Genomic DNA, 72,089 nt, shown 5'->3' on the forward strand with positions numbered 1-72,089 from the left:
GGTCGGGTGGGGTACCAGCCAAATTGACCATCTGTTTGGTGAGCACCTAACGAAGAGAGTCCAGTCGTTGGCAATCTCGAAGAGTGCTAGTCTGAATGTGAGGGTTTAGAGAATATCCCGTAGCCTCAGGAATAAAGTGAGCGACATCTACAACCTTCTTTGGTGTGAGCAGCATTCGAGGTGGGATTGCACACAATCTTAGATTTAGAGATTCGGTCTTCACCTGAGGGTTGCCCTATACCTCTAAAACGTGGTTTGGGACTGGCTATCGATGAAATCTATGCTGAGCAGGCATAGACTAGGCTACCCTAGGAGTCAGGTGGAGGAGACCGTGGACCACATTCTATTTCAGTACGATTGAGCTAGAAAAGTTTGGAGGCTTGTCGATATCCCACCGGATGCTTAGTGCATGTCAGGCCCCTTCACCTAAGCGCCCAGACGGTGGGCTGCCACTTCTCAGACCTGGTATGCGGCCATTAGGGAGACTTATATTACTTACCACATTTGGCTGGCCAAGAATGTTTGGACATTTAGAGAGAGCAGTCCTACACCTAGGTTCATTGTAGAGTGGGTGTAGGCAGCAGAGATCATCCATGCAAGTCCATTGGATAAGCTTTTGACAGCTCAGGGCATGTGAGGCTCTACATTTGCTCTTGAAGTGCCATTGTTGGTGTTTATCACCTGGGAGCCCCCACCTTCGAGTTTTCTCAAGGTCAACTTCAATGGATGTATGCTAGATGGTGACAGGAGGGTTGTGCGGGATTTATGATCAGAGGCCCGAACTCTATGGTGGTTGTAGCTGGTAAGTGCCAATCTTTAACAGAGCAAAGAGCAGCTTGGGTTGGTCTGTGTCAAGCTTGGTGCATTCTATAGGCCAACACAGTCCTGCTCGAGGGTAACTCGATTATGGTGATCGGTTGGATCTAGGGATGCACTAGTCATCGTTGGCTGCCACCCACCGCTTTGGAATATTTAGGCCATGGTAGGTAAAGACGTTGTCTTCATAGTCAAACATGTCTATAAGGAGGCCAATAGAGCTGCAGATTGGGTGGCCTTATATGTGGCAAACCACTCTGAGAGAGTTTTATAGATTGGTGAAAGAGAGCTGCCTAGAGCACTCCGAGACTTGTTGCATTTTGACTTTTTTGAATGTATTTACTATAAAAATGTATGAGTCATCCGTTATAGCAAAAAGAAAATAGAAATATTAGAGATAGTGGTATGTAGTGGCTAATCGTGATGACAAGTCATTGTGGGAAGAGGAGGCTAATCATGGCGATTCGAACAGTTGAAGAAGTCATGCGGAGGATGGTGGGTAGGAGGGGGACAAATTAGGCATGGCATTAGTTTTAAATTGGCATTTTGTTTAAGTTTTAAATTAGTTGCTTTTTTAAAGCTGGAAAAAATACATTATTACCCATCATTTCAGCTTATATCAGCTAATCATGTAACAAAACATATTTCTATACCCAGAATTTTACCAAAAATAAGTGGTCTTGCTCCATGGTATTATTGAAAAATGCCAGAAAATAATATCATTGATCTTAGAATCTACCTGGCAATTTGTTTTAAATGCAAGGTAACTTAGCACTTCTAGCATTTTTTCAAAAATGCCACCAAAATAATGTTGGTGATTCCTACTTCTGTTCTAGTGATGTTTCATGGGGAGAAATTGGCCATGGGATTTAGTTTTTAATAAGGGTTTAATTTAAGTTTTAAATCAGTTGCCTTTCTGAAGCTAGAAAAAATACATTGTTAACCAATATTTTCAGCTTATATCGGCTAATCATATAATATTAGCATATTTCTATACCCAACATTTTACCAAAAATGTGTGGAAAAGTCCCATTCCTCGTTATTTTTGAAAAATGTTAGAAAATAATATTGTTGATTCCATCAAGTCTAGAATATTTCTAGAAAAATGTGTGGCAAAGCCCCGTTCCTCGTTATTTTTGAAAAATGTTAGAAAATAATATCATTGATGCCATCAAGTCAAGAATATTTCTAGAAATTTGTTTTAAATGCAGGCTAAATTAGAATTTTTTTAAAAATGCTACTGAATTAGTGTTGGAGATTCCCACTTTTGTTGTAATGATATTTCATATTTTACTAATTAGCAAGCTTTGCATGCACACAGATGAGACAACATCGCATTTCTTGAGGATATGTAGAATGAAACGATCATAATGAGGTGATCCAAACAAGAGAAAGTAATTTTCATAACCAACTCAACTCGAATCTCTTAAGAAAAATTAGAAAAAGAATAAAATTGGTGAAAGTAGGATTTAGGTCCTCTTTTCATACAATAATGAATTATATACTGGTCACATAGCCTCTACTTATACTAATGACTTCCATCTTTGTACAATACAAGTAGAATTCCTCTTATAGTTAAAAGAGACAACCATTCCAAAATAGATAGGACTAATGGAAATAACCATGAAAGAGCTAAAATCCTATAAAAAAAAGATCTCAACTTCTAGATTGACTTTGTTTTCAATCACTCTACCTAATTCTTCTCGGATTGTGAGATATGCCTTGTCAAAATATTTCTCAAAAAGAAAACTTTTTCTTTGATCAAACCATTTTAGAGAACAAATGGTGGAATTTGACCTTAATCGTTTGGTATACCATGTCATGGAGCTCAGAAGGTTACCTAATTTTAAGAAAAGAGTATCTTAATCGAATATCATATAGACAGGTTTGGTATATGATTCAGTTTTCCAATATGGTAAATCTCACTCCTATACCGTGTCCAATCATTCCCATAGTTCTACATCAAGTTCTGTGATTTGATGACACCCTAATAATTATGTTATTAGATTAACATTAGCATATCTAATTAATACACACACACACACACAGAGAGAAACCTTTTATCGATATGTGAGAAGATTGATCCCCTATTCCTATTGTTGTGCAACAAGCATCAATCTTATAGGACTCCTTGTGCCCTTAGCCACACTTGACTTTATTGTAATCCATTTGGCAGTGCTACTTGGGTGTGTAATGTCAAATCCATATAAGATACCATTATGTCACATGCATTGTTAGAAAAGTAGCCATTATCAAGGTAGAATAATGTTAGTGTAAGGGGATTAATTACATGTAGACGATAACGATGAGGTTATGCATATATTAAGTTGGTTATCTCCTTGGAGATTAATTGTTTATATAGTACTTAAAGGAAAAAGGTTTTCTCTACTTGGAGATAGGCATAGTAGAAAGCTTGTGCATATGTGGATGGGGTGTTACAGATGTTCGTAGGGCTTTCCTTGCCACCTGGAGACAGGCATGCTAGAAAGCTTGCGTTAAGTCTCATGGATAGAAAACAGATGCACAGGCATGCCATCAGCATTTGATAAACCAAAAAAGAGTATAATCGAAGGAAGATAGTCAAAATAGTATGGATCCACGTGCCTTGACCTTCAAGAACTTTCATTACTATCACATGGAACATCTGAAGGAAGATAGATAGCTAGGGCTATGCTTGAAGTAATCTAATGTTATTAGTACTCCTAAGGGTAAAGCAAAGTCCTATTAGTAAACTACGAGCAATATACAGTAAAGGCAATTGAAGATAAACTGGATGGACGAAAGTTCGCCCCCATGATTCCATGTATGGCATAATCGTGAATCAAATAAAGATCCAAATAAAATCAACATCTCTCAGCCTGGGTCTCAATGCATCATGGTAGGTCATGACCAAGTCCTGCTCTTTTCGCTTACTTATCATAGTTAGTATTATGGTTGAGTCCTATCCCTTCGATCTGTGCCTCCATACCTAACTGGATTGCCACACTTAGTTGGATTGTTATGGCTAAATCCTATTAAATCTAGTAAGGGTCACATGATTTTTATTTATTTTGACTCTCCTTAACCTCATCTCAACGGCTGATAGTCAAGAGGCTGACAGGATGTTTATGTCACCATCTCTGAGTATTTGTAGAGTGGAGACCTTACATTATGGTTTTTACTGTTCAATTGGTATCCATTTACCAAAGTACCATTACTATTTTTGGCAATCTGCTCGTGCCCTATCCAATTCCCCTAAGCTATATTTTTCTACCACCTGTCTCCCTATATTGAATGTTCTCGTACTCTTGGCTAGCCTGCACACTACTCAAAGGATCTTCAACATTGATAGGTATCTTCTGCATCCTTTGGTAAGCATGCTTCCTCCCAATAAATTGCTCCTATAAGCTTATCTTCAGGGATCATCTTTCACTCTCCTAATCATACTCATGTCTCCTTCCATTCTCCTAATCACCATTGCAAGCAAGATTGTGTATTTGCTGGAACAATCCAACTGCTTTGATCAATTGGCTTTTGGTTGGTTCACCGAATCACAATGCCATCATGACCGAAATCTCCAATCTCAAATCTCTTATCAGCAAGCCAAGTTTTCAACCAGCTCTCGGCTTATTCTTTACCTTCACTTTCTTCGGGCGAGTTCATTCAAACCCCTATCTATTTCAACCGGTAACTAGGTCCGCACAAAATCTCCACATCTACTACTTCCGCTGTAGTTGATGAAGAAGCATGGTGGAAAAAATATCAGATCATCCAAGAGATACATGGCATTCTCTGGACATCTAGACAATGGTGAAAAATTATCACCAACTTGTTAGCCAGTATGTTAAAAGAGTTGAGTGAGCATCTTGAGAGCATTAGTCAAATTGGACTTATATCTATACTTTATTGTATAATGTATTGGCCAAAGATAAATGAAATGGCAAGGCCCCTTTAATTTTGTTCTTTTTTTTCGCATGCTTCTTGAAGTGTTGGATAATATTTTTTCTAAATATTTCTCATTGGTGGATCAACAATGGATCTTGCCATCAATATTCTTCAGCATTTATACTCCCCCAGTTATAGTTGGTGAACTATATATGGTCCTCCCCAATTTGGAGACTATTTTCCAATCTCAAAATACTTTTCCAAGAATTAACAAATATCCAATAAAAATCACTCCACTCTCACTTAGTCTACATGACTATGGCCATGATCAACTTTATAACAAGATCCAAAGGAGACTAGCTCTTGAACATAAAACATATCCTCAATCATCATGTGCTAGCGATTAGCCTCAACTGGCTAGGCCAAAAAAATATGCCCATCATAACATGTGCCAGTGATCAAACCTGCCCGACTAAACCCAAGAGAAATATTAACCCCAAAATCATGATGTGGCCAACAATCATCCTTGTTGGCTAGGTCCAAATCATAGTCAAACTAGAGAGTGATCCATACAATATCCATAATCTAGTAACAATAATTAATCAACCATATCATACAGTATAGTCACGTCTTAATAGATTAACACGAACTTCGATATAACATAATCTATTGCCAAGCTCAAGTAGGCATTTTATGCTTGATTCAAAATTTTCATTTCATGTATAGAATTCATAATAATTATTTTGAGAACAAATATGATTATCCTTAAATAATTTTTATACTTTTATTTCAAATAACTTAAATTTATCAATCAAAGGTATGTATAAAGTTGGAAAATATTTTAATAATTTTTAAAAAACATGAATAACCAATTTCATAATTTATCTCTACACAAATCATAACAAATCAATTGTTAGGTTTGCTCTAAAGTAACTCAGTTATTAATTTAAATTCTTGGGTATACTAGCGATCTCCAGGTTTGTGGAACTCGCCAAAACCCAAGATCCAATTAAGTTAGGAGTTGTGACCCTAGATCTACGAACTAGTGGCCAAGATCTGGGTGCATGCCTCCGAACCCTATCTTGCCCCTAGGGTACCATCTATCCCTTGACCTGATAATGGATTAGGGCTTGCGGTCACCTTAGGTGTGGGATCTGTCCTCTAAGTCAAGTGCATCTATAGTCTCCCCTTTATCTATAAGAGAGAAGAGTAGTTAGAGAGAGAGAATCGAGTTCACAAGAGAAGGGGAGTGGGAGAGATGAGGGAATGAAGAGCAAAGGGTGGTGAAGACCCCTTATTCTCAATATGTGGCATGTCCACAAGATATGCAAATGACCTACCGTGGCTTCTCATGCGCTAAAGGGACACGGAGAAGAAAGGTTACTGGCCATAATGGTGATGAGGGGGATGGCAATAATGGAAGAAAAGAAGAAAATAGGGTGCACACAATAGGGCTTTAATCAAGGACATGGCCACGGGGGAAAATGGCTCGAGTTAGCCATCAACTAAGCATCAAAATCTAGCCATTGTTTCAACCATTGGTCATCCAAATCTGCTGCAAAGCGAAACTCTGCCACAGAATAGGACCTAGCTTATCTCAAAATGGGATAGCTAAGCCATGCTCAAGATCAACTTTTGCCGACGCGATAGGATCCAGCAAGCACACCAACATCTTGGTTTCCATAGGTAAGAAAGAAGAGAGGAGGGTGCCAAGTGTTGGAAGTCAATGATGACTATCCGAAAGCCAGATTGCAACACAAGAAGTGAAAGAGATGGGTCAGCTTGAATCCAACATGACACAAGGATGGTCATCTCGAAATAGGGCCACCCATCACCGGGATCAGGATCAACCACCAACCACGTAGTGGGATCTAACGAGCATGCCAACACCCTCAAGCATCTATAGACAACAAAGAAAGGAGGCTAGAGGGATAAGAAAAGGGAGAGTGTCGGTGGGTTACCTTCCTTAAAAGGGGATCCAAATCTAGAAACGAGGGAGGGTCTGATCACTAGTCGCTTAATGAAATCAGCGACGATATAGCTACGCTTCACCCTCAGGAACATAAGAAGAATAAGGGATTTGAATGAGGATGGTGGTAGTGAGGAAAAATCAAGGGAAAAAATGGAGAGAATAAAGGGAGAAAGGATGATGCTTTTGAGCTTTACCGCCTGTCCTTCTCGGCCATTTTGCGAAGGTGGCTGACCTTGAATCTTTCTGGAGGTCACAATCTATCGTTATTAGAACCGCTTTGATCTCCCCCATTTAGCTAAGTGTTCTATTGGGCAAACAAATCTTCCCCTGCTAGTGAGTTCACACTAGGTCAAATTGGCCGACTCGGATGAATTGGAGCCAAGTCAAGCCTGACAATTTGTCTAGTTAATATTTAGTACTATTTATATGCTACCATATTAATGCTTAAAAAATAAATAGATGCCTGAAGAAAACTTATGGCAAATTCAGAATTATTCCAACCGGTTTCATATATTTTCATCATACCCTCCAAACTGTTCGGGAAAATATGTGCAACAAGTCACCTAAATAACAATATGATTATTTCAAATAGATGAATTACCCAGCAACCTCATATTCCAAACTTCTTTTAGTTGTTTTCATTCTATGAAAATGTTGGCCATACTATGAAGGCGCAGGCAACGAAATGAATAGAAGAGTATAATAAGGTTATTAGATAACTTCACCTAACATGCAAACTCGGTCAACTTATTTATTAGCAGATGGACCCTAACAACTACATATTGTTATATATATTTTATATCTTTGATCATCATTCATGAGGGGTGACAATCACCAATGATCATTGAGCTTTGACCAGGTGTGTGAAGATGGCTGAACTAGCGAAATCTCAAATGGAGATTGTTAATTTCACATGCATATTGTTGGTTTTCACAGGGACACCAACAGTTATAACTAGAACATTATTAAGCCAATAATATATGTAGTCCTGTAACACTCTTTAGGAAAAAAAATAAATCATAAATAACGAAGAAAAAACCTTAATCGGATAATTAACCTTCTCTTCTCTGCGTGCTTGCAGATCATAAAAGCAAAAAACTAATTTTACCCAAAAAGAGAGTAGAAAATTGACTGTTTAATTAGGAAATTTTAGCAGTTTTGCACCAGTACCCCTTTACCTGTATTAACATAATTTGTATTTTCTACAAGGGTAAAATGATCTACCAAAGAAACTCTTTCAATTACTATCACCTGAAAGATTAGGTTAGGAACCCTGGTGGGCATACAGCTAGTCAACATATATACAAACAACTATCTCCTCATCACACACAATGAGAATGAACAAAACCGTGTTTTAGATTAAGAAATCTTTACCTAAACATTCAAATTGAAAATTTAATATAATATCTATCCATTTTTTTCGGAAAACATGTATCTCAGAGCTAGGAAAATCACCAACGAAACTAAGATTTCAGCCAAGTTTCCAAGTCTAGTTGTGCCAGAGAGGCTAAAAACAATTAGTCTGGTCTAACTGGAGATCTCTACGGTCTACAATGACCAATCCACAAGTTAAAATATTGCTTTGTTTTCAGAATCGGAGCCACTCATGGATGTTAGGTGGTGAGATAGAGGGTCGGGTCTTTAAGTCTATTTGTGCTTTATTTTTGGCCTTAAATTCTATACTCCTGGCTGACGACGTCTCTGCAGATTCTTCTTTCCCCATTCTTTGCTTTCAGCTAGGGGCTCGGCCGGCCTTCCTGACCATTTCATCTCTTTAGTAAAGTAGTTCTGACTTTGTCGCCATTTTTTCCAGCAAAAAGAAGGAACAAAGGTGGGTATCCTGCATCACAGACAGTGCGGCATTTGGAACGCTCTCGGGTGGCCCAAGGAACACTGTTGGAAGCTGGTGTTGGATAGAACATGATCCAAAGGTGGCTGTTCCAGTTATCATAGGCTAATAATGGTAGTTTCCATTGTTCCAACTGTCTTTAATATCTAACAAATGAAATCTACACAAAAATTTAAAAGATAAAAGGCAGCGATGGAATAATATGTCGTATATACTCCCAAAGCATAGAGGTTTACAAAATAGAAGACTAGTGTTTTCTGACATCGATTTATTGGATTCACGACTTCAAAAAAAATGTCCATAGATTTATGCTTTTTTTAGATCTCATTTTGTCCAAGTGCTATTTTATCTTTCATTTCATTATCAAGGATTTTTGCTTCATTCATCAGAGAGTAAAATTAAAAAGACCTCAACTAGCTAGAGAAAATGGATCTAAAATACAACCTTGGACCAGTTCAAGAAAGCAACTAGTAGATATTAGTTATGTAAGTTGGTGAAATTAAAATATTTATTTTCAATTCATGTGCAGTATGTCACCTAACACCATATACAATCTAAACACTTGGATGTAGCTAGCCTCCTCATGGAATGCATGCCTTTTTAATCTTTAAAAAACAATGTGGAACATGAAAGCGTTAGTTTATTGTGGTTTTGCATGTCACACTAGATTTCTAAACAAGTAACATTGTGCAATTTTTAGAGGAAAGTAGAGCCACTAATTTGGTTAATTTAAAGTAGTCACAGGTTAATCTTGATACATATTAATTTCTTTTTCTCTTCTTAATAATGCCGTCGTGGTTGCCGATACCTGAAAAGTTCTATTAATATGTCCAGTAATATCTAAGTAGGGCATGGCTGAAAAAACTCTATGGCCTGCACAACAGTGAAAATACTAATTTGCTGATATAATCATTATCCAGAAGCCATTAGCAAACTTGATGAACCTCTAATCATTTTGGCCTACCATAAGTAACTGTGCCGAACAAGACATGTACTTAGACCTTTTCAGAATTAGAAAAACATCATTGTTCAGGACCACTCATGATGTTCTATGCAAACAATTTAGTCAACACCCCCATCTAACGCGGTGTTTTATCAAGGAATTGGATTTCAAATGCCTAACAACTATTTTGGCTCTATCTATCATGACACGTTCCTACTCTTGTGTCCTAATTTTGTTTTTAATATCTCACGCGCATCCATTCAAACGAGGAAAATACCATCATTCAAATCTAAAAGTCTCTCTCCTCTTACAAGCCTCTATATAATACCCACAAGCATCGATCTCATTCATCAAACTAACCATTCTCCCTTCTTCACATCTCCTTTGCTGCCCCTTCCTTCTCTTTCGAGCCAAAGATGGCACCATTGAAAGCTTTAGTTGTTGTTGCAGCAATAGCTGCCTTCTTAGAGCTAGCAATGGGCAAGAACTATGACGTCGGACCAACTGGTCAGTGGGATCAAACAAGCAACTATGCAACATGGGCTTCTTCAATCAAATTTGTCCCTGGTGACACCCTAAGTAAGTCCCTTCTTTTTTCATAATTCCTCTTTTATGTCAAGGAAAATATAGACTATCTATGAGCCTAGCTAGAAAATTGAAATAGAGATAGACCGCGTTTGTCCTTAATTTATTTCTTCTTCTTTTTTTTTTTGACATGTAATGTCCGGTTCAGCACAATTCTCACAAAAATAAGCCATCATCTGTTTGTGAAAGCCATATTATTGTAAAGTTCCTGACAAAATAGGAAGAAAAGAATATGTGTGGAAGTTCTCTAAAGTTAATGACTTGTAAAATTCAGAAAAAAGAAGTCTAAAATCATTTTTGAGCAACTTCATATAGGCTCCTAAGAGGAAAAATATGACCACGGTAAGTATATAATTTTAAACATACTTCTACCTTCAAGGAATTTTTCAGCTCCAGCTAGCACTTTTCAGGACTTCAACACACCTATAAAGCTAGAACTTCACGAAGGGATATGATGTTAAGAGTTTTACTGTTTTCATAATAACTCTGGTTTTTCTTATCCTTAAGTGGTGATTTTTAATTGTTTCTTTGAAATTTTTGACCTTTTTTTTTTCCTTAACAAAGAAACACTTGTTTCCCCTTTGCAGGAGAAAGTTTGAAATTTTGACTGGCTAAGTTTTTTGATTAAGAGTAATATTTTTTCACTTCTATATAATACGGTGCACTTCGACATATTTCGATAATCCTTCTCTTTATTCTTACAAGCTATCTCTTCTTTCTTACAACCATGTTTTCACTCTTACAAATTCACAAGTATGTACGTATTGGTATGTTATACTTGGGGTGTATTCTAAAACATAAGTATGGGCACCCAAAAATATAGGAATTAAGGGCTTTGCATCCTGGAGACAGTATTTCCATAAAACCACCTACATAGGGGGAAATGATTATATTCAAGAAAGTATACCTTAAATCATGCGTCTAGTCCAAATTAACTTCTAGTTTTACAATTTTTCCTTCGAGTCGAAGCATGAAGTTCCCCAGCATATGAGATATCACATTATTGAACTAATTTTGTAAGCTCTTGTTCTTTTCAGCCTTCAAATATACGTCGACCCACGATGTTGTGGAGGTGACAAAGGCCAACTACGACTCATGCTCAACGAGCAATGCAATAGACACTCACACCGGCGGGAACACCGTCATCCCACTGAATTCCACGGGGAATAGGTACTTCATCTGTGGGACGCCGGGACACTGCGCTTCAGGCATGAAGGTCGAGATCAGCGTGGCCGCCGCCAGTTCACCTCCGACGACGTCTCCCGGCACCCCACCAACACTTTCTCCCCCCGGTTCTGCGGGCCCTTCAGGATCACCTGCGCCGCCTACGCCACCCGGGGCGAGTGCACCACCCCCAGAACAATCGGCAACTAATAGTCTTAACACAGTGCAGGCCAAGTTTGCGATGATTTTCGGGTTTGGCTTGCTGATGATTTTGGCCTTCTGAGCACCATGAGTGAGAGCTTTTTAGTGCCAGAGATTTAGATGTCACTTATCATTTGCACCTGTTCTTTGGCTGTGGTTCTCTTTGGCATTGTTTAGTTCTTCCCTACCACCTCTGGCTTTTGATTCATGTACTTGAAGTTCATTTATTCTTCGCAATCCACCAGCTCTTATCGGATTGTAGATTTTGATGGACATTGTGTCAAATAAGATGAAGTTGTTGGTTCTTATTTCCATGTGGTTTTTAATTTATTATGCTGGAAGCCATAATACAACCAGAAGGAGTACGTTTGGACTAATCATTTTCTTCTTTTCCCCCAAACTGATGCATGAACTATATCATGTGCAACGAGTATTTAAAAATGAACGAAGTCTTGAGTCGATGAAGAGTGGCACGTATTAAAATCAACTTCCGAGGTCGTCTTACCGAGAAATGAGGCTAGATCGGTTGCAGATATTAATGGATCTCTTCACATGGTTAATCGTAGACCTTCTGGAAGAGTTGACCTCAATTTATATATGAATATGAGCAAATCTTCCTAAATTAATCGCCTTGAGAAGCTGAACAACAAACTTTATGTGCACTTGTTGCTAAATGGTAGTGTTAGTCTTCGTCAATGCCGAAATTATGATCACTAGGTTGGTCTTCAAGGGAAAAAAAAAACAGTGGGTTATTGGGATGTGGGTGGCACGTTCTATAAATTAGAAACAAGCTTTGAGTAACATTCCAGTAAATATTAGAAGTTCATAAAGAAAATTATTTTTGATAGCTAGCATGGAAAATATAAATTTAGAGATTAGGTCAGCAAACCCTAAGATATGAGGACCAGTAAGGGAGAAGCACGTGGGTGCCAATAATGGAAGATCTTTCCTCAAAAATGATGAAAGAAACATACTATAGGTTCCCACTCATGATGATTTTGAAATTGAAGGGCATCTATTAAGTCTTAAATTAATCTATTTTAATTGACAGCTATCCGTTATCAGATATTCAAAACCAAATATCTGATAATAGGTCAGAATCCAGATTAGATGTAACAAGGAAAATCAAAAAAAAAAGAAAAGAATTTGATGATTTTATTGGCTTCACTTTGGATCTTAGTGGGTCGAACGACATCGTTTGCTGTGTAGACAGCTGGAAACATGCTACAATTGTGAACTAGAATTAGTTATACCTGCAAACAAACACAATAAACAATGATTACTTGGAACAAATCAATCCCTGAAGCACATGACCAGAGTATACAAACTTCACTCACAGAATTCTGATGTAATAACACATTTTTCCGATAAATAGCACAAGATAATAGATTAAGATAGTTTGCTGCATAATGAAATTCTCACCTTGAGTTAGTAAATCCCTAAAGCATCAGCAACCCATGATATATCACAACTTGCAAAATAATCAATTAAAAAAAAAAAAGAACCACAAAATCAGTTTAGAGTATCTTCACATTTTCTATGTTAGAAAATGGGGATGAATTATCCCCACGATTATGGCATTTACAGAAAGAGGTGGATGGATTATTTTAAAGTGACAGTTAAAGAGGTGGTCCCTGATAAAATATCTGTATTAACATCCAGTAATGGTCTTGGCAACCAAATTTCAGCTGAAACAAAGAATTAAAGGTGCTGCCTGAATTTAATAAGAAAATCAGAATTCCTGGCATAAGCTAAAACTGGGCAGAATTCGGCTTGATGGCCCAGCTGCTTAAGCAACAGGTGGGCATGTTTCAGCATCCTTTGATGTATCAACATCAGCAGGTGGCATGAATTGCCACATAGGAAATCCAGGGAAACTGATGACAGGCATCATCAGCTTCTGTCCTGTAGGTTGCCCTTGAGCAGAGAAAGCAGCCGGCATTACAGGTGGGGGCGGTACATAGCTTGGTTGTGGGTTCAAAAGTTTTAATTGTTGCTCCAGACTCTCTTTCTCGGCCTTGAGCCTCTGCTTCTCATCGCGAAGCTCACTCTTCTCAGCCTGCAGAACAATAAACTGCAGTTTAGTATATAGTGATAATAAACATGCTAAACAAGTCATAGTTCTCAAACTTAATATAGATTAATGATAGATAAAAGAATTTATCAGTAGAAATCGAAGTTAAATGTACCAATATCAGTAAGAGCCAAGTTACAGAGAGCAAAATTTAGACTGATATGTAGTGCTATTCTGCCAGGCTACGGTCACTTCCCTAAAAGAACTAACAAGAAAACCCAAACTACTAACCCAGCCACCAAAGTGAAACCAATGTATTCACACTATTTTTTACAGAAAATATCTCCTATCTCCTCAGCAATCAGCATTTGTAATGCTCAATTTCATATCCATAAAAATCAAAGCAAATCATATGAAATTCCATAACCAACTAGGTGATGTCCAGTTCACAGTTTGACTTCCTACATATATCAAGTGGGATAATAAATAAAAAGGGAACAAAGAACAAAAATATTTTTTAAAAAAAAGTGCTCCCTGCAGTATACTCCTTGCCTCAGAATTAACTATACAGAATTGTACGTGTGGAACCCTCCAAATTGTCAAGCCACCTCCATTCCTGTATCACCATTCTTGAAACCAATCCTGGGAGTCCCTACTATACTCAATGGTACAAGCATTATTAAGAGGCCTTTTTTTAATGTCAACTTGAGTTAGCAGAGGCAAGACCCCAACTAACTCTTCTTGTGACTTCAAGATATGTAAGTCTCAGCTGAAAACTCAAAAAGATCAACTAATACTTGAAACTTGGCACTAATAAAAGAAAGTACAGAACATCAATGTATGGAATAAAACCTAATGGTGGTCCCGACCATGAACAGTCCTCCCTTGAATCAGCCAGAAATTACATGCTCCTCACAAAACAAAAATATTCGTGGTAAATATGCCTTTCCCTTTTAAGTTACTGATCGGTGTTAGTTGAAGCTTTGATTTGTTCAAGAAATTCAAAACAAATCTTAAAAGGCAAATAAGTCCATGTTAAACATTTCAAAACTCGAAAAGTACCCTAAAAGAATTGGCATCTTTTCGTCATACTTTTCCCATGTCCAAATGTCTATCATTATGGCTTTCTCTAGGTTGCTGAAGAACTCCAATAACTTGATCCACTTTAACATTAAAATCTTAGAGATGGACCCAGGCATCATATCTTAAACCTTTTCCAGTTAGATTCAGATATTTGTAACTCCCAGTCTTGTAACTAGATTTAAATACTTAGCATAAAGAAATAAGCACAACCATAGCATTCTGGCCTTGTCCCAGTTATTTGCAGTCAGATTTATGGATAGATCAATAGATAAAATTTTGAAGATGAAAAGAGAAATAAAGAATATCACTACTGTATAAACGAATAGATTGGCAGTAAGCATTACACAATCTCCAAGATCTTTTTTTTAAAAAGGGAATAGATTACTTATTTTTTACCACACACAATTTTGTTTTGACAAGACACGTTAAGTTCCCAATAGTTATGACCTTCTCTTTCTTTCCTGCCTCACCTGAACCATTATTGACATGATGCAGCTGACTGATTCTTGGAAGGGGGAAATGAGTCGTCGGCGGAAGTGAGTTTGAAGTGAAGATGAACCTTAACTCTTTTTCCTTGAGCCCTACGAGGGCGAACAGGGGCCTGTTCTAGCTATGGCCGTGTCGACTGTGGAGAGCCACTGAACATCATTCTTTCCTCCGGTTTGAAACCAATCATATCCTTCCAGTCGAGCAAGGCCCTCCTCCCGGCTTTGAAAGGCGAGGACCAACTCATGAAAGCATCGAGGGAGAAATAACTTGCAAAATGAAATGTCATTCCTCAGGCTATCAAGTCCAGTTCCAAATGCGTCAAGTCATGCACTTTCCTATATGAATTTCCCACATGACTCCTCATCATGTGCTTGCCAAATATTCCTATTTAGGGTCACCTCTAACATTATTTTGAGATTTGTCATATCCTTTCCTAGAATACCTTAGGTCCTCTCCTTCTAAGGCATATTTAATAAAATTACATCAAATCAAACTCAAATATCTAACACAATGCATTACATGAGGAGATAGCATAGAATTCTTATAAACTGTATAGTATGTGATGTTTATAAAATAGAATATAAATAATACTGTGAGTGTAAATTATCTTTTTTCTTTCGTAACAAAACAGTACTACTACATAATCCTAACAAAAATTCGAACTTATGCCATCACGGAAGCAAGATCATGGGAATAAGTGAAAAATTACAGAAAAGACAGCATTCTATGACTCGTCCCCTCGCCAGTGAGACAACAACTGCATTAGTTTGTCCCATGACATATGTGGTGGGCCTCAAAGGAACATGTATGAATGTCTAGCAGGCAAGGATGCAGACCAGACAGACCCAGAAACATAATTCATGAAGTCACTGCTATAGAATCTCACAAGAAATCTGATTACCTCCAAGAAGAACAACCATGCCCTCCCAAGCACTATGAAGCTTGGCAAGAGGAACGGAGTTTTAAAGGGAGATATATCAAACTACTCAACAAAATTTGGCCCATCATGCATCAGTCAAAAAAATCTTTAGCATCTGCACAATGACAAGGGCCACAATCACAGGGGCCACAATCATCAAAAGTTACTGAGTTGTGCTGGCAGAGGCAGCATCCATTTTAAACAAGAGGGCTGGGTGGAAGGCCCAAGGAGGCTGAAAGTCCCCCAAAACTGTGAGAGAAGTGAATGAATGAACACATGGTCATGGTCCTCCACTATTCCAATGCATCCACAACATTCCCAATTCACATGAAGACCCCTGGCAGTGAGGAAAGTACCGGTGAGATGCTTCCCACAAACCAGCTGCAACAAAAGAGTTAGGTGAATGTTTATGGACCAAATCCAATTAAATTAGGGCTTAGCATATAGTGTCCGTTTATGACTAAAGGCACAAGTGCGAGTAACAGACACATTTAAAATAATTGAATAGTAACATGTGTGCTAAAATATTTATGATTGAAATTAACATTAATAAAACTGAAAAATAAAAAGGTCTATGCCCTTCGGGGGCAACTGAGTGTTGAGGAAGAGTTTGAATCTGGCAGATTACACGGGTGAGTATGGGGCAATCTTACAGATATTGTTCTTTGTAACTGGTGGAGGAATGACCCTCACTTCCATCATCCAGTCCTCCATCTCAAAATTCCTGCTAGTTCTTCCATCTTCCACCCCACAAATTGATAATATAGAAGATGTGGTCAAAAAATATGACAGAAAAACTAAATATAGGACACTAGGCACAAGCTCCATCTCTGGACCACCAACTCAGAAAAGATTTTGAAAAATTGATGTGATAAATTCCTAACCAAGGCTAACATGGTCAAGAGACATGTTCACCATGACAACTGGAAGCATAGTTGCTAGAAAGGGAGACCAACCTTACAGGTATTTACCAACCATATTGTTGTCCAATTTAAGTTCATGCAACCACAGATAATCCCTTCAAAGTGCTAATGTACCCTCTATGCAATTCCCTGCTCTCAGAAGCACTCACCATTATAGCATTACCCTAATATCTTGATATATTAAGTTTGTGTCAATTGTTGGGTAGTTTTCAGACCATGATATCTTTCAAAGTCACCCAAAAGACAAAGCAGCACTCAGCCATTACTCTTATTCTAAAAATTCATCTATGTGATTTGACCTTCAAGCAATACAAGGCATTTGGATCCATGAATTAACACAAAATGGAAGACATCTTAGATGGCAACATCAAATATAAAGCTCAACATTTTGCAAAAAAAAAAGGTTAATAATTACAGAATTAGGAAAATTGATGAGAAATAAATTATACCACTAAATTAGAGTGGACAGAAAATAACATTTAGTTTCCAAAAAGATATATGGTAGATATATGGTGGAGAAAAGAGTATCATGACAAGAGAATTACTGCTAAGTGCTAACCTTCAACTCGTTTATTTTGTCTTGGAGACTTTCATTTGACTCTTTAAGCTTTTGTGCTTCGGTACGCAGTTGAGTCACCATGTGCACAGCATCATTCAGGATAGTTGCTTTGTCCATTTTTGGTGGTTTTCCAGGATCCAGGATGGAGCTCAGATCCAGAAACCTTGAAGTCAATCAAAAGGTGAAATCGTCATTTTGACAGTCATAAGAAAACAATGTGAATAAGCATGAGAATAAATGGATAAGAAGATGGATATGCCTTTCATTCAATCTATCTCTTCTCATTTTCTCTCGACAAGCTTTGGAGGAAGGTGCACTACAGGATTCTGACCTCATACTGTAACTCAAAGATGTTTTATAATTAAAAAATAATAAAAAATAAGGTGAAGGGATTAATGACAAACATCATAATTTCCAATTTTCAATCTCAAATTGAACAAGTCAAACCGTTTTTGAGAGCCTGCTTCCTTGTGGCCATCAGAATTTGCAATAGAGCCATTGATTTCCACACTGGAAGAAGAAAGATTTATGTTAAGAATACTGAAGATGAAAAGATGAAAAAAAGGAATGAAAAATAACAGAAACACTAATTATACATAAAAGCACATTAAAGAAGTTATTATTCCAATTTGACAATTGATAGCAACATTTCTATTACCCATGCAACACCCAGCTCCACAATAGCAGAGCCTCTGTATAAGAATTGCACCTTATTAAATAGCAAAACTCTCTCATACGCCAGCACTATCTCACACACACACAGAGAGAGAGAGAGAGAGAGAGAGAGAGCTCTGTGAATCCCCATGTATTACACCTACCATGTGCACCACACATGGAAAAGACTAGCAAAATCAACAGCTAGTACAAATTTTTACTGAAACTGACACTAAACTAACAGTTTTTGTTCAAAACATGGATTTTAAAATGCAGAGTTAGTTGTGAACTAAGTATAAGCCTAGTGGTCAAGCACTCCTCCAAATGGAGGCTCTAGGTTCCAAACTTGAGCAGTGTTTCCCCAAGTGTTTGCACCAAAGTAAGTCCACTATGTAGGCCTTCCCTTCTATTCCCAAAAAGAGTAACAATTGGTCCACTGGAATTTATGCAGTTCTCTGCAAAAGGAGGGCTAACGAGGAAATAAACAATTATATGATGAGTAGATTACACTTAGGCTGACCAAATTTGAAGCCAAATCCGATCAGGTGTAATCAAATGATAGCATTTTGAATGAAGATCTAAGCCATTGAATGTGAGTTACTATCTTTAGTCTACCTACAAACCAAAAATTATATATTTTAGAGAGTTAGCAACCCCTTGCTTATGCATCAAGTGATCACAAATGGATGCTGTATCATGTTATTTAAAATGTCCATTTGCAACAAGTTGATGCAATAGACAAGGGGTCCCAAAAGTACATGAATTTTGGTTTATAGGTAGTTTAAAGATAGTAGATTACATTCAATGACTTGGATCTTCATTCTCAAAACCATGTCTTCCTATTTCACCCAACCGGATCTTGTTTCAGATCTGGTTGACCTGAGGGTAGTCATTATCTAATATATATAATAAAATGTAGGCTGTCACGTACTGAGCTCTCCACTAGCCACATGGACACTAATATTAATGATGGGTGTTAAATCCTGCTCACACTCCATATTATCATTAATAAGGTAAAAGCCATGTACTGGTTAAATCAATGTATTAACTAAAGCCATGTATTAATTCCTCCCCACATTCCCTACTATCAGTAATAAAGTGAAAGCCATGATTAATTAAATCAATGGGACAAGCAAGTTGATATTGAAACAATTGCAGGCTATAGAATAATAGTTTTTGATTTGACATATAAACATTAGAATAATTATATAAAAAAATTATATAAAAATTGAAATAAATATATCTAACATTCATATTTTATTTAATATAATAAAACACTTGTATATTATAATTAATAAGATGAAAGACATGTATTGATTAAATTAATGTATTAATCAAAGCCATGTATTAATTCCTCCCCATATTCCAATATTATCATTAATAAGGTGAAACATATGATTAATTAAATCCACGGGAAAAGAAAGCTGATATTGAAACAATTGCAAGCTATAGAATAATGGTTTTTAATTTGATATATAAACATTATAACAATTACAAAAGAATTTATATAACAATTCAAATAAATATATTAACATACATATTTCATTTAATATAATATAACAATTATATATAACAAAAGAAAAATACAAAGTATATATATTTTAAATTTGTTATAAAAATATTTTTAAAATCATATATAATAGTTACATGTTCATAATTCATCTTTAACTCAAACTCAAGCCAATCAACATGTCTATAGCCTTGAAATCTAGTATAATATATGCACTAGCTACGCATATGTAATTTACTCCATGGCTCAAGTAATAGCTATTACAATATCATAATAACGCCCCATGATAATTTCAACAAACCTACATAATGTTCTAAATATAATTTATTACTTTTCAAAACAATCCCAAAAAAGAAAAAAAAATATATCCATGCATCATGCGGGTTACATGCTCGTATATTATTATATTGAGATCAAAGAGATCCCAGTTGAAAGTTTTATATGATTGATTAGACAAGATAAACAGCTAGATTAGCACTAGACAAAAGTTCAATATGTCCGCATACCCCTATGCAACTTTTAGATCATTTTGGGCCAAGCCAAGTCTCTTAAATTTTGGGAATAGGATGGTTCCGATTTCTAAACACAGCAATGCCCAATACCCATACCCAAACCCATGTAACATAATCTCATGATGTGTTGGATAAACATAACCTGGCAGCCACACAAATTTCAGCTTGCAAACCCCTCCTAAATTTATTCTGATAATGATTTTGTCTAATGACATCAACATATTTAAATTGAAGACACGCCCAAAGCAGCCTAACAAGCAAGTCAGATAGGAGACAAGGGAAAGTGAGGAGGATTGGCCTCACTTCAACTTGATCTTTCAAAGAAAGGAAAAGAGAACCTTGGATTCAGTTTCTTTCCCTTCCATTGTCATTGTTTTGTTTTGCTATTTGGTTGCTCACTTCTACATCCATTCCATTTCAGTGTAATAGCTTGGCACTCCTCTTTCCAAAGTTAAATTGAATTCTCCAGGTACATGTATTTCATTATAACAAATTGATCCTCCTTCCCAAGTTAAAATGAAACAGATAAGTGCTTGCGTAATTAATTCTAAATCCATTTTAGCAATGTGGATCAGTGCTTGGTTGAGTATTAGAGCTTCTTTTTACATATTTATATGTGCACTAACTCCTCTCTCTTTCTATGTGTGTGTGCATGCATACATGAATGTATGTGCAAGCATCCCTCAACTTCTTTTTCCCTTATATCTATGGACGGCAAATCCTTAAGATCAAGAAGCATCCAATTAACATGGCGTCACATTCAATACTCTGGCAAGGGATTCATGTTTTGGGATGTAAATAGTGGTTAAAGCCTACTTTCTAAGACAACAGAATATACTTTTAAATTTTATTGAGAAAAATATTTGAACACAACAAGAAGAAGCATCCAATTAACATAGTGTCACATTCATATTGCTTCCACATAAATATTACAAGGAAAATACCCCCACAATGCAGGGAATATAAAAAAGTCTTACCATATAAAAGTATAAGGAAAATATATATTAGCACCAAAAGTACTAATTCTCTTAGTAATTAAAAACAAAATTTCATAAGCAAATAAATAATGTACAAGTATAAGTCAATGTCATATATAATATGAGAAACAGTAAAAATGGAGATAGTTAATAAATATAGTATGATAATTATGAAAGTTCCAAATGCTAGCTAAAAAGGGAAAGCCAATTATTTTTATATCTAAAAATTAAAACTAAAAGTTGAAAACATACAAACAGAACCAAAAAAAGGCAATGACCCATATTTGACCTGACTTAGACCAAAATCTACATTGAGATGCATGGATTTGACATAGTCTTAATTGAGATCCGATCAAATTGAACCTGAGCCAATAGGATGTAGATGAATCCAATTTGATGCAACAGAAATTAGTTTAAAGGTTATAGCATGAAAATTTAGTAATGGATCGAAACAAGACATGAAAGGAGAGCCAAAATGACCCAAACCAATGAAGTGACTGGTCAAATCTAGTTCTAAGTCATAGCCCCAAAACTGATTTTGGTCAGAGCTTGGCCTAAAGGTAAATTTTCAAGAAAACTTCAGTTTCTTACTAAGATTTAGTTAGATTTAAAGGTGCCATGATCGTTTAATTTTGACTCTAAATTTTAGATTTTATTAGCTACTAGCGCTAGTATTAAAAAGGATAATGTCTAAACAATTCTAAAGTTTGTTATATCCAAACTAAATCATATAAAATAGAAAATATAGGCATTATTTTATTATCATGATGTGGAAGAATGCTATTGTTATGGATGTTGCATGTCATTTTTCCTTACGAATGTTATCAGATCAATTTTTCTAACTTTCATTAATTTCGTAAAATATGTGGTATTGTTAATTAGTTGTATCAATCTTTGGCTTAGTTATGTGCTAATTTGACATTCAAAACATTTATATCAAGTTGAGCATTGCATCCACCATTGAACTTGACCCACCTTAAACCGAACCTAAATTTCTATGGCAAGGCTCCCCGCCAACCTGATCCATTTCCCTAACTAATGTAACATGCATTTGTAGAGCTTTTAACCCGAACTGACCTAAACAGCCTATATTCTACAGAACATGGATTATTTTCCCAACCTAACCCAACTCTTTCTTGAGCCAACATAACTCAACCTAACTAACAAGACCTGACAAAACTTCACTTGGGTTAAAATATTTGGAATCGAATTGAGAGTTAGATAAGTTAGCTGGTGGGTTAGGTCGCATCAGTAGAGGATATTTTGTTTGAGGGGCTTGTTTGATCCTAACCGAAACCAACTTCAAGTCACACTCCTAGTAACATAGATGTGGCACCAACAGTACAACTAACACTTCTATCCATGGAAAATAACATAGATATGGCACCAAAAGTTGAATACACGTGCAATTTATTGCACTTCTCAGCCACAAGTTCATTAATTTATGCACCAAACGATACAAGGTATGTTTTGTCTATCAGTGCACACTCCACATCAATATTGTCAACACCGAACTCCCGAAGCATGATAGCCAGAAGAATTTTAGGTTTGATGGGTAGCCTAAGAAAGACTATCCTACAAATCAGCATTCTACGTGGAACTTACAAGCTTGCCTTTTGCAGTGCTTCTCTACCAGCAAGTTCCCAACTTGCAGCATCTGGAGTTGCAACTTGCACTCATTTGCTGTAAATCAAGTCACAGCATTGTCACAAGTCAAGTTGCAAGCCCTTGTATGTACGGTTGGTGGGAACTTGACTTGCAGAGCACCCACCATCCAATCAATTCCATCCTCCACCCACCCCCCTCCCCAAACCGCACCCACCTAAATTCTCCTGAATAGTGATCTTGAAGCATCATCCAACAGATGAAACCACAGGCATATTGCACTTGAAATGCCGAATTTCCAGCTGCGAATCTTTTAACAGCTACAACCAAAAGCCCAACTCAAGAGAATTAACCAAGAGTTAAGTTCTTTAATTGGACCCTAAAGATCAATATTACAATCTTTAAGGTCCTACTAAGCTTTCAGCTTCAATGAGATATTTGCAGGATTCCAGAGGGTATTTTCCAATTTCCCACTCCAGCACCTAAACTCTGCATTACAAAGGAAATAACAGTTCTCAAGAAGCTCCGGTATGGACAAAAGCTCCCAAAATTATTGATACCTAAACATGTCTTTGTACATATCTGATCAGCATTACTCTACCCATTATAGATAGAGACGCTGCCCGCCAACCCTCTAGCCTGCTCTGTACCCGTTGCACCAACCCAGTACACTCAGATACCCGCAATCTCCTATCCGTACTGGCAGGGGCGGCCCAATACATTTGGAGGCCTAACACGAATCCAATGAACGAGGCCTCTTTTTTTTAATCATATTTTTTTTAATAAATATAAAATACTTAAAAAAATGATATGAAAATAGATAGCTATCAAGTACACAATTTCAACAAAGATACATGAATCTAACAAAGATAGACAAAAAACCATGGTCTGCTGAACCGACCTGTACCGGTCCGTTCAGCCTGTACCGAACCGGTGTCGACGGGCACCGATACGGTACAGCGTATAAAAACGGTTCTGACCCAAACTGGATCGGAATCAATTGGTTCCGTAATTGGACCGGCTAGAACCGGGCCGATTCGGGCCGGTACCGGCTTGTACCGGTGCGAATCGGCCACCGGTCCAAGCCACTCTTTCCCGCGCGTAGGCGCGCGGGGAAGAGCGCCCATGCGGCTGGAGCCCGCGTGGGCGGCTTTTAACGCGTCTGCGCGGACGCGTTTTTTTTTGTTTTTTAAGAAACGCATGCAGACGTGCGAGCAGAGAACGCACGGCCGTGCGCGATTCCCTGGGCAGGAACCGCACCCGCGCGCGATTCCCCTGCTGGGGAATCGCGCCCGCGCGCGGTTCCCCGCGTGGGCACGGTGCCCACGCGGGCTGGGGCGTGGGGGCATTAAATGCCACTCTGTGGCATTTGACGGGTCCGTGCGCGTCCGCGGACGCGTCTTTTTTTTTGGGGAATCGCGCGCGGACGCGCGACAGGAGAACGCGCGCCCGCGCGATTCCCCTCGCAAGACCCGCGCCCGCGCGCGAGTCTCCAGCAGGAAATCGCGCCTGAGCGCGGTTCCCCGCATGGGGCACCGTGCCCACGCGGGCTGCCAGCCCGCGTGGGGGCATTAAATGCCACTCTGTGGCATTTGACGCGGACGCGCGCGGACGCGCGCGGACGCGCGCGGACGCGTTTTTTTTTGTTTTGTTTTTTTTACGTCCGCGCGCGCGTGGCTCCGGTTCGGTACCGGTTCCAAGCCGGTACCAAACCAGAACCGTACCGGTGCCGGTGCTCGCCGGTACAGTCGGTCCGGCGAACCTTACAAAAAGCCTTTTCAATTTAGTATAATTCTTGAATGGAAGCACATAAAAGTAATTACTCTAAATAAAGGGCCATGAAACTAATTAAATAACTGAGATAATGCTTGGCAATACTTTTACCATGTCAAGCAAGAGCCGAATAGGAAAAGGTCATCCCATGGCACTTCATGATCAAGGTAAAGAAAAGAATTTGTCCATAAAGGAACCTCTCTATAAGAGAAAGTAGGGTCATTATGGGAAATTCACTCCATCTAATTAATAAAAGTCCCATCCCACCATCTCCCCTTCAAGTGAGTACCCAAGCAGCAACTGCAACATCACAGCACAGCAACCATTCAACCCCCTCCCTCCTTTTCTCTCTCTACCACCCAAGAGGGGAGAAGAAACCGAGAGGAGAAAACTAAAAGAATCTCCACCCTCCAAGAAGTCCATCTCCAATCCCCCTATCTTTCTTCCGGATGGCCCAGCTGGATCAGGAGTAATGTGAGGGAAGGAAAACCAAGACCAAAACCAAAAAAGAGAAGGGATGAAAGATAAGAGTGGCTTCAAGCGTGTATCAAGCCAACCAAATCCCTCCTCTCTCTCTCTCTCTCCACCCAAAACAAAACTACTGTCCCCAACTTCCCAAATTGCCCCTCTGCAGGCCAGGAAACTCTCCACCTCCCTTCCATCAAGGGGGAAGACTCGTAGCCAGCTCCTGTTCCCGTTTTATATGGGGCCTTTGCTTCCTTTTGGTCACGGTCAGACACAGAAACTTCCCTCTCTCCCTCTCTCAATCTCTTTGCTCCCGCCTCCCGGAGGCCTTCCATTGGCCCAAGGCCTTAGGCGACCGCCTCGATCGCCTAAGGCTCGGGCCGGCCCTGCGTACTGGGCTCCATGCCCATCTATCTCATGGTAAACACGGTGGTGCCGAGGTCAGTACAACTGAAGATCGAGCAACTTCTTCGGAGTTTTTTATGGGGCTCGCATGGAGGGGGTCGAGGGGTACACTTGGTGGCATGGGAGAATATCTGCCTCCCTTTCAGTGAGGGCAGTCTAGGGATTCTGTCTCCCCTGAAGAGACGAGAGCTACTCCTCGTCCGGCATGCTATCCATTTCATTCTGGAGCCGCAGGGGTTCTGGAGCCGGATCATGGCTACCCGTTATGGGGGGTGGGCCTAGAGGACTGGGCTCGAGGAGGATGGAAATGTTCCTTTTTGTCGCATGAGATAGCGAGGCACTTGCCTACGGTGTCGGTTCACACCCGATGACTAATAGGCGACGGGCATAGCATCGATGTGGTCGAAGACCTATAGGTCGATGCCCTTCCCCAACGGATTTGGCCGACTACGGTTAGTGTCGAGGCTGGGGAGGGCCTACATGTCTGTGATCTTATGGCCCCCGGGGGGCCAGTTGGGATGAGACTCAACTGGCCCAACTCTTCAGGGAGCATCTAGCAAAGCGGGTCCGATCCCTCTCTTTACCAGAAAGTGGCGAACCAGATGTGTGGGTGTGGAGTACCTCTACTAGAACCAGCATTAGGATGGGCGATCTTTTCCGCATTCTTAGGCAGGAGTATGAGCCTGGGCCGGACTGTGCCTGTATCTGGCGATTGGGACTCCACCCAAGAGTTGCGTTGTTCCTCTAAAAGATGGTCTGGAACCATCTCCCCACGAGAGCTGTTCTTGGAGGACAAGGACTAAGGATCCTATTGGATTGTGGGGTTTGTGGTGTGGATGAGACGGTTGACCATGCCTTGTTTCAGTGCACATGGGCTAGAGTGACTTGGCGTCTGGTAGGGGTCCCGCGGGAGGTGTGGAGTCGTAGGGACCAGTTCTTACAGGCCATGCGTCAGGGCTCGGAGTCCCCGGTGCTTCGTAAGAAGGCAGTTCGAGCGATGGTACGTCCTATCAGATCTAGTTGGCCAGGAATGCTCAAATTTTTGGCGAACGGCGTATGTCGCCGAGACTTGTGGTGTGGAGTGCCCGTGTGCAGACGGCAGAGCTATGTTACACCATCCCTGTTGGAGAGACTTTGACAGCTCGGGACATTTGGGGTTCCCACTCTGCTTCGACAGCATCTCGTACGGTATTTTTCACCTGGGAGCCCCCACTTCCGAGTTTCCTCAAAGTCAACTTTGATGGATCAGACCTGGACGGTGGCACGAGGGGAGGTGCGGATTTAAATATTCGGAACTCATCTACCAGAGTTGTGGCTGCTGGAGGCAGTCAGTTATTTGACACTTCGGTTCCGAGTACGGAGCTGAGGGCTGTTTGGACGGGCCTTCGCCATGCCCGGTGTGTGTTACAGGCCAGGTCCATTATCATTGAGGGTAACTCAGCCACCGTTATCAGTTGGATCCGGGAGGATCCAAGGGGTAACGGTTGTGACCACCCATTGCTCCGGGACATTTGGGCTATGGTGAGGGATGGAAGGGCTTTCCAGACCATGTATACTGCGAAGCCAATGAGGCTGTGGATTAGGTGGCTGCTTATGTAGTCTGTCACTCCGGCAGTACCCTGTTGGCTGAAGATGGAGAGTTGCCCTGGCACTCCGAGGTATCCTATTTTTTTACTTTATTGGGTATATCCGTACTCGTCAGGTATGATCCACCCATCTTAGCAACAAAAAAAAAAAAAGAACATGTCTTTGTAGACTTTGGAGCAAAATACCAAATTCTCATCTATCTGCTTATGTAGCCTGTCACTCTGGCAGCATCCTGTGGGCTGAAGATGGAGATTTGCCCTGACACTCTGAGGTATCCTATTTTTTGACTTTATTGGGTGTGCAAAACCTGACTTAATCAAAATGTCAGATTTAATCTCTAGAAACAATTCTAACTGATAATCTGAAAAGTTCGCCATCCTCCTACTCTCCTATTCAATTAGTAGATGGATAGTTTCGCCCACATCATATCCTTAGATAATCACATTCCACCACAAATTCTCTCCCTCAAATGCCTTCCTGAAGCATGAGTACATACAAAATACAGATAGAGAGAACATACTGGTGAATGTTCCACACAAAGAATGAGTTTTCAATTCCACAACATAGACTTCAAACCAAATACCTGTCTAATACAAGGCTGCAAATATGATACCTGATCTTGGCAATGACTCATATAAACATAATCCACCTAGATGTCAATGCACAGCAACAGCATGCCCTAATTAATCCCATTTATAAATTTTCCTAGTCTTTATCTTTGCCAGATATTCAAATAACTGACTGCTTATAAAGTCTCAAAAGAAATGACTTAGTAAATTTTAATTGAGTAACCAACTAATTAAGAATAAGCTTTGATAAGCTGATCTCCGTTGTTGAATAAGGCTGAATGGTATCACCTTATTAAAGATTCCCAGCCATAGGGCCAAAAATTTGCCATCCAGATGTCCAAGCTATTTAATAAAGGAGAAAGCCCTTTGTGTGGATAATTCAGGTTAAAGAAAAATAAAAAATAGAATAAGTTGAAGAAAATTCAAGGCTGCAGGCCTCCTTTTATCCTCATCATTCTCCTCTTTATTCTTCTTCAATTCCTTACAGTTTCTTCTCTACACCATTTGCATTTGTTTCTTTTGTGGTTTGCAAACAACTTCTGCATTTTATATCCTACTGATTGGATCAGCCCCAATCTGATCCAAGGAATATGCTACTAAATCATTCACATGTAGCCTCCATCAACTAGGACTACATCAGATGCTTGGGCTCTCAAAAACGTACCTGTTATAACTTGAACCAACCAACAATATTGAACACTCCAGAAATAATAGAAACTATATCAAGGTTAACCTAGACATGTAACTCAGAGAAAGAACCGCAGAATAACTTTAGATTATTAACATGACTTATCGCTGCCAGACAAAGAACTATAAAAGTGTTAGAAGAAACAGACCCAAGAAATAAGCAAGGTAACTCGAATTATTATATGGTTTATTGACCTTATAACTGATGATCAATCTGCTGGGCGAAGAGCAAAAGTGAACTCATACGAAGACAGACACTCAAATTCGCAAAGTGAGAATATAATCGCAAAAAACGGTCAGATCGCATAACCGTTAAACCAAATAGCAATCAACTAAGTATATAAGCAAGAGTGTAGCAAATTGTTTAGAACAATCAATTTACTGAACGATACAATCAAAGAGAGAAAATTTTGTTCCCAAACCATCACTTCAATCCATAAGTTCCTCAAATTCACAAATCATCTCATAAAATTCGACAAGAACTTTAATCACGAGCATCTGTAACACCCATAACGCACATGAAATCAGTCAAACAAACTTAAACGAAAACATCCTATATAAAATTACAAGGATAAAAAATGAACCCTAACAGCATAAATCGGTTCGATCCACAAAATCCCGGAAAAAAAAATCCGAAATACCTAACATCGGGATAAGGATTGAACCCCTGAGGATTCCAGTTGAGCCCGCCGGTCGGCGCCGCGAAATCGGTTTCGGGGACCGGCATGTCGTCGATCAGAGGGCAGTCCAGGAACCAGTTAGGGTGTTCGGGAGAACCCATCTCGAATCCTTTGCCGGAAACCTAGATTCACGGCCGGGAATCGGCGGGGTGAACCAATAGGTTTTGAAAGAAGGGTGGAAAAACCCAAAAGGAAGGAAATTTGGGAGGGGGGGGGGGGGGGGGGGGGAAATCGGGGCTCGAACTTTGAGATAGGTAAACGTCTGACATGGCGGGATAGGAACTAACAAGGGCCCGTTATTCGTTGGTTCGGATAGGGTGCTGTTTAGGCCCACGAGGAAGCAGCCACTATTCCTTCCACACGTGGCGGATGTTTAGATTCGTACCAGGCAGCAGCCAGCATTCCTTCCACACGTGCCGGATGTTTAGATTCGTGCAGGAGAGGTGATCAAGTTTGTTAGGCCCCAAAATAAAAATATTCCTATTTTGATTCCAGCAGAGTCTCTAATCTCTGTCGACGTGCAGAACTGCCCTTCACTCCCCTCGAGGTATCTCCCCAATCTAATTTTTTTAATGGCTATAAGATTTTTTTTTTTTTTGATAGCAAAATGATATTAATACTAGGATAAGTCTCACAATGGACAGAATAACGTTTTTTTTTATTTTTTAACTGTTTTTAACATAAAATATAGTAATATAATACATTTTAATAAATAAACAAAATTGAATAGCTAAATTTGTATTACATATTAGGCAGCAAATTTTAATGATGGTCTACCGTCAAAATTGAAATCCACAAAATAAGTGGAACACTCTAAAACTTCCATTGAAAAACTCATCAATATAGGCATTTAAATATCGGTTGCATGCGATGCATGAAATACTTTTTTTCTCTTTTTTTAATTATTTTTAAAATATAATATAACAATGTAATAAATCATAATAAATAAGAGGCTCTAATAACAAAAATTTTATTGCACATTAATAAATAAACTTTAATGATGGTCAAGTAAAGATTTTCGTCATTAATATCGATATTTATACGTAGATGGAGAACTCTACATAGGAGCTTTCATAGAAAAACTCCCACCATTGATATCCTACAAAATGTACAAGATATGGTTTTTTCTCTTTTTTCAACTATTCCTAAAATACAATATAATAATTTAATAAACTATAATATATAGACAATTTTAATAACAAAATTTTTACTATATATTGAACAATAAATTTTAATAATGATCTAGTACATTAATATTAATGTCATTGATGTTTGATGCATATTAAGCAATAAATTCTAATGGTGGTCAAACATAATAATACCAGCATAATCAATGCATATATACATGCATATATACATACATATATAAATATATATATATATATATATATAGAGAGAGGGATTTAATAACCTACTCTCTGTTAGGGTTATCAATCTACCCATTTTTTTTAGACAAAAAAATACTCTTACTTTTTATAACTCTAAAGGGTATTTTATGTCTTTTTATAATCCCATGTTAACTCACTCTCTCAACTCCCAATTAATACTCTCTCACACACAGAATTTTTATAGCTAGAGGGAAAGAGAGTGCGTCAAAATAGAAAGAGAGAGAGTACACACTCTCTCTCTTTAGGGATAAAAATTCTGTGAGAAAGAGAGTATTAATTGGGAGTTGAGAGGGTGAGTCAATATAGGATTATAAAAAGATAAAATATTCTTAAAAGTTATAAAAAGTAAGGATATTTTTTTGTCTAAAAAGAAATGGATAGATTGATAACCTACCAGAGTAGGTTATCAATCCCCACATAATTTTTAATTATAATTCTACTATTTTAGGCTATTATAGTGATACTAATTTGGCATCTTATAGAAATAATTCTAAATCTGCTGGTGGTTGATTATTTACTAGTCGTGGTATTGTCATCACCTGGTGTTTTAGAAAAAAAATTATGTTGCTTTGTCTACTATGGAATCTGAATATGTTGTCATGTCTCAAGCTAGCAAAGAATGAAGATGGATAAAGAGATCTGTGTTTTATTCCTTTTGTTGATTCTGCTATAAATTCTTTATTTTATATTGTGATAATATGGTTGTTATTCATATCACAAAAAAGAAGAAGCACACTAAAAAGCCTTGGCATATTGCTATGAAATATGTTCATGCTACATGGCCTGGAAAAAAGGGTAAGATAGTATTGGAATATCTAGATACTGATTAAATGCTTGCTGACCCCTTGCGAAGGTATTACGAGGGAGAAGATTTATGATACATCAAGGAATATAGGACTTCTACGGGTTGAAAGGGGATAGCCTTAATTAAAAGCATACTTAAGAACTGGCAATCACTAGTCACTAGAATTTACTATTCTATAAAATAGCAGATATCATAAATGAAGTTCAAAGGAAATTAGTCAAAGTTCATCCAAGAGAAATGCTAAATAATAAGTTACGTTTCCAATACACCAAGCTTTGGAATAGTAAAGATGGCCCAATAGCAGGTTAACTATTTCAAAATAGTACCTTACTTCAAAGAGTGGATTTTAATTTCTACAACAAAGTGGTTTTTTAATGGATTTTCTTCCTTGACAAACTCATATCTCACCAGGTGTGAAGTGATAGAGGAGTTAGACAATTCTGAAATGAGTCAAGGCCTTACAAGCCATCGGTGTAAGAATTTACATACTTGCTAAACCAGAATCAACACATGGTCTCATTTCAACATGCAGCCTCCTTTCGAGACCGGAAACTCTACGTAGTGTGAATTTGTGTCATCAGAATATTTTCAACTATAGATTTAAGGATTAGTCCACTACTATATATATAACCAAAAATAATATTTGATTATTTTTATATTTATTTTAGGTAAAAATAAGTTAAGAATTGTTAGAGTGTTTTTAATTAACAGTTGGTGTTTTTTGGACTCTTGATTATTTGCGGTCAGAAGTTCATATTTTTTTTTTATTTGCGGTCAGAAGTTCATATTTTTTTTAAAAAAAAAAAAAAACATTGGAACCAGACATTGGTCCCAAAACCGGTGTCTTTTAACATTATAATTATTGGCTCTTCTAACAATTGTTAAACCTTTCCTTTCTTTCTAATTTTTTATTTTTTAATTGGCTATATATTATTAAGATTACTATTTGCTGAATAGTTGTTTCTCTTCAACATACACTCTCCCTTAGGTACTTCTAAAACTCCTGAACGTTCTTATTATGCCTTTGTTTTCTTCTCTCACAATTTCCTGCTTAGGTTTTCTAAAGCCAATAAGGTAATGCAAAGCACAAGTCAGCTTATTATTTGGGCATTGTATCATAGAGATAGGATTTCTAATAGCCCACTTGTGCCTATAATGTGGAGAAATTTCTAACGCCTCGGTTAGTGTATCTTGTCTATATAACGTTCAATTCCTTTGTTTATATTCTTCTTTTCTTTTCTTTCAACACCTCCAACTTCAATTTTGGTATTTGAAATCTTGGCTAGAACTAGTGTGCCACATGTAGGGTTAGAAGTGAGCCCGGGCTAGCCTACAGTCCATCAGGCCAGGCCGACTTCGAGTCAGGCTACGGTCTAGGCCAGACTAAGTTTGAATCAAGTTTGAGTTCCAAATTAGAGCCTATATAATTTTCAGGTCGGGCTCAGGTCGGGCTCGGGTACTTGGTTATATGGTGGGCTCAAGCTCGAATTTAGGCCCAAAGCTGGCCAAAATCTAGCTTGAAAAGTCTACATGTGATGTTGTCTAACCATACCAAACCCATTGATGCAGGGCCTAGTGGAAAATTAGATTGGCCTGATAGCCTAAAAATTTGTGTTTGTTGAGCTCTTCGAAGTCTTGAGTAATCTCAATCCCTTAAAAATCTTCGATCACTAGAGTTCTAACACTTCCGACCTTTGAATATTTGCCTCCACGGCTCCATGCCTCCACCACCAGTCTACTGCCTCTGGTAGTCGATCATTGGTCCACTTCTGTCGCATTCACCCTCTTCCCCCCTACTCCAAACACAAACCAGACCTTCCCCTTGTACAGCTCGTTATTCTCTAGCACTAGCAGCTGCCTTACATCTTCTCTAGCCTCCAACCAATGAGATCTACCTCATAAACGTTCATCGTATTCAGGTATAGTAGCCTCTAGTGTCGCTCCATCCCCAACTCGAGCTTCTAGTTCTTGTTGTAGAGTGCAAAAATGAACACCGGCATCACTGGTCCCAACCATGTTGCCATCCCCACCACCGGTCACTCCAAGAGCCGTTAGGCAATATTCCAATTGTTTGTCATTGTGATCTATACTCACCAGCATTGGGCCACCCGATCTCGGCGATGGCTAGCCAAACTCTGCCGAACCCTAGCTTCGCCATGGTTACCGCCACGGATTCCAGCATCTAGTTGAGTAGATTGGCATTGGTGATATTGGTTCTAGGATCGAGGTAATTGGTGGCGGAATTGCCTCAGAAGAGGATGTAATCGTGAGATATGGAGGGACTAGAGGCCTAGATGAAGTGGGGGTCGACATCGATGTAGGGATTGGTGTGGTTCCCTGGTAGGTCTTCTATAGCGGAAACTGAAAAACTAAGCTTCAATTAGGTTCGGGCCAGCCAAATTTTTGACCCAAATGGGTTATCTAGGCCGACCCTATTGGGTTCAAGTCAGGCCCTGGCTTGGGCTCGAGTCAATCTCAAGCCAGGATTTTTCAAATGTTTTTGCACCTAACCCGGCCCAAAGCACAACAAATTCTGGCTAAGCTTGGGTAGAGGTGTGGGCTGGCCTATTTCCTGCCCTAGCCACATGCTAAACTTAAAAGCTACTTGGGAGGCTATACGCAAAGCTTGCAAGACTTATGAGGCAAAGAGTCTCAAACCAGAAGGTTCTCCCTTAATGTACTTGGATTAAGAAGTGGACTAGTGCAGACAATGACACCCCCCCCAACCTTAGAAACTCATACCGACCATATCTTGCGCAAATGAAATTAACCATCTAAATGTTAGCTAATGCTAGAATGAGAAGAGCTTTCATTTACGCTATGAAGGATGCCTACTCCGAACACCTTAGTTGGCTGCTAGATTCTCCACTAGTAAGGATGAACAGCGCACGTCCCTGACAAGTTTGTGAGAGTGGACAATCATGCCACAGGTATCGATAACTAGAAAGGAGATAGTGTGAAGGGTCGGTAACGTGGATCTTAGTGCCTTGATCTTCAAGGACTTTCACTACTATGATGTTGCCCGCTCAAAAGAGGAGGAGGTAGATTATAATCGGGGCTACAATTCCACATTAATAGCTATAAATAAACTAGAATAAAGATAAATATCATTATATGTAACTAAAGAAAGAAAATTAACAATAAATGGAAAAAAAAATTATATGTAAAGAGATAAAGATAACAATAAATGATTGATTGGCCAAAAGTCTCCACTTTTTTAGATTACATCTCATTATTTATACATGATATTATGACTGGTTTGGTAACTATTTCTCTTTATGTCGACACCTGTCCATATCCGATTTTTCACTTCTTTGATAGTTAACAGTATCTGGTGCTAACCATCCTTCACTCTCCACATTCTGATAACCGCTAGATCTTGTACTATATCATGATTCTTTTGTGAGGCTGACAAAGGAATCCCATAGATTTCCGTGCCATTTCAGCCTTAAATCGGCACAATCAGACCTTATTCTATCTATTCTTGATAGTTAACTAGTCCCGACTGATGCTTTTCTTATTTAGCCTATAAGATATTATAGATCTCATGGAGAACCATTCCCAAGCTTACTCTATTTGTTCCTCTAAATGGAGTCGAGGGTACCAAGGCTTCGGCCTCTAATTTACCATCTCAATTCATCAGTACAAGGGTTCTTGGTTCAAGACCCCTCTCGTCATTATCCTATTCTAGCCTTATTGTGTGTCTGAATATATGTTTATCTTTTGGATGTCATCATTAGCTAAAATGTGGCTCAAACAATTCCCCCCCCCCCCCCCCCCCCCAAACAATTGATTGGTCTCGGTCAGAAAGGATGATAGGATATACCAAGCATGTCCATATTTCATGCAAAACACCAATGCCCAAAAGGTATTTCAAATAGATCTACCTATCAGAATTTTCACCTTTTTTTAATTTGTCTCTAATAGAAACAGATGCAACCCATTCTCTAAAGATCTTGAAATCAAAATGAATCCCTTCCGAGCTATTACCCAACAATAGTGGATGACCTTGCTCTCTTTGGTATCCTCAAATGAGTGAACCCACAAGTACTCATCCATGATCTCTCAAGTTTTCTTATTCTCGGCCCCGTCCTCTATTCCAAGATCCCTAGTGCCCTTTCCTCTCTCTTTTCTTACTCTTTTGAGGAATTCTTTCTATATGAGAGGCTAGACTTCAATACTTCAGTCTAGAACCCAGCTTACCATCGCTCGTGGCCAACTTGGACCTACCTTTAGGATCTTTGGTTTGACCAAGTCTTGCAACAAAAGGTGCCAAACTAGAAAGCTAATGGCCTCATGCATATGCTTTCCTTTTTGAAGTCTCCTCTAATTACCAACTATCCTTTAGTCTTGGCTGCTTTGTACTTTTGGTTTTCCTTGACCAATTCTTTCCACCTCAAATTTGGCATGTCGAGTTTTAGCCTTTTAGAATTAGGTTCATTTTGAACGTTAGACCTACCGATGAGTTGTTTAAATAAAAACCCTTATTGATATCCCTAAAGGCGGCTTTGCCCTTAATTTCAGCAAAACAGCCAACTATATATCGTATATGAAGTCCTTTTGCTATCAAGATGAATCTATCTCCAATTAGGAGTACATCACCTTCTTTCTTATCTGAATCTATAGGTTTCTCTTCTATTATCAATCGATGAAAAACTGTGAAGGAGCACCTCTAATGATTGCTAGGCATGAAGGGGATGAAGGAGTATGTAGAACATGATTGTTGATAGACGTAATCGATTAGGGTTATTAGGTCTTGATCAGAAATTGAAAGCTGATCATAGAAGGTTGTATTTAAGAAATACAAGGATGATTGCCTGAGCAAGACCGAACTGACAAGCAAAATAGTTTGGGTAGTATTGTTTCGGTGCACACTTATTATTGCTCGACTATTCAATGGTAGAATCATCATGGAGATCTTGAGGGATAAGAAAATGTCTCCATTGTTTTTCCATTGCTTCGGCCTCCTCAAGAGACATGTCGGCCTAGGGCAGGAGAGCCCAGCTATAGCCACGGCCATGGCCTTCAAATTTGATACCCTCCGCCACTTGCTACCAGGTCGTCACTGCCATCGATGAGTCGGAGAAGCTCACCTACCCTAGGTCGATCTCCCACTATAGAAAAAAGAGAGTTTTCCGGTAGTGATCCGCCGATGCTATAAAAAGGTGTCGCTAATTTAGTCACGACGCCAAATTTTGCCGACGCTAGTGAGTAGTGTTGGTATATTACGACACTTAAAAATATCGGAAGTGGAAAAAGAGCTATGATAACAGTTATAAGCGTCGTCAGAAGCCTCAGCTAACACGACGCTTTTCAAAAGCGTCGTCGAAAGCCTTAGTGCACTAAGGCGATGCTTTAGAAAGAGCCGTCGGAGGCCTAATCGTCCCCCTAAGACGACGCTTTAGAAAGCATCGTCAGAGCCCCCCCCCCCCCCCCAACCCTCTTTCCATTATCCCAACCCCCTTTCTTTCATCTGATGGCGATCCAACATTGGCGACTTTTGCTGGAGCCTCCATCGTCGCAGAGGCCTTCACCCAAGATCTTTGACTGGAACGAGCAGCAACGCCAGTGGCTGAGTGAGAACCCTGGGTTCCCATCCCAAGTCACCGAAGGCAAGCTCCAGATCTTACTCATCACCGGATCGCCGCCCAACCTTTGCGACAACACCATCGGCGACCACTGCCTCCTCAAATCCACCAAGAATTAGATCGAGTATTGCTGCCTCCACAAGATCGAGATTGTCTACAACATGGCCCACTTGGATTGGGAGCTCATTAGGTACTGGGCCAAGCTCCTGCTGATGCACCACCTGATGCTCTCGCACCCGGAGTGGAGTGAATTTGGTGGATGGACAACGACGTCCTCTTCACCGACATGGCCTTCGAGATCCCGCTCTCTCACTATGATGCCCACAATCTCGTCATCCATGGCTATCCAGATCTCTTCAACTAGCATTTCTGGAGGCTCTTTGGATCTCTCTCTCTTATTCTAATACTCCTAGTGAAAGGTTTTCTCGGAATAAGAGAAGATTTTTATTACCTCATATATATTCTCCAACTTGGAGAATTAACCTGCAGGTAATTGTGGATGTAATTAAATGGAGTCGGATTAACTTTTAAACTTTTTGCAATATTCTGTTCTATGATAATTGGTAATTTATTTCATTTGCTTTGCTATTTTTTTCTCTTTAGTAGGGTTCCAAAGTCATGAGTCTGAGACACGGTAGGGTCTCCATTAACATGTACTAGAACTGCTAGATGTTCCATATATTGTCAAAGTGTTTGAAATATAATTAGGAGTGGTAGAGAGAAATTTATCTGACTCATTTACAAAAACTTCATCTGTTCATGAATATGTGCAATATGTGCATGTAGATAAGTTGATGAAAAACCAGAAACCGTTAAAAAAATCTTTCGTTGATGGATATGTGCAGTATGTATATAGAGATTTAAAATCTTTTAAAATATTTTTTTAAAAAAAATAATTATAACGACGCTTTAAAGTATTGTTATAAAAAATATTAACAGTTAAAAAGACTGTGCCTTTAAGCGTCACTAGCTGTCAATTCTTATTAACATTGGCTTTTAGCGATGCATTAGTGACGCTAAAAAGCGTCGTTAAAAGCTAACGCTTATAAGTGTCGGCAGTTAGCAACGTTTTCTAAAGCATCGGCAGATTTTTTTTCCACACTCATATAGCTGACGCTTTTGCAACGCTTTATAAAGTGTTGATAATAAAATTAGCGACGCTTATAAGCATCAGTATAAACAATAAAAAGAGTCGGCAATGCATATTTTTTGTCAGACGATGACCTGACAAGATTGAGCATCTTAAGATGCTCGTCGACGACCTTGATGTCTACCCCAACCTCGTTGCCTTCAACTCCATCCTCTCTATCCTAAGCCTACTTGTTGGCACGGATCACAGGAACCCTAAGGAGCGCTGAGCTACCCATGTCCTCTCCACCGAGGGGTTCTATGTCGTTGTCTGCCTCTCTCCACAAAGGGTCATCATCACAATTAGGGCTTAGACCGGAGCCCTAGCGAGGTAGAAGAAGGAAATCGCATTGGACTTATCCCAAGTGGATCCTGGAGAAGGATCTGACCCAGATCCAATTAACTCAAGAAGATCCTAGAGCCCCGTCACATCAACCACTATCACATCTTCTAAAAAGGACACATCATCACCCACATTAGCTACCATGTCTTCATCCTTTCAAGACAACTGCCATTTCAGTTGCCAGGTTAGCAACCACATCGTCTGCCACATTAGCATCCACTAGCATCAATTGTCGCATCATTTGACGTGTCATCAGACATGTCATCATTGATGCCAAGTCAACATATGGAGATCGATGTAGCTCAGCTGCACTGACCAAACTGGTCTGAACCGGTTAGATTCTTTCGACCGTCCTATTGACCCAGTTTTTGAGTTGGTTCTGAACCGTTTCAGATGAGTTCTCTTATTTTTAGGTGTGCTCTTTCTGTCTTTGGTCTCTTTTTGCCCTAATTCTATTTCTACAACTGGTTTCTTGCATTTATTTATTTGGATCATCATCACATACTTTCAATTATGGATAAAATTGATGCCTCTTTGCAAATTTTTACTATTTTGGATGAATCCAACATATCAACCAGCTCCACTAGCATGCAAAATGGCAAAATCTATTGAGCTTGGTGACCTGATATTGGAACCTAAGCAGGTACGACAAGATAATGATCGAGTTGCAAAGCTTCTCGTAGGCTTCAAATAGGTATGTGCATATGCGCCATGTGTGAATTAAATATTTATGATCCAACCACTTGTGAATGGTTTCAAATGCATAAGATCTAGCTTTCGCAGCTCACATACTCTTCAGAATTCAAGCCTTAGATCTATCTTGGCCAATGAAGATACAACCTTTGGATACTTTCGGGCTGCAACGATACGACTTACGGGTCTCAAGCATCATGGGAGCTAAACCTATAGCTACTTTTAGCTTGCAAAGATACGACCTATAGGTCCTAGGCATCATAGAAGCTAAACCTACAGGTGCTTTTAATCTGTGAAGATACGACCTACGGGTCTCAGGCATCATGGGAGATAAACCTATGAGTACTTTCGGCCAGCAAAGATACAACCTAAGGTCATCGGTATCATGGAAGCTAAACTTATGGGTACTTACGGCTTGTGAATCTATGATCTACGAATCCTGGAATCATGGGAGATAAACCTATGGGTGCTCCTGGTTAGTAGAGTTACAACCTATAGATCTTGACATCTTGGGATCCAACCCTCTGGGTACTTTCGGCCAGCGAAGCTACGAACTACAAATCTTGGCATCTTGGGAGCTAAACCTATGGGTACTCCGGACCAATGGAGCTACCACCTATAGATCTTGGTGCTTAGGGAGATAAACCTACGGGTACTTCCGACTGGCAGAGCTATGACCTATAGAACCTCGCATCATGGAAACTAAACCTATGGGTACTTTCAGGTTGTGAAGATACAAACAATAGGTCTCTAGCGCATGGGAGCTAAACCTACAGGTACTTTATGTCTGCTAAAATATAACCTACACATCTCAAGCATCACGGGAGCTAAACTTACGAGTACTTCCAGCTTGTGAAGATATGACCTATGGGTCTGAGGCATTATGGGAGCTCAATTTACGAGTACTTCTGGCATGAGAAGATATGACCTATAGATTCTGGCATCATGGGAGCTAAACCTATGGGTACTCCTAGACAACAGAGCTATGACCTGCAAATCTTGGCGTCTTGGAAGTTAAACCTCCAAGTAATCCCAACCAATGAAACTACGACTTACGAGTCCTAGTGTCATGGGAGCCAAACCTTCGAGTACTCTTGGCCAGCGGAGCTACAACCTACGCGTCTTGGCATCATAGGTCAAAGAGCTAACCTTGCACAGGTCGAAGAGCCGACCTGAATAGCTCCCAAGTTGAAGAGCCGACCTTAACGGCTCCTATATCAAAGAGCTAACCTTAACGGCTCTTAGGTTGAAAAGTTGACCTTAACAACTCTCAACACAAAAAGCCGACCCTAATAGATCCTAAAATAGAAAGAGTTCATGGCCCAGACTATCTGAGGTTTGTATGCCTAATCGCACTTCTGATCCGTGATTTTAAAAAATGGACGAGACAATATAAGCCCAAACCTACCTATAATTGACTAATCTGACTACTTTCTTCATCCGAATCAGAAAAAATAGCTCAAACTCGGAAGTAGGGGCGTATAATGTGACCTAAAATCAACCTACCTATCATGAGCTAACACGTGGCCTAGTAGGAGGTCAATTTTGGTAGTACTATTATTCTAAAGATGATCTATATAAAGAAAACTTAGAGATAGTTCTTTACTCCGACTCAGGCTCTAAAGAGTCCAACCCTAGTGGGATAAGGACTTTACATTTATAAAAGGGGGCCCAGCGTACTAGGGATGCAAGACATAGGTTATTCTATACTATACTCTCTTTTCTTTCTTATTCTATTCTCAATGCCCTGTCTAACTTAGGCATCGGAGGCCTTTTGGCCAGATCATCTCCGACGACCTCCTTTGCTCTTCTTTCTCCTTATGTATAAGTCGACTGATGCTCTTCAGGTCTCCTCTATTGCAGCCAAGATTTAGGCATCAATTGTAACAAAGGACACATGTCAGCAACTCTTTGAGAGTCTCTAGATTCAGGTCACGATTCTTACCAATTTCACAAGTATTATCTACTATCCAATCCTCCACCTAATCAATGTAGTTATTGGTTAATTTTATGCCATGGGTGATTTCTTGTTCGAAGTACCGGGCTTAAGATTGAAACAATTGGAAAAATGGTCTAGATGGACTTGTTATTTAAATGTAGTGCTCCTAGAGATTGGACTATAACTGCTCATAGTTTGAGATGGCTCCACATTATTCCTTCGAGCATGCCTTAACACCAATCACATGCACAATATTGGCATAGTTTGCATCATGAGAAAAATAATCCGATACTTCTTTTGGTGGTACAAGTTCTTTAATCTTAAATATTTTCATTCATTGGCTGAATCCATAAGCCTGGGCGGGGCATATGAACGTGTCAAATGATTTCATGTACATTAGCTTGAAGATATTTAGAATCAGGCGACATATCATCACATGGACACAAATTAGGTTTCTAGGAAGGCCCACTATACTGGACTGATTTGAACCAGGGTAATGTTTTCTCTGACTTAACAGGGGTGACTTGATTCCAACTTCACTCTTATTCCAAACCAACCTTACTTTTGAGGGGTCAAAAACTTTCATAGGGTTCATGCCAGATATAACTCGCCTTCAGCTCCAGGTTAATTAGCGAAATTGTCAAAATTCATCTATGACATGTCAATACGTAGCCAAATTCATAACTTACGCATAATAATCATGTTATATAGTAGATTATGTGCCAAGTTGTATGATTTCTGGAACAAAATTCTGGGAGGAAAAGTGTATCCAATTATTTCCAAATCACACCAGGTCCAAACAACACAACTTTAACTGCTGCTCTTCATTAACATTCCTAAAATGCTCCTAAAGAAGCACAATATCGCAGACACAATTAATGTACAAACAACAATTAGCTAAGAAATTCTTCCAGCTAGCCAACAACAATCGCTCTTATACAGCTGATTATCACAAAAAGAGTCTAGCCATCAAAATCAAGTATATTTCTCACATTAGAAGGGACAAAAGATAATGTCATCTGCTCCCAAATTGAAAAAAAAAAAAAAAAAATCGTTGAGACCAACACAAACTAAAGAAGAAACAAATAGCAAAGATGGATAAAGTAAAAGATGAACTAAGCTATGAGTTTGTGACGTGGGTTAGAGATTTAAGGAATATAGCTAGAGATGGTTGGGCCTCTATGCATGGACCGGGCCAAGGGTGGCAGAGGTGGGGCTGGGCGGGCTGAGGAACGGCGGAATCGCAGTCGAAGTGGCGGCGGCGGCAGGAGGGTTGGTGGCTGCAGTGGTTGGGGTGCCAGGATTGGTGGGGGTAGTGGGGATGGGGGCGGCGGCGGTGTTGGCCGGAATGGGGTCTGGGAAAATGGGGTGGCAGCCGGCGACGTTGGAATGGCATGGACGAACCTCTTTTTGATCCCAGCTGCGGCGGAGGAGGCCGAGGGCCATGACGAGTCCAGCCACAGCCAGCACCCCAACCATGAAGAGGAAGATCTTGGTGGCCTTCCCAACGTAACACATTCCTTCCTCTTGAGATTCTCGGATGGAAGAGAGTGAGAGGAAGATGAGAAGGAGAAGAGGGAGAGGGAGGGCGGAGGGGGCAGTTGGGGCTCCCTTGATTTGTTTTTGTTGTTGGGTGTTGGTCCACTAGTCTCTGGTTCACGTGAAAGCCTATAAGAGACCGAGGGGAAAGAAGATTAAAAAAGGAGAAAAGTAACAGAACGATGTTGCTAAATGGACCTTCCATCTACACTCATTAGCCTGAGTTTCATGTGGAGCCTCTAAGATTGTGGCACGTTATCTGTTTTTTTGGTAAAGAAAAGGCACAAAATCCGATTCACAAAGGGGATGAAACCACTCCAGTAGTAGCCAGTTGTTCACCAAACGCTCATCTGATCAAGGACAAAGAAAGTTAAGCTTCCTGTAGAATGGAGTGGGCCTTGAGCAAAGATGGCTACAAACAACGGTTGGGCTATCTATCTAACTTTATAGCTGATTTGTTCTAAGAGGTGGTTCAAATTGAGGTCATGCTATGTTACATGAACTCGGTTCTTCGTAGAAACGAAATGATTAACTTTGCCACCCCATGCACTGGCCTATATGTCCAGTTAGCATATTAGTTATGGAATTACCCGAACTTTTTATGACTTACCAGTTATCAAGTTACAGGAAGTTAGGGACCGGATCTATGTAGGAACAGGCATACTACTGTGACATCATGCAGTGCTCTAATTCTTGCATGGAAACTGAAATAACTGTGTCCAGTTGGTGCCTAGCTACTCTTGTTGATATATATGACATGAAAGAATCGAAAGTTGTGGAATTATTCCCCACTATCAAACCCTTGTTTCAATGTATATTCATTTCCTTATGTTGTATGTTGGCACTGAATGGCTGTGTACGTTGCAGCCCATGTTGGCGGGCTTCAAGGCAAAAATGAATGTATTTGAGCCATTTTCTATTAAAGAAAAATGAAAGTCTTCAAGCAACAGCCGCTAGCCAGCAGTTTTGGTGTTAGAAATAATTTTAATTTTTTTGCCATGCAAATTTGTCTACGACACTACCTTAGGTGATGTTGCCCATGGAGACTCGTCTCAATTTCTTATAACAAGATAATTACTCAACATCAGTAGTTAATACAAAAATGCTTTAGTAATTCAGATGTCTCACTCAAATGTCTATAAGTAGGTCAGTAGGTGTGTTGTATACTTATGGCTCCCTCAGAATTGACATCATAACTTGTGCTTTGCAATGAAGCAAATGAATATTGCAAAAAAATGAAAAGAATTTCATGAAAAGAAGTGAACAGTTCGAGAGAAGCACCGGGGAAAACCTTTGCCTGAGCATGGAGGTCCTCTCATGGATTCTCAAAAGCGTTTATGGCTCCTAAATCTCTCCTCGCCGAAGGGTCAAGGATCTTAGCCCTCACCTTGTTCCCAAGCCTCGTTTCCTCCACTTAATGCTCAGAGGACTAATCCCTCCTTCCAAGATGGTATATTTTTGTCAATTAAGTTCTTAAATCCCCACCTTTTTTTTGGGAGGGGGGGGGGGGTCGAGTAGCTCTAACGTGAATACAACCTGCCAAATCACGAGAAAGTATGGAGAATGTATCCTATTACTCCCCACCAATTATTCCACAACCTCATCAACTGCAGAGTTGGTGTTGGCCATGCCCTTCTTGCTTTAAAACGGGGGCTTGTTTTTGTTGTGAAGAAGCAGGCCATTGTAAAAATACTTATCGAAACACCTTGGTGTGCTTCTCTTATAGGGAAATTGAACACTCTTCTTGTACCTATTCTTCTGCACCCTCAAATCATGCATCCAAATAAAGAAGGGTTCAAGGAAGGCCAGAAAAAATCTCGGGCCTTTATCCCTCTTAATCTTGATCTTTATATCTGCATCAAGCAAGCTCTATGTTCTAGTATTCTTGAGATCCTCACTGTGAGTGACTCCCTGATCTCAAGCTCTCAACTATCTAAAGGCTTGGAAAGGTATTTCTCCATTTGCCTCCAAGATTCCAAGAGTGGATTATAGCACAGAAAAGTATTATTATAAATTTTCTATTTATTTTAAAATACAGCAACTACTAAAATTCTAAACTTTACTCGAATTTTAGTACCCTAAAGACAGAAAAATCGATGTTATTTTCAGTGTTTTGCATGACACAACTGATTATTCTATTTTGAGCAAAATAGTGAGATAGACCACTGCATGTTTTATTTGAAATGAAATGGATACAAAAAGGAGAGAAGAAAATAGATAAAAGAGAGATAAAGAAAAATAATAATAATTGGAGAGAGTGATGTAACCCAAAAATCCACTATTTTGTATTTCCACATCTGTTCTAAGGTGGCCATCTCTTTCTTCACCTACTTTGCAACTCCACTACCAGAATCCAACTATGCTTTGTCCACTAGAGGAAAAAATTGTACGACACAATATGCCCTAGCTTTTTCGTTGCAATCCTAAATTTTGGCTAACCAACATTACAAAACTCATTATTAATGACTAGATTACCATTTTGAGAGCTCTAATACAACCAATAGACAGATTGATCTTTCTTTTTTTTGTGGAAGGAGACATCAAAATCCTCTTATAAACTGAGTACCCATAGCACCTGCCCTTGAAAGATTAGAAACTTCGAAAAGTAGTATATCTAACAAATCCTAAAAAAGTTTTGCATCAAAGCCGCTAGCAAGAAAAGAAAATCAGAAATCTACTTATTTGTATTAATAGTAAACATAATATTTCTGATTGTCAAAATATTTCTAGTAGATTTTGTCTATCATTAGTTTTTATTCCAAAGACACCTTCCACTTCTCTACCAAAAAAAAAAAAAAAAACCTTCAAGTTGTTTTAAATTACATATACATTTTGGCTATGTATATGAAAAAGAAACAAAATCAAAATCCTGGTTTTAGACAAATGAAAAAAATCATCTTATAATAATTTCAGCAATAAATTAACAAACAAACAAACAAATAAATAAATAGTTTCCAACAAAATACATTTGTATTATATAAAAATATGTTTCAAAATCTGAAAATAAGTTCCATCTATCATTTTTTGATCTCAAAATACCCTTCCACTTTTTTCCTTAGTTGCATAAATAAGTCCTCGCTATATATGTAGAAAATCTACAAACTATTTGATAATATGTAGAACGATATGATTATTTTGCAGAATAAAATTGGTCAGCCTAAGATCACCACGAACAAGCACCAATAGTAAAAGAGGGAAAAAATTTAAGAGAAAAAATCAAAAAATTGAGGAGGATAAATTTGGAAAAAAATAGAAAAATATTAATAAAATTTACAAAAACTGGATCAAATACCTCACAAAAGCTCTTTCCAATAGCGTGCACACACGATAAACCATAACCTCCTTCTCTAACAGGCACAAGAATTTCCTCCATTTTATGAGATGAAGAAGGAGACAAATCTATGGTTGGATCAAGTAACAGGTCGTAACCAGAACTAGGAAGAAAAGTTGATAGGTTCCATTGCCTTTAAGTTCAAGAACTTTAAGGATTGGAATACTACCCAAGCTACCGAAGACCAGGTGAGGATGATTAAATTGAAATCGAAAATTGAAATATAAAATTAAACTGATAATTTCATAAATTCATTCAATTGATGGAAGAAAAGGCCATGCTTTTGATTTCTCAATTTTCCATTTATACATCTCTTACCATCACATTACTGCTAACCACCTGAAGATGTCTTTATCCCTTTTGTCACGCCCCAGTTGGTTACTTCTGCTATCTCATTTTCTTCTTCATCAATTAGCAACTTTAACTTCAAACTTCCTAGAGATGAATTGGGCATTCATATTCAGCCTGCAGTAAAGTGATATGCAAATTGATTGCATATTAATTTTTAATCCTTCTCAACTAGCTTGTTTAGTCTTTTTATAACTTGAGCTTTGATGGCCCCAATCGGCCAGTACTCTTAGCTAATATCGCTCTCAGTCCAATACACCTCCACTAAATTTTGGACTTATCCTTGTTGGCCCATTTCATCCTTATCTAGACTGTCTTGGTACTCAAACCTCTTTTTCTTTGTGACTAATCGACCTGCTTTTAATAATGTCACCTCACAACAGTTTGTAGTGTGTGACGTGATCCGTTTCTAATACATCACCAGATCTCAATCTTTAGCTAAGACATAAACCTTTATATGAAAACTAGCACCTGCTCCTCTTCAAACTCAAACAAGGAGATTCTTGGTTGCTTATTTAAAATAAGATTTTTCCCAACAATCCCCCAACCTAGCTTAGATTATTGTGGGATAACAATAGAACAAATAAAAACATCGAAATTGGAATATGATCCTAGCTAAATTTGGACTCACAATGAACTGCCAATAATATATACGAATAAGGAAACTAAAATAAATCCCAGCTTTAAAACAAATAAAGAATTTCCACCAATTACAATAATGGCAATAAACAAATTAAAAAAATATTGGCTTCTGGGAAAGAACAGAATTAAAAAATTAATTACAAACATGCAAGGAAATGTTCATACAAAAAAATGTGATGGAAAATAAATAACAAAAAATTGATAATACCAACTATAAACAGATATGGAAAATATTATAGATTATTTTCTTTTAGTGACATAATTCAAATAATCCTCTCTTTCTATTATTCTCTTACCACCATTTTGTGAGAATAAATAGATAAGTAATGACGATTTCAAAATTTTATTGCAAACGTCTTTAGCTACTACTTAAGTTACAAGTTTTGAAATCTAGGAGTGTTCCTCTCAAATTCTTTTTTTATTAATTTTAAATTCCGAATACATCCTTCCACTTTTTCTCGATTACATATATGATCCTGGCTGTATACAGAGAAGAAACAAAATTAAAATCATACTTTTGGACACAAAAAGGAAATTTTACCTAACTATAATCGTAGCAATAAATAAATAAAGAATCAAAAATCTCAACTTCCAACACAATAAGAAAAAAAATTAACTACTAGTTACAAGCATGTAATAAAATGGTCATATCAAAAGAAGAAAATAAATGATGAAAAACTTGAATATACATACAGTAAACAGAGAGGTAAAAAGATAATAGGATATTTTATTTTGGGATAATACCAAAAAAATCCTTCTCCTTTTCGATTGTCTGACCATCAGTTTGTGAGAATAAATAAATAAAATAAAGAAATTAAAATCATTTTGCAAATATATAGAGGAAATACTATAATGGAAAATTTATGGGAGTAAACAACAAAAAAAATAGTAATACTAGCCACAGATAGATACGGAAATATTGATTATTTGTGAGTCAGCTAACAGGAAAAAAAATCAACAAACAAATAAAAAAATCTAATTACTGTTAACATTGTTTTCATTATTTATATGTACTATAATTTAAAATCTTATATCATTTCTCAAACATGCATTTCATCTGCTCAAATTCTAGTTTAATATATATTGGAAAAGGTTGGACTTCAAAGCCAATCTGTGATTTTCTAAGACCTCCAGAGAAGATAAAAGAGTTTGACTTCCTTACTATTTAAGCAGCCCTCCATTTGAGTAAAGCATATACATTTTACATACTACATACATACTAGTCATTTTAATGTAAGAAGCCTCTATGCTCATCCATTGGGTTTGGACTCTGGTCATGGATTATGCATGAATATTATAGAATAATGTTTAGTACTTTCACTGTTTTTAAGCATCAAAATGCTTTAGGACTGCACTATTATTATACAACCCTACGTATTTTACATCTAATTAAAAATATTTAAAAATTTTGAACAGAAGAAACAGAGAACACCATGGTTGTTCCTTTTTCAGTTTGGTCTTATTGTGACACCCTGCAAACTACTCATCCATATTCGTTGGAAGAAGGGAATGGGCAAAAGCATCTATCCTCTTCCTCATTTCTTCTGGATTTGCTCCAACAAACCTAGTTACCACTTCCCCATTCCTCATCAGCACAAAGGTAGGCATTGCCTTCACCTCCATCTTAGAAGCAACCCCCTGTTGATATATCACCAAAGACAACATTTCACAACAACTCTAGTTACAACAAGTATAATTCTTGTATCAACGGCAAAATTTTACAAAATTATAGATGCAAAGAAGTAATATGACACATTGAAAAGTTCCGTGAAAGATTTAAACTTATTAGTTAACGACAGAGCTACGGGTTCGGTACTGAAAACACTTGGATTGGAAAAGATTCAGCATTCAAAAACTGGAAGCGTAGGAAGAAGCCAGATAATTCTGATTTTAAAGAGAGCAACATAAATTTTAAAAAAAAAATCAAAAATTATATACATATATATATATATATATATATATATATATATATTGCAAGAAAATCATTGGAATACTGTTAGTTGCTCCTACACAAAACCAAGCATGCAAGTATGAAAACACCACCTGACTACAAATCTTGTGTGTTTATCAGATAACTTGTGCAAAACTTGTAAAATTCAGGAAGTGATCAATGGTTTTAGATCACTGAATCACACAAGAATAATGCAAAGAACCATTCAAATAAGGAATTATGAATAATTTGCAAATGTTTTGGTAATTTGGAGAATATTGCTGTTGTGACATAGACTAATTCAACACATGAAGCAATAATATCCCTAGGAAAATGCTCAGGTGGCCTTAAATTTATGTGATAAGATAACAACAGAGATGCAACACCCACCCTTTTTGTGTGTGTGTGTGTGCAGCTGTATCACCCACCTGATAACGGCTCAAAATGGTGCGATACATCAGCAATTGAACAAGTAACTTTGGCCCCGTCAACAGTGCTCAACAATTCTGTGCAACCCAATTACTCAGGTGGGTCACCCATGAGAAGAATGCCATTACAACCTTAGTGATTGGGAGGCACAATGAAGTTCCATTAGTTTTCCCTTTTATTTTATAGGTAATCCTAGACAGTTCTTTGGAGCACCAGCAATTCTAGCAGGATCTAAACACAGGAGTCCATTTCATTTGCAGCAATCAGTCGGAGTAATGCAAAAAATGATCAAACATAGTAGCAAAAAAAAAGGCCCCGAACTAGATCTATCAACATAAGAGTTTAAATCTCCTTGTTTTCTTTTTCTTTTTTATTTTAGTGAAGGAAAGTAAACAAAGTTTCATAAAGATATTGTTTTCCTAATGTTCTTAGCATCATTGTTATGATTTTTTTTTTTTTTAAAAAAAAAAAGTACCTTGACTTCGTCGACATCTACCAAGAGAAACACAATATCCTGGTAAGTCATCGCCAGTTCCTCAAAGTAGGAGTTCATGGCAAGTGATGGGACACACCATGAAGCACTGAAGTGAACAAAAACCTGCAAAAATATTTTGCAGCGACCGAATCAGAATAAATTACATATATTCTTAATTAAGCTTATTGTTTTATGATGGTAAGAAAATCTACCAAACTTTCAAGTTGATCCTTCCATTCAATCTGAGATAAGATTCCCATCTCTACTTAACCTTTTGGTAGTTCTCTTACTTTTTATCTTTCATTGTAAAAAAATAAAAACTTGCCCTCTCTCTCTCATGAGAAAACTAAAGAACTAGGAAATGTTATACATAGCCGGTCGATTATTAAAGGACATAGGAAACAAAATTCTTCTATTAGAGATGTTAAGATCCACATATACAAGGAAGAGTTAAGAAGGAAGATGAAGTGCCTATGTTGAATATTGCCTAGTAGAACTAAAACAAATTAAATCTCAAATAAGTTTAGGAGATTGCAGGAGCTCACAGGGCTGCCTTGGTTGTTGGCTTGGGTGATGAAGTGGTTCCATGACTCCTCTGAGTCCACCTTCACAACCCTGAACTTCGTTGCTTGTTGCTGCTCTTCCATTACCACCCCTTGGTTCCTTCCTCACCCCACTGGTTGCATTTTTATACAAAGAAGGGGGTTGGAATTGGGTGACCAAATGAGGATGCCAGCTGGGCAGTTGTGGATGAGAACAAAAAAAAAAAAAGAAAAAAACAGTGCAAGAGCAAGGGGCCCTCACAGAAACCAAGGGGCTGTGGCCCTCTGCTTTCAGATACCAGTTAAGAGTTGGGCTTTATCCAGGTTCTCCATTTGTTGATATGTGGAAGCCTCCTTAACTTTATCCATAATGGTTTTTTGTTTTATCCAATGGGGTTGTCCCCACCCTGAATCAAACTCAGCAGCGCCTCTGCAGCAAGGAGAGCCAATCAGTTCGATTTGACTCTGACTGGCCGCATTCCTCAATTTATTTTTGGGAGTCATTTGTTTGATGCCATTTGCCAACTCAAAACGCAACATTAACTAAAAAAAATAAAATTTTGATGGCAAAGAATCTTGCTTTCTGCTTTTTACCTTAGGGACATGGTTTTCCGAGCCTAGATCCATCATGGGTGGTTGAGATAAAGCTTGATAGTTACATTTGTATCAATCCTTTAGGAAGCTTCTCCTTAACTAGTCAGGTCAATATCGTGTCATGACATTATACTACTTAGTTTATTGAAAAGAAAAATTAAAAAGAAAATTATTGCGCTTCTTTGTAACTCCCTCCACCTCTCCACAAAAAAGAAAAAAAAAAAAAAAAAAAAAGCTAGTCCTTTGGTTTATAACTTTGATTTATAGTTTGCCTCTCTCTCTTTTACTTATTTTTTGATTTGGTTCTTTTTGGCCTCTTACATGGTTATTAATGTTAATTATCTATTTATTGATTTTTGAAATTATTTATAATAAAGGAGTTAAAGATTGGCTCAACAAAAGAGAAAGGATGAATGTCTTTGGCTATGGTTTTGTCTAGAATGATTTTATTGCTAAGCAACCTTAATTATCGAGGCATTCCTCTATATCATATTTCAAAGTAAAAATAATTAAAATTCATACAAATGATCAATATAGCAACTTGGTAAGTAATGGCTGCAAATACTTAACATTTCTGCCTATAAAAACATTTATTAAGCTAGCTTAGCATATCAATCTATAAAGCTTGTGTCATCATAAGTGGAGTGAAAATGAAAAAGTAGTGACGGGTACAAGAAGAATGTATATTTTTAGAGTACTTAGCATTTCTTGAAGATACATGATCGGCCATAGTACTTTGAACTGCATTTTAAAGGTTCGAGGATGCATTAAGAATGCCAACCACGTTGTGCTCTTGTTAAATTAATACTATTCATGGATGACTAAACAACCCTGATGCTATTATAGCTATACCATCTCAAAAGAAGTATTAAGGCTCTCCTCTCGCACAACAATTAGTTCTACCCTTGCCTTATGACATGGTTGAGAGAGCAACATAAAGGTTCCATAGTTATGGTTAAAAATCCCATGAAGCTTCCTACATTGCAAGGGGTATTCCATAGTGGCATGACACAAAACACAAACAATAGGTTTTTTTAAGGAAAATACTGTAAAACGAGAAGAAGCAGCTATGATTTGAGTTTTTCATGGGATATAAGCTAAAGAGCTATCGCTGAATGAGGTCAAGTTCAAGGGACAAGTACATCCTTCCTCGCCTGTTGCTATGGTTCCCTTCAAACAAAGTTGGTTTGGTGCATGAAACTTTGTCCGTACGAGAGCCTTGCCGATGTTCCACACAGTCCTAGCAATGTTGTCACTGACCATTCTATGTAATGTCAGCTTTAACGAGCATTGCGACGATTTTGGGCACCAATAGTATTGTATTTCTCTTTGAATTTGTAATTCTAATTATATATAGATAAAGAAAAAAGGTTTTAAAATTTTATACACTTAACACTATTGTTTTAATGTCATAAGCCATCGAGATGGCTAAAATGGCTTTTATGAATCAAAAATAACTCATAAATTATGTCTTGATATTTTTAGTTAAACAATGTTTTGATCTAGGACCAGACTATAACACTCACTCTTTTTGTGCTTTCTTGCGTGCTAGCTTTCGTTGTTTGGGCTGCTTGTATTCCTTCAGTCATTTCTTTACCTTCTTATTTTCTGTCTTTTTTTTCTTTCCTCTTCTCTTTCTCTAACTTTCTTGCTTCAATATTTTTTTACCTATTTCATTTCTAATGAAACGTGTACTAGTTATTCTCCCACCATTTTGCTCAAGAAACAAAAAAAAAAAAGAAAAAACTTGTTTAGATAGGCTTGGATTGAAAAGTATAATTTGTTCCACATAGGGATCATTAAATAACTAATCTAAAAATGGCACCTTTCTCTTGAATTTAGGAAATTAATTACTTCAATAATAAATTTAATGTAACAAGTTTTCTCTAAAAAAATATAATTAGTTATTAGTTTTTGTTACTAATTGTAACTTGTGTTTGTCAACTCGATCTTATGTGGAATGTCCTATTGAATGTTGATAATATCAGCATGCTATTTCATTTTTATGCTTATAATATGTGATAAGATCACTAATCTGAAAAGGAAACTTGCAACCAATCAATATTTTTTTAAGAATTATTTGGTTTTCTATTTTATTAGAATACGGTTGTTTCTTTCAAGTCAATGCATCCAACCCAATAAATATATAAGCTCTTGGGCATGAGCTATTAATGAAGAGAAATCATGCTTTTTTTAATAAGAGCTATAACCAACCTTGTGGCTTCTAGGAGATTTGAATCGATCTCTTCGAAGCAATCTATCTTCACTACAAGAAAATACACTTTCAGCGACCACTTTCGGTGACTAAATGAATAGTGGTCGCTGCAAATAAGGCTATTTATAACCAACATCCTTTTTAGTTACTGAATGATTGTCCTACACCGACTAAATACATATTTGGTCGCGGAAAATCAAAATCAAGTTGGCGGGGTGGAGGTAAAACGTTTGGCAAATAAAGTTTGGTCGCTGAAAATAAGGCTATCTGCGACCAACATTCTTGTTAGTTATTGAATAATTATCCTACACCGACTAAATGCATATTTGGTTGCGGAAAAGTAATACCAAGTTGGCACGAGTCCAATATTTCGCGCGGGCTGGAGGTAAAACTTTTGGCGACTAAATTTTGGACCTTAAAGGTTCACCTCCAGCGACTAAAAAAAATTTAGTCCAAGAAAACTTTTACGAATGGCGCCTTTTTCTGATGAAAAAATTGGGCAGAAAGTTTGAGTTTTTTAGTGACCAAACTTTTGGTAGTGGAAGGTTTCCGTAAAACCGAACGATGTTGTACTAGCCCCTGTAAGATGCTAATTTCTAAGTTCAAAAAAAAAACTGCTTATTTTCAAACGGTGTCGTTTAACACCTTAATTCACTTAGGCATATCCTCGTCTCTTCGGTTGAATCTCAATCCCATAACTTTTCTTCATACTTGTAAGAAGCTTCTTCTCTTTCCTCTCCTTTTTATAATTTTAGTTTTCTTAGATACTACGAGGTCATAGCATTGGCATTAGGGCCTTTGATCCTCACTATAGTGACATGTTCACAAGATCTAGATGTAAGTAGCGATGGTTCATATGATAGCTTGCACCAGAATTTTGCTGAGATGCACAATGTTATCTAATGTTTTAACGCAAAATAGATGCATCAAGATTTTAATGCAACTATGAGACCTGGAGACTCTCCATAGAGGATATTGTGTACTTTAGGACTTTTTGCAGAGAAAGCTATTGGAGAAGAGTTATTAGCAACAAAGAAACACTCAAAATCAATGAGATAAGGCAGTCGAGTTTGAGAGAGCCGGAACAACAGACAGAAAGAATCGTAGAGTTTGGAAGAGCAAGGAAGTGCCATTGGTGGAGATCGATTGTACAATAGGCATGGAGTGATGGTAGAGTTTGGAAGGAAGGGAGTTAGTGTCATTGGTGGAGATAGGTTCCATAGTGTTGGAGATTGGCATAGAGCTTTATGGAGAGGGAGAAATGAAAGTAAATTTAGATGTGTTATTGTTCAAAATAGGATAAGGAATGACAGTAGGGGCTCGAAGTTTTGGATGTGGGATGTGCCCGAAGAGCCATTGCATATTTAATAATAAAAATAGTTAAAAAATCATTGCTATCTCCTATCCATGTAATCATATGCAGTATATATATGGTGTTGTCATATAACAATGATTCGATCGGAGAAAAGAAAGATTTTTTTCTATCCACTCAACTCGAATATCTCAAAAGAAAACTAGAAGAATATTGAGGAATTTCAAAAATAGGACTTTAAGTCTCCTTTTCTTTCATTACTTCTCAAAAAAATAAGGTACATAGCCTCTATTTATAATGTGAGGTCCGCTCTAACACAATTTAGGTCATATTCCTCTTTCTAATCCCAGTAGAACTCTTTTTTTCTTAAATAGACATTTCTATTAGAAAAAAAGCTAAAAATTTCGAGAAGGTAGATTTCGATTTATACAGTAACTCTGCTTTCTGTCACTCCATCAAATTCTTATCGGATAGAGAGCTATGCTCGGTCAAAGTCTTTTCCAAAAAAAAAAAACTTTTGATTTAACCAGCGCATTTTAGAGCCTAAACAATGAAATTTCGGTCCAATTCAATCTCTAGGAGGTTGGCCCAAAATTGTAGATCTCGAAAAGATACCCAATTACAAAAAAAAATAGATCATCTCAATTGGGTATCGTATGACCAAATTATGGCCTTCAGAATTTTGGCACGATTCGGCTTCTCGATGTGGCGGATCTCGCTCCTAAACCCTGTCCAGCCCCGCTCATAGTAACCAAAATGGTCCACATTGAGTCTAGTAATCCTCCTACATCAAACAACCATGAGCCAGAAAAAAAGTATAGTTTATTCATGATGAAGAAGATTGAACAAATTTAGATACTCAAAACTTATTCATATCTATAGATGGGTTAGGCATCATACTAATAAAACGATCAAGGTGAACAATGATGGCATAGAGTTTCTCCACACCCAAGGCTAAACCTCACATTAACACCAGAGTGTACCATCACGTAGAGCATTCAGCACGGGTAATCCACTTTGCAAAGTATTGTCAGAGATAGATACATGAACCAAGTGCATGAGCTTACAAGTCGTCTTTTAACCCAAAAAAACAAGATACCTTACGGCACTTTGCGGTCATTAAATTTATGGCCAAATCCATGTTGGACCACGATACTCAGGATTTTGTCCTTAATAGGGAGCACAACGGCTTCCTAGTTCTATTACAAGTAAGGATTAGGTTATCGGAAATCTTCATAGTATCTATATTAGAACAAAGATATGACCAAAATATTAGACTTGACCGAGCAATAACTTGAAATATTTATAAAAATAATTATTTTATAAAATTTTAATTAATAATTAATTATATTTAAGAAATATACATGTAAACATTTTTTTATAAAAGAATGTCTAACACGACCGAAGATTCTAATGGGATATGAATTGTATAACTAAGGGTCTGACAATGTCGTGCTCAATGATCATATAGAAATACTGGAATGATAGGAGACTAAATTGTAAGATATGACTTGTGCAGAAATAGAAAGACCAATTAATTTCATCCTACTCCCCAAAAGATACAGTAATACATCTATATCTGCATGCTGGGTCACATAGCAAATGTGTTGACTAAGTGGACCTAAAAGGGCAAGCCTTTAGTAAGCAGAAACTGGAGTTGACATATTCCACTAGTACATCTAGCTTGTATCATCTGTTTCTAAATCAATTGGAATTAGATCTCGTTTGATTATTTTCTTCTAGATTGGACCAAGTGAGGTGCAAAATTACTTGGAGAAGATATCGGGCTAGAGAGATAACCCAAATATAGGGATCAGCTTAGTTGGATAAAGCAAGACTAGACCTAGGTCAACTCTAGAGCCTCTTGGATTGGATTCAAGTGAGGGAGGCAAACCAAGGTTGGTGGCTGCCACCCTTGCTACTTGTAGTGGCCTAAGGCATATGTAGAAGATGAGGGGGCGGCTCTAAGAGGCCAGCACCCAGCCTCCTAGGCTCTAACGCAGGCACCTTTTCCTACCTCTCTTTAGACTAAGAGTCTGCCCAGGACTTTTGATGGGAAGCCATCCTAGATAGGACACCATCCTACCTTGGATGAGTCCCTTTGGGGCTCTTAAGTAGGAGGCATCCCCTCCTCTACAAAAAGGGTTGAGATAATAATTCTTCAAGAGTCTTCAAGGCCTCAATGTCTCCCAGTAGGTATACTATTATCATAGTGTGCATGCTATTTATGCCATCATGGTGATTGATCGAAAAAAAAGCAATCATGTTCTGTACTTCATATATTGCTTCCCGATATGATATCCTCACAAAGGGCCCTCCACATCCTTCACGAAAAGCACTTGGAGTGGAGAAAAAAATAAAGACATTATCCTAGAAACAAACAATATCCCAACTCACATACACCTAATTTACTATCGATGTCCAATGCTCGAGTACCAGGCACTACGGCGTTGAAGTAACTCATGCCATACTCCTAAAAAAAGCTTGAATAATCTTCAACAAAAAGGTACATGTATCCGAAACCGACACAGGTGGGTAGGTGGAGAATACTTAGGGGAGCGACACAACTCTCTCTAAGAAACTCAGCAAAATAGCCTCGTAACTTAGAAAGAAGGGTGCCTCCGCACAAAGGGGATCGCAGTGAACTTTATAGGCTTGCTAGACAAAATAAGACACATTGTCAAACTCAACTTGTGCACAAAACATAAAAACATAGGCACCAGCACTCTTAAATACTTGTAAGGAGGAGCAAAGTTAAGAACTTCTTGGGACTTCTATGATTTAGCAAATGTGCAGGTACGCGGTTTATTAAATAGGTTAGTGTGAGAATGCACTCGCCCCAAAACAAAAATGGTAAATTTGCTTGGAATCTATGTAGTTTTTATAACTTCAAGAAAATGTTAATGTTTCTTTTCAAGTATCCCATATCAGTAGGTATTATCGGCGCATGTTATCAATAAAGTGCGCCATAAGTACAAAAATATGAAGGCAGTTCAGATTAAATAAATAATTATAAACCATTATCAGCTCACACTACACAAGAGATTTATAGACCTCGGCCAAAAAATATATTTAATTTTTTTTATGATTCAGACTTAAAGTTCATCAAATATCTCCAAGAGCATCTACTACGATCATTGGCAATAGTAAAATGATATTTTGCACTGGAAATAAGGCATAGAATAAAAACTCCAAATATCAACATTTATTAACTTAAAAGGAGATGACGAAGAAGTAGGATTTTTAGGAAGAGATAATCTGGCCTATTTCGCTATAGATTAGAAATGACGTAGACATGGGCTAGACACAATAAAATTTTTATTTGACCTAACTATATGGTTTAATAATGAAACATAATGATGTCCCAAATATTGATGCCACAAATCGAAGAAAGTCATGGATCAAACAGAGAATGCAGTGTCGTTGGGACATAAAACATAGAGTCTTTGTTGCTTAACAACTCCAGTTATTCTCCTAAGCATTGCTCTCGATTCTCGAAATACATATTTATTAGTATACAAAGTAATAGAACATTAGATATCCTTAGTTAAGACACTACTAGATAACAAATTATGCTTGAATGAGAAAATGCAAATTAGTGTTGTTCTTTTTTTGAAATTAGTGGGGTCAGAAAGACATATGATTGGTCACAACAATATCAACAATCTAATGGTATCAAAAGGAAAAGATTAAAAATTCCTTATTGGCCAGATTAGCTCCTGTAGGCATGGTGATCATGGAGATTAAAACAAGCAATGTAATATATTTCTCTGGCTTAAAGACAGGTGCAGTTGAAGGACTTGACATCAAAACATCAAGTGGATTGGGTTGAGCATTGCCTGCACTGCCTGAAGAATATCCATGAAGTTCATAAAAAATGGTTTTTGGTGTGTACTAGCTTGTCACAATTATCACATTTGGGTTGATCTCAGCAAGGCTTGGTTTTACCATCATGAGGAACATTGGTACCATTTGTAATGAAAGTGGCGCCTTGTAAATTGTAATTAGCAACAATGAGCACACCAAAAGAGACACAATGTAAGGTGGGAGAAGCGTGCAGCGAGATATATATATATATATATATATATATATATATATAGAGAGAGAGAGAGAGAGAGAGAGAGAGAGAGAGAGAGAGAGAGGAATGGTGAGAGAGAGTGGGCATGGGGTTTAGGATTAGGCTGGGTTAGGCCTCGGATAGGTTGATTAGGTCAGGTAATATAGTGAGAGAAAAAAGAGGCTTATGGGAGGACAAGGAGGAATATGAGAGAAAGAGAGGCATGGATCCAAGTCTCATGTACGAATCCGGGTTGGGCTCTTTTATTGTTGTTTTTGGGAGAGAATGAAGTTTGCCACTCTCCCGACCTAATTGCACGAGCCAAGCACATCATGATAGATAACCAGATTATCCATGGAGGTTTTAACCTGGTAAAATAGGGTGGAACAGAGATATGCTCTTGTGGATGTTTTTTAGTATCATGAAGAATTTTTGAAGATTTGAGTGGTGTTATCATGAGAAAATCTCTACTTGAGATCATTCCATACAGTAGCTGCAGTATAAATATGAATGACATTGGCATGAATTTTAGGAGAAATGGCATTGAAAAGCCTAGAAAGCACCCTATTGTTGCTACGAGACAAGTTGCATAATCCACTTAAGAAGGATAAGGCTGGGAAAGAGAACAACCCACAAATCCTGGCTTGTTCTTTATTGAGAGCCATCTTGATTGATTGATGCTAGGCATATCATTTTATCTCCATTAAGAAAGGTAGAGATTAAACCATACCAAAATTATCTGTAAGATGAATATAAAGAAAGTGTGTTTGATTTTCAATAAAAGTCATAATTTAGGATGGAAGAAATAGAAATTGACAAAGGTGTTGTCATGGTGGATGGTAGAATCAATGATGTTGTAAAAAACAATTTGATGTGTTAACTTAAACTTCTAACACCAAGAAGTTAAAAGCATGGGCAAGGTGATTCTTGTGCTAGAGCCACAGAAGGCAAGAGCAAGCACTATAGGCTAGTTGGCTATATTTTACATAATCCTTGTGTCATAGCTATAGAAGGCAAGAGCATGAGTGATAGCTCATATCATGTCTCCATTAGAAGGCTTTCTCAAGAGCAAGTGTTATAGCAAAAACCGCGTCTCCAACAGAAGGGTTTTTCATGAAGAAGATGAGTCCCATCATGCAAGTTTCCAAGTTGTAAATGTTCCAGTTTTAGGAGTGAGTAAACACTCGCAATAGTGAGCAAAGAAGAAAAGCTTGAGAAGTTTTTTGATGTAGGAGAGATTTAAGGTTTTTATTTTTTGTGATCTAGAAGAATCATTATTCTTGATAAAAACTGATTTGGCCGCTACGAGCAAGGGTGACAAATCTTAGGAGTGAAATCCAACATACCAAGAAACAAATTGTGGGCCAACCTTTCAGAGATGGTAACTTAATCATACATGCCTAATTGAGATGATCTTTTTTTACAAATTGGGTAACTTTTCTAGTTCTACGACATGGAATCACCTTTTAAAGGATGAGGCGTACTAAGTGATCAAGCCCAAATTCCATCATTCGGGGGTTAGTCAATTTAAAAATTTTCTTTTCAATAAAGACCTTGACAAGACGTATCTCCCGATCCCAAAAGAATTAGACAGGTAGTTGAAAGCAGAATCAATGTAGAACTTGAGATCTAGCTCGTATAAGATTTTTGTTTTTTCGTGTTTATGTTCCGCTAATCATATATATATATTAAGAAACTAAGTCTTGTCCATTCTAGGAGAATAATCCAATCCAAATTATGCAAAAGCAAATCTCACTATTATATATAAAGACCATGTATATTAATTTATGATCATCAGTGAAAGAAAAAGGAACCTAAATCCTATTTTCACCAAATTTTGTTGCTTCTTTCTAAATCTTTTGAGAGACTCGAGATAAACAGATTAAGGGTACTCTTTTCTTCTCCTTAATCAGATCATTTTAGTTATTAAAGAAAAGGTGTGATTAAGAGTAAGGGTAAATATCCTTCTCCCCTACTTTTTTTAAGGGAAAAAACAATTAAAGTAGCCAAATGCAGAATCTTAGCTTGCCCAGTGGGGAATATACACCACAAGCTGTTAAAACAACCAAGCACATAGAATAGCATCTTCCACTATAAGGGAATTCAGCATGCTTAAATTGATACCAAACTTATATCCAAGTAACGCTTAGTGTATCCTTCTATTTATCTCGGTAAAATAGGTAAACCACATGCTATTTAAACAAACAAGTGCATAAAATAACATCTCCCACTACAATGCAATTAAGAACAAAGGCCCTGTAAGCGAAGCTCCTAATAGCAGTAAATAACAAACAAAAAAAACTCATTCACTAGCTCTCCCACTTTGCCATACATCTAGAGTTGGTGTTTGGCTTGAGGATTGAAAGACAAGAAAGAAGAGTAGCCACAGAATATTCCAGGCAGCCAAGATACAACTTCAACTTCCACCGGTGGCCAATTTAAATACACTGTAAAGAAGCACGGCAAGTATGAAGATATGATACATGTTCTTCACTGCAGATAGCCCATACAATATGAATGACATAATTATCTGCATATCATTTTCTTAATATTGTAAATCAATTACTTAACGTATCATGCATGATAAGAATTTCCATGCAAATGCACTGCTGATTCTGAAAACCCCACAGTGTCATAGGATTGCTATGTAGAATGCACCAGATGATCTTTTGCAGTCAACAGCTTATTGACCAGACTCATCAGTTTAATCATTCCCCATGTAGCATTATAGAACATCAGTCTGGAAATGCCTAAATAGCAAGACCAAAGAAGTGAGAGAGTGAGAGAGAGAGAGGGCGAGAGAAGCAGTTCATCCTCAACAGGTATTCCAGCTGAACTGATTGTGTAAATTGTTCATGTAGGTAATTGATTCAATTATAACAGACAATGAGTTAAAAGGAATTACTGATACAAATATTACCACAATCAACATACTGCCTTGTGCAAATTCAATTCACAACACAACATTGATTTCATTTCCTTGGTGCTGGTTACAGAAGACTATGTTAGAAGCCTAATAGTCATTAAATATGCCACGGCAGCTACAGCGACAAGCATATGGTGCTGGAGGATGCAAGTATTTGCCATGCTGCTCAACCATAGCTTAAGCGTGAGTCTGACGAACGCATCTGGGTCTGGCGACGGGGAATCCCAATCTCGCAAGAATTAACCCTTGCAGCAAAACGAAGGGAACAGATTGACTCCCCAACAGACGACGACTCTGGGGCGATGTTGACAAACATTAACGTTTTAGAGTCTCCACCAAGGCAAGGCTAATACAGAATTTGAGATTAGATTAGTTGCAGTTGAAGTCATTGAACAATTAAATCATCTTAGTTAAAGATCTAATCATCCCAAAGCAGAATTATAACCAGGGGAAATGATATTTTACCTGCAGAAGATATGTCAGCTTGGAGTTCCTGAAAGGCACATGATCCTCTTTCTTTGCAATAGCAAATATTACATCACTCAAAGCTGATAAACTTTTATTAATTGCCTGCAGTAACAGAGGGAAAGAAATAGCATATTAAACATACACTGGGAAACAACTTAGCTATGGTTAAAAGTTCAAGATTGTCTACCTGTGTTTCTTTGAGGCGGTCTCCAGTGGAGCCACTTTTAGCAAGGCGCTCACTTCCAGCCAGATCAATTAAATTCAGCACTCCTTGAACCTGTTGTTCTGTGCTCTGGAGATATGTGACCATGAATCAGCATCAGCAAATATAGACAGGTATTACTAACTAAACCAGTCAAATTAGTAACACCAGCCCACCTCATTAACTCCAGATATCCTTAATGTGAACACGAAGTGACTTCTTGAGGATTGTTCATTCATTTGTGTCTTACCCACAGACCTGGAACATCAATTTAACACAACCATCCAGGATTCAGCTCATATTTTCACTTCATAAACAACAGATGGAAGTAGGAATCGATCAAATATTCTGCTGAGAGAAAGCAGCTGGATGTATAATGTATGCAGGTAATAGATATGCTTAAATTGTCGTATTGTCATTTCAAAATATTGTCAAATTCAACAGGACAATGAATTTACTTCGCCATGTAAGTTGATGTCTTCTTGAAGCAGTAGTTAGTTAACTTGCACAAACATATCCATTGAATTCACAAATTCACTAACAAGTACATCAATATTCACTTGTAGCTCCATGGGGAAGGAGACTGGATGGAACTGGCTTGTCTAAAACAAAAGGAAGAAGACATAAGCATTCGAAAAATTGATGCATTAGCATGCAAGATATATTTCAGCTTAGAAAGAAATTACAACTTTGATTTGGTCAACTCGTGTACTAATGCCAACCCTATAACGTTTGCTGACTATGTTTTCCACAATTTTCTGACGCCTATATCTGAATTGAATGGTAAGAGCAGAACGGATGGGTCTCAAGCAAGATTCGCCGTTTCGGTATCAAACCCTATACCGGTGCACATTAGCATATTGTCGGTACGGTATGGTACGTAATTTTTTTGGCATACCGAGTGTCGGTACGTCATCGGTGCCGGTAACGGTTTCAAACTGGGACTGGTATGGTTTGTCCGGTACCGTCTGGTTCAGTACGGTATGGTATACCATGGTCTCAAGGCTGTCTAAAAAAAAGGTGCTGAAATAAAAACTGAGAGATGATTTGGGGTTTAGTATGAGAACAAATATAGTATACGTGGCACATTGATAGCTGGGCTTGATAAAAACTCTCCAAAGAGCTTTTCTTAACAAAGCTATAGTTTCATACACATAAGCATAAGATGTATGGTTTTCAATGAGATACTCGTTTATAAGAAAGTTGTTGGTCCACTAGTTTTATGTGTTAACAATGCCCACGTTTGAAATATTTAGTAATATAATTAGCTGAAGAGAACTTTATTGGCAGTCGAAGCGCAACAAATTATTCCACAACTTCATAACTCAGATTCAATAATGATCTAAAAAGTGACCGTACAAGCAATATCGAGAATCCAGGAGAAATATGCCATCTAAAAATAAACTAGAACTTTTGCCACCACCAGTCCAAAAGGACTTGTGCATACGTTTTCTTAAGAATATAAGTTTCATTTAACAATGTCTTTGGCATGGTCCTTGAGAACCCAAATATTTGATCCTGTAGTTTGGGTCAAGGATTATATTTCTTACATCTAAGCTACCAAGTAATGCCTTTTTGTGATGTGGGTGCAATATGTCATTTACAATTTTTGCTTGACATCTATTTATATCAAAACTTGAATGATCAGACATTTACGAACTCTACATAGGATCACGATTCAACCCGGACATTTCCTCTACCTAGAAATCAAGTTACAGATATATCAAGCACAAGGCTAAACATTGAAAGTGTAACATCCAGCTGAAGCCACACATACCCTACCATAAAAATAAAAGTGAACAGTATAAGATGCGGCACAGTGGTTAACACATCCATCCTGAATGTTTATTTTATAATGGCATTACACACATAATGAGCTTTTATTTTATTCTACTTCAACAGACTACAGGTATAGAAGAAATAATTTACCTCCAGAACAACTTTTCGAATAACACAAGTTTTTTTGTTATTGATGTCAACAAAGACCTTGTCCACCCCCAGTAAGCACATTATAAAAGATTGAGTTAGTTTACACCTTAAGGCACAACATTGGTTACAAGAAAGGGAAAATGTTACCCATACATAGAAAAAAATGATTAGAAGTAAAATTTTAAAACAATAAGATGAACCAATTCAAAAAAATAATGTTACAGATGATAATGTATCAATATCTCAAAAGCACCCTGAAAAACGACCAGATCAATGTTCAAAAAGATTTACCTACTCTGTGCAGCTTGCTGTAGGAGAAAAGAAACCTCCTTAAGACTGCAAACATCTACAACAGTAAGGTCAGAAACTTGCGTGTTGCCATTTGAATCATGTTTGATTGCATATTGTTTGCTAAGAGCAGCATTTGCATCCAAGCTGCCAGGGCGGCTCAGTGATAATAAATCGCGAATAGTTTCGTTATAAATTTCAAGCATTGAAGCCTGCAAATCATGGGAGCAAAACATTGTAATCAAAACAAACCAAGAAAACATTATTGTGAACATAAAACAATTACAAGAGCAAGAGCAAACACAAAAAACTCAACCTGCATTTTGTATTTCCATCCCTGACATTGCAGAGATTGGCTGGTCTGGAATATTTGCTCTAGAGATCGGGGTATGAGCCCTTTCTGCTCGGAAGGTTGTGGCTTGCCCATCATGGTATAAGTTTTACCAGAACCTGTTTGCCCATAAGCGAATATGCATACCTGCAACAGCGGCCAGTTGATTTTCTTAAATTAACATGCCATCATCAGAAAAAATCACATCAGAATGTCTAAATATGGCACATTTTCCAAGAATATAATAAAATGACTTGTACAGATGCTGCATATTAGATATACAATACAAGAATAGCATTAAAACCATCACTAATCGATCAAAGGATAAGAGAATTAGTAGAACTAGCCAGACAACAGTAGGATCCAACTGAAACCTAGATTAGTATACAACAGGAACATTAAGAAAAAAAACAAAAGGTGGAATTGTTTATACAATTCTTAGAGTTCTGAAACAACCATTAACAGTGATTTCAGGACATATAATATCTGATTTGCAAACATTCTAAAACTAGCAATCCACTGCCAATTCAACCAGAACATACTTTTTCACTTTCCAACAATTCCACCTATTAACAAATGGTTACTTTATATATCAATTCATAAAATGTAATTCAATAAAACAGCAAAACACAATACAAGTCGTATATAAATTACAAATAAGAGCAAGCATGATTATATAGAAAACAATTTAAATCACATTACCAAACCGCACCTTATAGCCATCTAGTGCACTCTGTACCAGTTGCGATATTTCTACAAATACATCTTCTTGTGAAGCTTCATGATTGAATACCTTATCAAAAGTGAAGGAATACTTTTGAGCTGTTGAAAATGGAATTATATGATGCAATTAGTACCAATTGTCCACAATAGACAGGAACAGGAAACAATGGTTCAAGAGAAGCATTGGAAAGCCCTCCTACCATGATGCATCAAGTCAATGCCCCGCCCAAGAGATTCAACCGATGTTGGATAAGAAACAACTGGCCCCTCTATGCCACTAGAATCGCTATCAGGTAGAATAGGGCGTACTCTACAAAACACTCGGATATTTCCCTTCAGCTCCTACAGAAAGACGAAGATTTTAACACCAAATCTTTGGCACAAATTATGATACAGTAAATAAAATAAGTACCAGTATGGTATTATGCAGCTTTTTACGCAATTTTTCAGCTTCCAAAATTTGAAACTCCGCATCTGCAAGGCGTTCTTGCAAATCTTTTACAGTTTTCTTCTGCTGTTCGTATTCCGTCGTTGTCTCAATGGCTGTTAAATCAGCCCTCTAGAAAAATAAACAAATATGTTAAAAACTGACTGCAGTAGCTAAATAATATCTTAAAAAAAATCTTACATTTCTTACTTCCAAGAACAATTAAGTTTTCCTAAGGCATGCAACAAGAATATCAAATATTGCTATTAAGTCAGATATTACCATTTTTAAAACTCAGCTATTACTGACCTTCAACTTTTCATTTGCTGCAGCAAGCTGATGCTGCAACATTTGTATCTGCTCCCTTTGTGAAGAGCATGTCTCCTGCATATATAATTTAAAGCATAAAGTCATACTAGCAAATATATAATTTAAAAAATAAATAAGAAAATGGGAAACAAACCTCAAGGGTGTTAGCCTTTATCCTTATGGTTTCCATATCCTGTGAGGACTTCCCAGTTCTTTCTTTATAGTTTGCAACTTCAACACTTAAACTCTGAACTTGCACTAATGTATGATCACGTTCATCTCTTACTTGCTGCAATTCACATCTAAGGCAACCTACTTCCTTCTTTAACTCTTCTTTCTGTTTAATAGCTTCTTGCTGAGATGACTGGAAGGACAACCAACATTTCAAATAAAATAGAGGGCCCGAGTGACATGACTGTAATATAAAGGTAATGACAGCATTGACATTATTCAATAAAAAGAGCGGCAGTAAAGAACTCATGTGAAAACAAAATGAAGAGCATCTTATCGTTCCCTAAATGTCAAACTCAGCTGAAGGTTTACATCCTTCCAGAAATTTTGGTAGAATGCAAATTAAACAATGTATTTTGCAAAAAATGCACCATTCAGTAAATACAAGGAGCAAGGTATGAACTAGTATAATAAAAATAAAAAAGACCCTCTTAATTTTAACTTAAACTTGTTATTCTGACAGAGGAGTGAGAATAGATCATCCTAAACTTGACCAGAAGTCATTGGAAAACTAAGATTGTTATTCAAACCAATATAAACTAGAGAAAAAGCTATGAAAGACCGAATGATCGCAACAATTAGAGAGACATTTATATTTAAAATAATCAAGCAGAAAATTCATGCAATCCATACCCATACCAAAGATATTATACTTCCTTTTCTTCATTGAAAATTAGTAGCATTAAGAAAAGGTTACCAATGAATTCCAAATTGATACACTTGGTAAAATATATATAAGCCTTGAAACACAAGGACTTCGTAAGTCAAGCATTTATAAATGCTAGATACTTCTCTCTAGCAGTATAAAATGTATTTATAAATTTCCTACACAATCATATTGCTTTGTGAACTTTTAGATTTTGACACTTCAGCAAACTTCACTCATCATTATTAACAGCATGAACTCAAGATAAAGTCTATAGTTAAAAGACCACACTGAATAGACCATGAATTCCAACTATAACAACAAGGTTAGCCGACATGGGAATCCTTTCACAAAGCTGACTCCAAATGCTTGGGACAAGGCTTCATGTTATGGTTGTGGATATGCGAAATGAGAAATATTTCAATAAAGTATTGCTTGATATCAACTAATTCTCAATGAGATTGTTGACATCTAAACCAAGAAATGAAACAGACTCTAAACAAGGCTTATAAGTTTAGTTCTATCTATAGTGCTTCACCATTTATTTCTATTTATAGGCATATGCACCACAAAAAATGACTTTTTAATAGCATTTGCAAAATGTCCTGTTAGCCACAAAAGGCTTCAAGTTGTATGACCATATTGCATAACTTCATTCCTATATGAGTCAAATTTATCCATTGATATTGCTAAGGTCGCAAGTGGGTAGCACTGGGTCAAAAACCAGGTTGATCCAAAACAAACCATATCCAGCTTCGGGTCTGACAGTTATACCTACAACAACTCTGTTTACTTGGATAGGTATCAGGTGATCAAAGTTAGATATATATTTTGGATTAGGATGGAATTTGATCCATGTCTAAGAGAGTTGGACTTGCCCATTTGAACAAAACTCTTCAAGATTAACCAAATCAGGCACAATTCTGATACATCCATAACCAAAACATTTTAAAGTAGTGATCTTAATCAACACCTATTCCCAACCATGGCTAAATGGGAACAAGTGAGTACAAGTTCATGTTGGGTGTGAATTGGAGTCAAGTCTGGGTGACCCACCTGCAACCCCGACATATTCTCCCATTTGACCTTGTCCATCAAAGCTTACCACTTTTCTATCTAAATCATCAACATTTACTTCTTAAGCTCAATCTCCAACTTGCTGCAAACAATAGGTGACCTATGCAGGTGTTCAAAATATCTCCTAAATTTTCATTCGTGTGTGCTAAGGACCTATCCTAAATTTTCTAGGATAGGCCTTGATGGTTCCATTCATATGGTGCTAAGGACATTTATTCTAAGCACTTAAGCTATGGCATAGATGACTTATTAACATTGCAATGATATCAAGCAGCAGAAATACTCGACGATCAAGCCATACACAGGCAGTGTAGGTAGCCACCTAGCATCCAACCATTTTTCTCAAAAGCACCATATGAATGGAACCATCAAGGCCTATCCTAGAAATTTGGGGGCACCTTTGCCTTCTTTCCTCAGTCAATCTGTATTTTGATCACCCACTTTTATTATAAAGCTTTTTGAAAAATTTCTCAAAAGTTCTATATAAAATATCTGAGAGAATTTCCTCTGCTCTCATAACTATTGGCAAAAATCTTATTCCTGCTGCTCACAAGACACAGCATCCATTTCTAGCATTATCCCTTTGGTTTGCAAAACCCCAATTTAGCATCATAGTCTCACTACTTGAAAGCGGTTCTTCTGTTCAGAAATAAAATGTTCCAAATATTCCTAGAAATTCTTGCTCCCATTGGAACATTTGTATCTATATGCATCAGGATTCTAATTTATCTCTTGATTCGAGAAATAAGAGTATCAAACCATATCTTCTAACTCTTTTACAAATTCAATAAATGTCGGTTGATCGTATATTTCATTATAGTTTATCCATAAGAAGTGATCCAACTTTTTTCATCAAGTTCGGGTGACCAAAGATCTTCAGCGACCAATCCAGTAGAACAACTCAAAAGATAAAGAAGTGCCGTTAATTTCTTCATGCTCATTCCAAGTTCAAAGTACCATTTGTACAAAAAAGGATCCCCTTCCTTACATGATTTCTTCTTCATAAGTGATGATAATATTGCAACCCTAAATCCTCTTCCTTAGTATAGGCCTCATTCTTTCCTATTGATGTATCTTCACAAGTATCAAACATGCAGCAACTGGATGAAAGAAAGGCACTAAATTTTTTCAACCTTGCCTTAGTTCTAAGAATTATTTTTCTTCAATCACTTCAATCTTCTTTATGGTAAATTCAGGACATGGAAAGTGATCATGCAATAGTATATTCTCTTCGTCATTCTTATTGAGGCCTTATTTTCATTTCTACTACCATCAAAATTGGACATTTTGTTTTATTTAGAATGAATTTCGGACCCAAACTTAAAATACATTTAAATTTTAAGGCTTCCCTTTATCATGATTATTCCCATAAACAATCTTACCGAAATATCATAAAAACTCATATAACATAATTTCCAAAATAAATGAAACCTAGATAGGGGACATGGTATGCGAAGTGTTCCAAAAATTCACTACAATGACACCCTTTAGAAACTCCAACCAGTAACCGAACCACAAAAATAGAAAAGTTGATTGATATTGGGTCTTTGTAAATTTAATGATGAGCCAATTAGATGTGTAAGATGGGTGGCAGAAACAGATTATTGTATGGAGGGTTTTAACTCCAAGTTTCAGGAATTAAACTAGTTCAAATGTGATATTCAGATACCACATAAGGTATGATAGTTGTAAGTACAAGATGAACCAGTCACACTATGAACCTCCATTTGAGAGCATAATAACCAAAAAAGACTTCAGTGTGCAAGAATGACATCTAAAGACTGACCATTAGCAGATTAGGCTTGTTTCCAAATTACAGCACCTCTGTATTTAATGGATCTGGAATTGCAGATCCTAAAGATGAACTGCTGGACACCTAAACAATTATCCTAACGATGAACTGCTGGACACCTAAACAATTATAGTAAGGAGAAGCAAAGGCATATAGCTATTGCACAACATGGACAGCATTGAATTAAAAGGATAATCTAATGTTATACTGCATGGAGTACAAAAGTAAACAGTAAACTCGATTAAGAAATAATATTGTCATACGAAAACAAGTTATCTTCTAGCTATATCAGATTAAGACTGTCTATCCTATTCAAAAAAAGAACCCGTGGAAAGATTCTTTCATCCAATATCACTAGAAGGTGCTTCTAAATATATTTATCCTTTGGTTTCACTCAGGAACAATTAAGCACTACATAGAACTGATTTTTGCAATAGTAGTTATAAAATAAAGGAAAGCCAAATGTTTGCAAGTACTAGCCAAGATAACATCGCTCGCTCATGTGGCCATTAATTCATAATTAAAAGCCAAACAAATTGGGGATAGCTCACCCTAGAAGCATCCAATTGAATCTTAAGAGAGTTAGTGTGATCCCTTAAACCAGTCAAGGTTTCCATCATCGCATTCTTCTCCTTCTGCAACTTTGAGATAGTCTCACCATTTTTCAAAGCATCAGCTTGAAGATTGCTATTGTACTGCTGCAAGCTAGTATTGTATTCCTGCAACCTCTTGTTGGTTTCTTGGATCATTTTCAGCTGAAATAATATAAGAAAGCAAGGTTAATAGGGGTCCTTAAAATCTCTGTCTACAAGCAAACACCCTTACCTGATCGCTGAAACGTCTTGCCTCTTGATTGACCTTTTCCAGCTCTTCGGACAATGTTGCCCGCAAATTTTCAACTGCAATCCTTGCCTCTCTTTCCGTCTCATAAGATTTAACAAAGGCCTGTCCTTTTTCAAATCTGCCGTCAGAAACATGCCAAACAATTAACAGAAAAACTGGAAATTTTCAAAAGAACTACCAATTTGTCAGCTTCCTCCTTTCTGAAGCTTTCCAGCAAAGATGCATGCTGCCTCTGAAGGTCCTGGATAATTGTATTTAATTCTTCAACCTTGGCCTTCATCTGGGCCTCTACAGAAGATAAAAACCGACCAAATAAATGCTACAAACACCTAGTTCTTCAAACTTCTTATCAAAAAAGATTTCTTTTAACAGCCAATCAATGAACAATTAGCAGTCCGAATTAAAAGGCATAAGTGACATTTACCAATCTCTGCATGCCTTTTCTCTTCAGAATCCAACATACTTCTGAGTTTCTCCTGCTCGGCCAAATACCCATCTTCAAGCTCCATGAACCATCTGATACAAGTCCTGAGTTTCTTTATGTACTCTATCATCTGCTCGCTCTTTCCCTATAATATAAATAAAATTCCCACAAAATCAGTTAAAATGGGCAAAAATTCAACAAAATGGGAAATTTCAGACCAGTTACCTTGTAATCATTCTTGTTCTTCCCCTTCATCTTCTCACCCAAAAGCCTCTCCACATCCTCCCTAGATGTGAACTCAACCCCACTGCCACTGCTCCCACCGTCAGAGCTCGGAGCGGCGCCGGCCCCATGATCACCATGCCCACCAGGATTCGGACCAGCATTGACAGTCGACAGCACCTGCCGCGCACGCGGGTTGGTTGCCGGGCACACCATCCTCCCTACTCCAATCTTCCTTCGCTTGTCCACAGGCGCCTCATCTAAATTCTCCTTCTTCTGCAAGAACCGAACCAGTGATCAATCCAAAACCCTAGAAGCCAAAACCCTACCCCTAGGAGAATGATAGTAGAGGGCAAACCTTACATTTGAGGGGCTTGGAGTGGGGTCGAAGACCGGGGTGGGAGGGGGCCTGTTCTGGTTCCGGGAGGACATGGATTTAAGAGGAGATTAGGGTGATAGGGTTAGGGTTTTGAGGTGGGAGGTGGAGCTTTCAATTTGGGTGAGGGGATGGGGCCGTGGAGTGAAGCCGAAGGCAAGCTGAGGGAGTCTTAGCCGTCGCTTTGACGGCCAGAAAGAAGAGAAAGGCGAAAGATGAAGAGGACAAGAAGGATGAATTCGATCAAAAAAAAAAATCACTTTTTTTTTCCTTCGATCTATCTTCCTCGCTCGTGGGATTGGGAATTGGGGTTTGAGTTTTCGGAGGGACGTCTCTTTTGTTTATTTTTTGATCGCGATTTCGATTTCGAATGATGGGGAGACGGCGGTTCGAAAGTTTTTGAATTTGGGAGCGTGCCGGGGTTGGGCTGTGTGACGAAAACGCCCCTAGGTTTCGAGTTAATTTACTAAGGAGGACTTTTTCTTTATTTACTGTACGGATCGACGCTACAGATGGGATGGAGAAATCGCACTCTTCTACGCTGCGGTTGGTTTTTTTTTTTCGAAATGAAAAGATACAATAAAGAGTATTGTCCTGTATATCGGCTTGTGATTGGATGGGTTCCAACATGAATAAAAATAATGAAACCTATAATATTACTAAGGTCCTGTTTAGAAGAGTTGTTGGAAGTAGAGTTGTCTGAAGTAGAGTGTTTATAAAAAATTGTTGTTTACTATTTGGTAACTACATTTCTAAAATGTTGTGGCACTTT

The 72,089-nt window shown here is 37.9% G+C and overlaps 4 protein-coding genes across 8 annotated transcripts; 1 reads left to right on the top strand and 3 right to left on the bottom strand.

Moving 5' to 3' along the window:
* The first annotated feature begins 9,780 nt into the window (after nucleotides 1-9,780).
* On the top strand, nucleotides 9,781-11,706 carry LOC103696576 (umecyanin-like). The gene is made up of 2 exons (XM_008778249.5): nucleotides 9,781-10,023; nucleotides 11,067-11,706. The coding sequence occupies exons 1-2, from the start codon at nucleotides 9,861-9,863 to the stop codon at nucleotides 11,474-11,476; spliced, it is 573 nt and encodes a 190-aa protein (XP_008776471.1). The 5' UTR covers nucleotides 9,781-9,860; the 3' UTR covers nucleotides 11,477-11,706.
* Nucleotides 11,707-12,895: 1,189 nt separating this feature from the next.
* On the bottom strand, nucleotides 12,896-29,095 carry LOC103696577 (transcription factor ILR3-like). Its single transcript, XM_008778250.6, has 5 exons — nucleotides 28,767-29,095; nucleotides 17,829-17,891; nucleotides 17,641-17,718; nucleotides 17,382-17,544; nucleotides 12,896-13,453 (listed from the first exon to the last, which is right to left on the bottom strand). The coding sequence occupies exons 1-5, from the start codon at nucleotides 28,904-28,906 to the stop codon at nucleotides 13,184-13,186; spliced, it is 714 nt and encodes a 237-aa protein (XP_008776472.3). The 5' UTR covers nucleotides 28,907-29,095; the 3' UTR covers nucleotides 12,896-13,183.
* A 15,648-nt stretch (nucleotides 29,096-44,743) lies between these two features.
* On the bottom strand, nucleotides 44,744-50,207 carry CXXS1 (thioredoxin family protein CXXS1). The gene is made up of 3 exons (XM_008778251.6): nucleotides 49,929-50,207; nucleotides 49,384-49,506; nucleotides 44,744-48,187 (listed from the first exon to the last, which is right to left on the bottom strand). Exons 1-3 carry the CDS (start codon nucleotides 50,028-50,030, stop codon nucleotides 48,029-48,031), a joined length of 384 nt encoding a protein of 127 aa, XP_008776473.1. The 5' UTR covers nucleotides 50,031-50,207; the 3' UTR covers nucleotides 44,744-48,028.
* A 10,704-nt stretch (nucleotides 50,208-60,911) lies between these two features.
* LOC103698705 (kinesin-like protein KIN-14H) lies at nucleotides 60,912-71,692 on the bottom strand. Of its 5 annotated transcripts, none has more exons than XM_089924872.1 (17): nucleotides 71,305-71,692; nucleotides 70,945-71,217; nucleotides 70,720-70,864; nucleotides 70,474-70,583; nucleotides 70,278-70,397; nucleotides 70,004-70,171; nucleotides 65,861-66,070; nucleotides 65,707-65,781; nucleotides 65,383-65,529; nucleotides 65,171-65,312; nucleotides 64,960-65,069; nucleotides 64,233-64,394; nucleotides 63,920-64,128; nucleotides 61,876-61,957; nucleotides 61,685-61,789; nucleotides 61,495-61,599; nucleotides 60,912-61,375 (listed from the first exon to the last, which is right to left on the bottom strand). In XM_089924872.1, exons 1-17 carry the CDS (start codon nucleotides 71,371-71,373, stop codon nucleotides 61,196-61,198), a joined length of 2,412 nt encoding a protein of 803 aa, XP_089780998.1. In that variant the 5' UTR covers nucleotides 71,374-71,692; the 3' UTR covers nucleotides 60,912-61,195. The 5 variants fall into 5 exon arrangements, with proteins under 5 accessions (XP_089780998.1, XP_008778969.4, XP_088559126.2 ...); XM_008780747.5 differs by having other exon boundaries at nucleotides 70,004-70,207; XM_088703000.2 differs by having other exon boundaries at nucleotides 70,004-70,207; nucleotides 71,300-71,692.
* Nucleotides 71,693-72,089: the final 397 nt, after the last annotated feature.

The sequence above is a fragment of the Phoenix dactylifera genome, chromosome 8, assembly GCF_051530095.1.
Source record: "Phoenix dactylifera cultivar Ajwa chromosome 8, Ajwa_hap1_PhDact_Kaust_v1.1, whole genome shotgun sequence".
Lineage (NCBI taxonomy): Eukaryota > Viridiplantae > Streptophyta > Magnoliopsida > Arecales > Arecaceae > Phoenix > Phoenix dactylifera.

What these genes read in the sequence shown, in the direction of transcription:
- LOC103696577 (XM_008778250.6), bottom strand. Translation starts at nt 28,906, where the DNA reads ATGGGTTCTCCCGAACACCCTAACTGGTTCCTGGACTGCCCTCTGATC. An exon ending in GAAGCAGGCTCTCAAAAACG is followed by an intron (nt 17,719 to 17,828) that starts GTTTGACTTGTT and finishes TTTGAGTTACAG; the next exon opens with TATGAGGTCAGAATCCTGTA. An exon ending in AGAGATAGATTGAATGAAAG is followed by an intron (nt 17,545 to 17,640) that starts GCATATCCATCT and finishes ATTGACTTCAAG; the next exon opens with GTTTCTGGATCTGAGCTCCA.
- CXXS1 (XM_008778251.6), bottom strand. Translation starts at nt 50,030, where the DNA reads ATGGAAGAGCAGCAACAAGCAACGAAGTTCAGGGTTGTGAAGGTGGAC. An exon ending in CCAACAACCAAGGCAGCCCT is followed by an intron (nt 49,507 to 49,928) that starts GTGAGCTCCTGC and finishes ATATTTTTGCAG; the next exon opens with GTTTTTGTTCACTTCAGTGC. An exon ending in TAGATGTCGACGAAGTCAAG is followed by an intron (nt 48,188 to 49,383) that starts GTACTTTTTTTT and finishes ATATATCAACAG; the next exon opens with GGGGTTGCTTCTAAGATGGA.
- LOC103698705 (XM_008780747.5), bottom strand. Translation starts at nt 71,373, where the DNA reads ATGTCCTCCCGGAACCAGAACAGGCCCCCTCCCACCCCGGTCTTCGAC. An exon ending in AGGAGGAAGCTGACAAATTG is followed by an intron (nt 70,398 to 70,473) that starts GTAGTTCTTTTG and finishes GAAAAAGGACAG; the next exon opens with GCCTTTGTTAAATCTTATGA. An exon ending in CAGCAAGCTGCACAGAGTAG is followed by an intron (nt 61,958 to 63,919) that starts GTAAATCTTTTT and finishes TTGATGTTCCAG; the next exon opens with GTCTGTGGGTAAGACACAAA.
- LOC103696576 (XM_008778249.5), top strand. Translation starts at nt 9,861, where the DNA reads ATGGCACCATTGAAAGCTTTAGTTGTTGTTGCAGCAATAGCTGCCTTC. An exon ending in TGTCCCTGGTGACACCCTAA is followed by an intron (nt 10,024 to 11,066) that starts GTAAGTCCCTTC and finishes TGTTCTTTTCAG; the next exon opens with CCTTCAAATATACGTCGACC.